Here is a 71626-nt window from a genome sequence, read left to right as displayed (position 1 = left end):
TTCAGCGGAGGGATGCCGAGGGCCAGTTACGGGGACAGACACTGCATCTCCGTCATCCACAGCAAAAACCACGAGGCGCTGGACTTCACCTCACGCATTATCGACTTCTTCGTCATTCGTGAGGGAGAGAACCACAAAGGTAGAGAGATGCTTCCAAAAACATCCACTTTTACAACTATTTAACTTTTTATCTGAGCTGCAATAGGTCTAAATGTGTGTTTGTGTCCCAGGTGAGCCGAGCGCTCTTGTGGTTTTGGTGGAGGAGGAGCTGGTTGTGATAGATCTGCAGAGTGAGGGGTGGCCCGTCATCCAGACGCCTTATCTGGTGCCATTACACTGTTCAGCAATTACCTGCTCGCACCACGTCTCCTCCATCCCGCTCAAACTGTGGGAGAGAGTGCAAGCTGCAGGAGCCCTGCAGAATACACACTACTCCAAGAAGGTATGAAACCTTATGTACCCACTAAACCAGAAATATAAAGCTCAGATCGCATGTTGCCCAATAAAACCATTTACCGTATTTTTTGGACTATAAGTCGGACCTGAATATAAGTTGCATCATTCCAAAAATACGTCATGATGAGGAAAAAAACATATAAGTCGCACTGGACTATAAGTCGCATTTATTTAGAACCAAGGACCAAGAGAAAACATTACCGTCTACAGCCGCGAGAGGGCGCTCTGTCTCCAGTGTAGATTAAATTAATTTTGATAAATAAGTTGCACCTGACTATAAGTCGCAGGACCAGCCAAACTATGAAAAAAAAAGTGCGACTTATAGTCCGGAAAATACGGAGTGCTCACTTAAACTGGGTTAAATGTTAACTGCTGTTGCCTTCAGAACACTTCAACTATGTCAAGTGTTGTTGTGATGATTTCTGTTTGGCAGCACCACAGACAACTTTAATTACTGACATAGATTCTATTGAGCCTTTCGATTCTTGTTTTTGTCAATCTGTCTTTGTGTAGCCTTGGCCTATAATTGGAGGCCAGAATCTTGCCCCAGATCCTCCCCAGAGAGACTTGCTCCTGACAGGGTGAGTAGACCTGTGTAAGCTAATGCTGTCGATCTTAGTGTGATATTGCACAGCCTTGAATTCACTGGTATTCCTTGTAAAGTGTCAGCTTGCAAAATATTGGAAACCATTCTGTACCTTATTATAAGCATGTTTTTTTTTTACAGGCAATAAGTTGTCTTATGTTTGATATTGTATTTTGTATAATTGTAATAAATATAGTTTAAAAAAAATGCTCTACTGGTAAAAAAAAAAAAAATGTTTTTTTAAGTATCTTGTGCTCGCTAAGACTGCATTTTCTTATTTAAAAAAATACAGTTAAAAACAGTAATATTGTATTATTATTATTATTATTATTATTATTATTCCTGTTTTCGGTTGCCTTTACTTAGGTCTTCAGTGTCACCTGATCCTTCAGAAAACTTTCTAATAACAATTGAGCCATAGAGGCTAAAGCTGATCTTTTTATGAAAGGAGACTGTCCACGTTATTATAAACTAATAAACTAAACTAAATATGCGGATTTTTACTGCTCTGAAAACAACCTCTTATTAGTAATGTTGAAAACAACAATGCAGACTAGTATTTTAGTGTTTCTTTTTTCCTTTTTTTTTTTTGTAAAACTGTCAAAAAAATGATATGAAATGAATTTTTCAGTTGAGATCATAGTTGTTGATAATGGAAGACACAACTGTTGAGCTTTTTTTTTGCCTGTCTGTTTTGAGTCGCTCACTTCTGACAGATAATATGAACAGGACCGATCAGTTTCTTGTTATTTTGCTTATTAAATCATCAATTATTTAGCAATTCCTAAAATCTGGAATGAGGAACTGATGGTTAAAATAGTATATTACCCTTCACTTTAAATATTTTGTATCCATATTCCTTTTGAAAGGCATGAAGATGGCACTGTGCGTTTCTGGGATGCCTCAGGGATCTGTCTTTGCCCCATGTACAAGCTCAGCACAGCGGGAGTCTTCCTCACGGACGCTGACCCAAATGACAACATGAACCAGGGCAGTGAGGGAGAGTGGCCTCCATTCCGCAAGGTCTGGTTTGACTGACACTTGTACAAGTATTAACGCTCACACTTAACTTCTTGTTAACACAGTTGTTTACTGATTTTTCATATGACATTTGATTGGCTGTATTTAATGTTTTTCTAAACATCAGGTGGGCTGCTTTGACCCATATAGCGACGACCCACGGCTTGGCATTCAGAAGATCCACCTGTGTAAATACAGCGGATATCTCACAGTTGCTGGAACTGCAGGACAAGTGAGTTTTGATGTGGGAGTTTAAGCGAAGACAAAGTGTGTACACATCATTAAAGCAAACATTTACATATATTTATATTATGCATTTAGAAGACGCTTTTATCCAAAGCAACTTACAGTGCATTCTGGCTATACATTTATTTTACCAGTATGTGCGTTCCCTGGGAATTGAACCCACAACCTTTTGTGCTGCTAACGCAGTGCTTTACCACTGAGCCACAGGAACTCTAAAATAGTTATTAAAATGGTACCTTTTGTGCAGTTGTTACTTAAACTACTACATATACTTAACAAAGCTACATTTATATGAATAAGATGCAATAAAAACAGTTATAATGTGAAATTATTACAATTGTTGTTTTTAAATATATTTTAACGTCATTTATTCCTGAGTTGACGTGATCATTTTTTTTTATATATCATTGAAAAATGCTGATTTGGTGCTCAAGAAGCATTTAATCAATGTTGAAAACAGTTGTGCTCCATACTATTTTTTTTGTGGAAATTGTGGTAAAAAAAAAAATTCTGAAGATTCTCATTTATTTAAAATCGAAACCTTTTATAAAATTACAAATGCCTTTCAGGCACTTTTGAGCAATTGAATGCATCCATGCTGAATAAATCTATTCATTTCTGTAAAAGAATTGTCGCTCATGTAGCTGTATGTCTGTGAATTTCTTCTCGGTTGGCTTGTGCTGAAGATCTGATCTGTCCAGTACACCCAGTTCTCAGACTTTTTAGTGGCTGCTTAAAATTAAGCATGTGAGAGAACTTGACTGAAACTCTCTAATTTAGCTGATTATTACCAGTTCGCTTCACATCACGTCTGCCATTTGGGAATGAGTCTGGCTTTGTGAAAAGCCACTCTTCAGGATCAAACACTTTCCTGTTGTCCTTTCGCTGAACTACTGAAAGGTGTTAGGATAATTATGCCGATGTTCGGGCAGAACAGAACACCAAGCTCGTAAGCGTGGTGCATGCTATATGAATTATGATGCGAGGATTTATGTTTTACAGGCCTTGTGAGTGAAAATGTTTTTACGGAAGTGAGATATAGCTGTTTTATTTTCATCTGTTTGGGTACAAAATGTATTAAATAAAATGTCTTCCTCCCACTCAGATTCTGATTATGGAGCTGAATGATGAGGCTGCTGAGCAGACGGTCGAGGCTACTGTGGTGGACCTGCTGCAGGGTCAGGAGGGCTTCCGCTGGAAGGGCCAGGCGCGTCTAGACGTGCGGGAGGAGCCAGTGCGGTTCCCTCCAGGCTTCCAGCCCTTCGCTCTAGTGCAGTGCCAGCCACCCGCTGTGGTCACAGCAATCGCTCTGCACTCGGAGTGGAAACTGGTGGCCTTCGGGACCAGCCATGGCTTTGGTTTCTATGACTACCACCAGAAGAATAACATCATGGTCAAGTGAGAAGAATCACATTTACAATTTTATTAGTTTAAAATGTCGAATGAGAAGGTTTTTTTTAATTTATTATATGTTTTTAGTTGGTTCAGACTAACGATGAGTGATTAATACTGTGCATGTGTTGATGTGTTCATCACAATAGTCTCATTAAAGAAAAGTATTTTATTATGGCTGCAGTGTTGGTCACTATGATGTCCTTTTATCATGATAAATGTGGAAAAACAATGAAAAAATTATAAATGTGACCCTGGACCAGAAAACCGGTCTTAAGACGCTGGGGTATATCGTTAGCAATAGCCAAAAAAACATTCTATGGGTCAAAATTATAGGATATTAAGTAAAGATCATGTTCCATGAAGATATTTTGTAAATTTCCTACTGTAAATATATCAAAACTTAATTTTTGATTAGTAATATTTTTTGCTAAGAATTTATTTGGGCAACTTTAAAGGCCATTTTCCCAGTATTTTGTGTTTTTGTGCACACACAGATTCTAGATTTTCAAATAGTTGTATCTTGGCCAAATACTGTCAGATCCTAATAAACCATAAATCATTGGAAAGCTTATTTATAAAATTTTCTATGAAAAATTGACACTTTAGACTGGTTTTGTGGTCCAGAGTCCAAAATGTGGTTGGGAAGTGGAAAAAGCACTTCTAGTCTGATTGTCCATATTAAAGTAATTTCAAGCCTAGGTTTAGCCAATAAGTTTAGATTCAACTGTTAGAATCAAGACTGTTAAAATGTAAGATCATTACAAAAAAATTTTTTTCCTGCAGACTTTGAAAATGCTGATAGATGTTAACTGTCCATTTGCAGATGCACCCTAAACCCCAGTGACCAGGTGGCCTTGGAGGGGCCGCTCTCGCGCGTCAAGTCCATCAAGAAGTCCCTGCGACAGTCCTTCCGCAGGATTCGCCGCAGCCGGGTCTCCATGCGAAAACACCACACTACCAACGCAGCCAAGGTACACATCGGCTCTCTTTTCCTGCAATGCTGCAGTTATTTACCCGGCAGATTAACTAAACAATGAGACTAGACATTGTGCATGCAGTTATTTCAGAAGCACTTAGCATTGCATACTTCCGAGTTGTTAAAAGGGGGGTGACAACTTGGTAGTGAATATCAGGAATGTTTCTGCAGCTGCAAGAAATCAACGCCAGACTGGAGGCCGAAGCTTTACAGGAGATGGAGCTGGCACCCGTACAGAGAAAGATCGAAGCCCGTTCCTCTGATGACTCCTTCACAGGCCTCGTCAGAACACTCTACTTCGCAGATACATTTGTCAGTGATAGTGAGTACCACAGTGTTTCTAATCATTAAATGTAAGGTTATTATCAGTCTTATTCCTCTCAGCTGGTACGTGTGTGACTAGCAGAAGACCTCCATCATCTCTCTCTCTCTTCTTCAGGCTCTCACAGTACGCCCTCACTGTGGGCAGGAACCAATGGCGGAGCTGTTTTTGCGTATGTCCTCCGTGTCCCCTCACTGGAACGAAGGGCGGAGGATCCGGTGGTGGCTCATGCAGGTAAAAAAGAAAACAATATATAAATGACACAAAAGACGAGCCGTCTTCAAACAACACGAGCGCTGTCTTGCTCTCTCTCCCTCGCGCATATTAATCAATTGACACGATGGTATTGATGTTTAAATCATTTAAAATGAGAATGTATGTGTGCTCACCCCATTTTTGTTTGTAAGAAAATATATCGCAAAATATATCGCATAAAAATAAAATACCACAATGTCATTTTTTCGCAATATCGTGCTGCCCTAATTAATACCTTTTTATTTTTGTTTTAGATAAAACTTTCTATTAATCAAAGAATCCCCCCCCCCCCCCCAAAAAGCTATCAGTTTCCACAAAAATATTAATTTGCACAATCATCATGTGACACCATGCCATCACAGGAATAAATTACTTTTTAAAAATACATTTCATTTAAGAAAAACTACTACCTTTCAAATTGTACAAAATATTTCTCTATTTCTGTTTTCCTTTGTTTTTGATCAAATAAATTCAACCTTTGTGAGCATAAAAATCTTTAAAAAATTAATTTTCATGTAATCATGTAATTTGTTTTACATTTTGGTCCGTACATAATGTATTATTTTGAATTAATTTTCTATTATTATACGTGGGAGATATTAATAATGTATGATTGTATACAATTGGCATGTGTTGACCTCAAAGTTTTGAACAGTAGTGTACATTTACATAAGCAGATCTTCTATAAAAAGTGCTTCTTCATCACCAGCTAAAGAGATTCAGTTGATGCATCGTGCTCCGGTCGTTGGCTTGGTGGTCTTGGATGGCAAGGGTGCCCCTCTGCCCGAACCCTTGGAGGTGGCCCATGATTTGGCACGCAGTCCTGAAATGCACGGTTCTCACCATCTATTGGTTGTGTCCGAGGAGCAATTTAAGGTGAGAATTTACACCACACAATTCATTTTTTTCTCCAGTGTTGTCACAGATGTTGAGTCTCACCATATTTCTGTGCACATAGCTGTTTACACTGCCTAAAGTGAGCAGTAAGTCAAAGCTGAAGCTGACAGCGGTCGACGGTTCTCGTGTTCGACGTGTGGGTGTGGCTTGGTTCGGCTCGAAGACTGACGAACAGTTGGAGAGCGGCCTGGTTGTGCTGACCAATCAGGGTGAGCTACACGTCATCTCCTTGCCCTCCATCAAAATGATGGTCCACTATCCTTGCATACGAAGAGAAGACGTCAGTGGAATCGCTTCCTGTGTGTTCACCAAATATGGCCAAGGTAGGAAACAGTCACTTTTACACAAAATGCATTTACTCCGGTAAAAGCATGGATCTGTTTTGAAACTGTTTGTCCGGTCATCTTTTAGGTTTCTACCTGATGTCCCCATCTGAGTTTGAGCGGTTTTCTCTCTCCACCCGCTGGGTGGTGGAGCCGCGCTGTCTGGTTGAGGCTCCCCTCCAGATGAGGCTCAAGAACCCATCTAGTCCCGTCCAAAGGGACCAGCCGGATGGAGTACCTACTGAACACAGGTGTGTGTGTCTGTGTGTGTAGCTGTTTAATCGTTCAGGATCTATTATTCCTTTCCTGTTGTCAAGGAGTGACAAATGTGTCTCCATATTGATGTTTGTTTGTTCTGTTTCTATAGAAATTTCAAAAGGGAGAGTGAAGGATATGGTGAGATTCAGTGTGCTTTTTCCAGATCTGTGTGAATTGTGCAAACTAAGCATCCAGTACTAAAACATGCATGTTGTTAATGCTTTGTTGAATGCTTCCCCATGTTATTCCCAGAAGTCGCTCATGCAAAAGACTTAAATCCGTACTTACAGACACAATCCGTAATTGATGAAACAATGCCACATTATTATTTGAAATTTTGTAATCTAGTATTAGAATCGATTAGGTGCACTGGAAGACAGTGTTTTATTATATTATAGTAATGTTAATTCATATATTAATTTGAGGCCAAGTGTTATTTTTAACTAAAACTTAAGTTATTTGAAATAAATTCTAATTAAAAAACTTAAAAATTAAGTAAAATAAGTTTAAGCACTACAATGACTAAAAATAAACTAAAAAACAATATAAGTGACGAAAAGCATGAAACAGAATTACTTAAAATGAAAATAGATTGTAAGCATGAATAAAAGCCAATTCAAAATATCAAATTATTTACAACAAAATTAAACAAAATATTGATAATACTAAATAAATACTAAAATAACACTGTTGTGGCTTGCCAGTTGCATCAATTAGGAATTGTATTTATAACTCCTCCTCAAGGCGTTTGCGAGCTTTCGCATGACTGATCAATGTGCTTGTGTGTTCCAGAGAATTCTGCTAGACAAGTAATGGAGCATGCTTTGCTCAACGACGAGAGTGAGTACATGAGGATCAGCAGTTAGACAGAATATCAGTTTAGATGCTAAATAACCATGTTAGACCAGCACCTCAGAGCAGTGTCAGATCGTTTATATCTCTGCTTGCTGTGTATGTTTTGTGACCTGCAGATGATATGCAAATGGCTTAAAACAATAATCTGAACATGCTGTGTGTTTTCAGTAATCGTGCCCTGGTCTGGGCAGTCATGTGTTTGCATGATCTGTAACACTTTAATGTCCCTGCACAATAATATTATTGTACTGTATCTGTGCAAAAGTTTTGATTTGTCATTTATAAACAGAAGAACTAGTTTTTGAGCTCTTTACATGCAGTTTAATTGAGGACAGTGTTTGCTGGAATAGTAGTATTGATAGTGTCTGCGGGAAAGTGAGTATTTGCTTGATTCTTGTCTTCCTCTAACACAGGAGTGCTACAGGAAATCCAGAAGTCTCTAGAAGGAGATCAAACGTAAGAAGGTTTAATTGAATCTAGATCTTAGTACTTTATTAATATGCAGTAATGCCTGTACGGTTTGAATAATCTGCAAGTTGTTTGTTTAAAGGACGTTCCTAGAAAACAATCTGAAGACTAAGCCAAAAGGCAACATGCTGAGCAATGGAGGTGATTTTTCTTTTTTTTTTAATTCCTAATTGGCATAAATAGTTATTCTACATTGTAATATAAATATTGTAACTAGCCTTGTTTCAAGTATTTGAGAGAACTACACGTTTAATTGTCACATGACATGTCATAATTATTTCTAATATTTAATGTCATGGTCTAATTCAACCATGATGTGTTTATAAACTGTTATATAACTTTTTAAGCTTCATGCTCATTGCGCTGCTTTTCTTCTGCTGTGTCCACAGACTGAGCCTTTAATTCCCAGTGCCTGAATGATTCTGGATGCGCTCTTCATTCCAGACTTGCTTACGATCTGAACACTACTGCTAGTACCACTACTGAACCATGAGGAAGCGTTGCCCTGGAGAGAGAAATCTCCCACTCGAGAGCTCCTACACCCAGAGAGAGGAGAGCGAGGGACCACCACCTGTGCCTGCAAAGACCAAACACTGTATCTCCACTGAATCACCAACCCCTATTCACACCACCACCAGCATCTGCGCGATTCAGTGCGCCAACCTGAGCAGAAGCATCGGCGTTTGAAAGACTGGCAATTGAGACAATTTTTTTTAAACTAAGTTTTTAAATGCATAATTTTTTTATTTTGATTGAGGACCTCAGAATCCACATTTATGGTGTATAATACCTAGATAAAGACGGCTTTGGCTGTTGCTGACGAATCGGGTTAGGACGACAGGGCAACATTAGCACTAGATGCTAATATGCAGTTGCTAAAAACCACATCCACATTTAAAACCCTACTTGGTATTCTACAACAAGTAGTATTGCTTTCCCCCGTCCACACCAATGAGAACAGTGACTAGATAAAAGTTCTTATAGGTACTTGTACACTACTGTGTAGTACACATGCTGTAGTTTCTAGGGTGTACAGCTTTCTGAGGGGCTAGGTTTTTATTTTCTGTTGTTGCTGTTTTTATTTTATTTTATGTAAAACATTTTTGTTATGCCATTAATGAATGATGTAATTTAGGAATGTAATTTTAAAATATTGTAGTCAAATGTTTTAATATATGTGTATATGAAAATCCATACCTGTTTTGATGCTGGGTTTCTTTTATGGAGGGCTATATTTTCTGATCCAAGGAAATATTTTGGTACTGTCTTTTGAAATGCGTTTAGCATTTTCTTTTGGGGGGTAGGGTGGGGGGGGAGGCTCTAGAATATATTTTTGTAGAAACATGATTATGTATGAGAACACTAATTATTATGCTTTGTATCTTCACACTACGGTCTTCTCAGTAAAACTTTTTCACACAAACTGTCTTCATGTTTGAAGAATATTCTCATTCTGTTTCAGTTTTTTCAGGATTTCTGAGAGGTTCTTAGATGGTGTGCGTATAGATCAGTGGAGTACATGAACAGAGGACATTTTGCTCTATAGAATATAGAAATTATTTGAAATGTGCATTTTGTTCAAGTCCATTGGTTCAATTTGCTTAAATACAAAAAATGGCTTTGCAATAAATTCTAAATTTGTAGACACCTCATTTTACAGTTTTCCACCTCATTGAAATGTAAATTGTGCATTCCAGTTCTACAACAAAGTTGTGTCTATATGTAATACTTCTAATTAGTACTGATATGAATAAAATGAGAATGTAATGTGCAGCCTTATGCATTACAATAATTGCCCAATATGGTGACATTGTTTTTATGTTTCCGATTGCATGATCATTTTAAAATGGGCCTAAAAACTACTTTGCATATTGGCCAATTATTGTAAACGATAAAGAACAATAAAACACTGTATTTATTATTACAAGTTAAATTCTGTTTTTGGTATAAAAATTATATTGGTGATTTAAGTTGGTTCGTGTTCAGGTTCAATCAAATTATTTTATTTTGTAATTCAATTAATCTCTTTTCAAGTGTGAAGAGGTGAAAGAATTATGAATATGTGAGCATAACTCATGATATGACTCACTATTTTTATTTTATTTTAGGTGAACCATAACTACGTCTGTCTAATAAATTTATGGCAGCTTATAAGAGGGTTGTAGCCTTTGTAAAAATTTGAAAAGAAATCTCCCTTTGGTCAGATCAGTTGTCATACACACTCAGCCAAGAGTTTTGATCATCTATTATTGAGAGATGCTTTGTACCCTAATCGCAGTAGCTCAAATGCTTGCCTGATATTAGACACCATCTCTTAAAGAATCCTAGAGAATAGCTGTTTCCACAGTTGTGTCACACGGCACAAGCAAGAGAATGTAAAATTAATTAATTAAATAGAGTTCTTATAGTAGCAGGGCTAGTAGTAGCTTCTAAATATGTATGAGATTAAAATGATTAAAAACAACTAATAATACTTATGTATATAGTTCCCTATTACGGCAAGAATATTAGTAACTAAGACCAAATTGATTTAAGGACAGGGCAAAAAAAAAAAAAAAAAGAAAAAGAATGGATTACCACATTTATTTATGTTTTTGTAGACTGATTTTTTTTTTTTTTTACATATTTTGTAAAACTACATAAATAAATAGATGACCATTGTCGAGTAATTTTACTTCATTTGAAACTTAAATATTTAACAATGTTAACTTACTATAAATAAAAACATGCTGTCCATTTTTTGTCACTTTTATATTTCTTATTCAACATTCTAATATAGACCTTTTTGTGATGGAGAAAGAATCCAATAACAGACTTTACTGAAAGTTGAGGAAGGAATGTCTTCTGGAATTTCTTTTTAAGCATGTGAGCATCTGTCAGTATCTTTCTCCTACTCGCTCACGTATCAACACCTTTTGTCACCCCTGCAGTGAAGCCTCTCACCTTTCCACCATCTGTTCAGCAGCTGTCAATATCAATGGGTACATAACTATATGGTGTCCCATCAAATAAATTATTTACTAGAGCCCTAGAATGGCTTTGCATGCTTGTGTGTATGTGTGTGTGCGCTTGAGTCAGAGACACTGTATAGGTGTTTGAGTCCGGTCACAGAATCAATCCATGGAGTGATTGGGACTAGCAGAAATACTCTTGAGAGCTCAATGCTTCATATGTACCTGAGAAGACGGGTGAGTCATTCGGTGTTACACTAGTGCGAGACTGCATTACTTTTTTTGTTGATATGTTTGAATTTGTTCTGAAAATTAAACATGATTTTTAGATTTGTTCGTATTATGTTAAATCTCTTATGGTACAAATGTAATGGTGCTTGATCTGTCTGTATCTAAAGTCACATCTCTGATCCAACCGGCATTATTGAGAGTGATGAGCTAAACGCCTGAAACCCAGTCCTAATGGTGACCATTAGGTCAGGTACACCTTGCACTTTAGTTGAAAGACATGACATATGATCTCTACCCACGGTGGTTTAGGTTGCTGATATGCATCAGTTTCACTAGACCTGCAAAAAAAATTAAATTGAACATTTCCATTGACATTAAGGTTTGAATAATTTCCTGATACATGTTTTTGAGTTCTGGTAATCTTTGAAAATGTTTTATTACTCTTAGGTCATCAAAGAAATGTTCTGACATTGGAGAAAAAAAGTCAGAAACAGGACCTGTGAGGTTACTTCTATTTAGAATCATGCCTCCAGCCAAATCCCCTTCCAGGGCTAGAGGAGGGAAGCACAAAGCGGTGACAGGAAAGATAGACAAAAAAGAACCAGTTCCCCCCAAAAAAGGAGGAAAGACTGAATCTCAAATACTCTCAAATAATAATGGAAGTAGGAAAGGAAAAGGTGGTAAATTTGTAAAGAAGGAAGAAATAGATGGGAAAGGGAAGAACAAAAAAGATGAGGAGAAGAAAACTGGCAAGAGCGACCAAACCGAGGAACCTCAAGAGGAAGAGATAGAGACCTCTAGGCAAATTGCCAAAGCAAGAAAGCAAAATGGCAAAGTCTTACCTGCTAAGGTGACTGATGGCATTACAGGTCGAGGGAGAGCTGGGAAAGCTGTCAAATCAAAACCTGACCAGAACAAAAATTCAGCCAAAACTCCTGCAAAAGTTGCGAGAAAGAGAGGCGTTAAAGTAGTAGAGGACGAGTCGGAGAGCGAGAAAGCAGAGAGCTCAGAACAAGAGAGTGATGAAGAAGGAAAGGATGATAAGAAGGAGGGGTCAGATTGTGTGGAGAACACAGCTGAGACAGATGCAAGTCTCTTAAGTGGTGAAGAAGAACTGTCGGATGTAGGTAAAAAAACAGATGGGGAGGAAGAAGAAGATGTAGGGAAAAAAACAGAAGGGGAGGAAGAAGAAGATATAGGCAAAAAAACAGAAGGGGAGGAAGAAGAAGATGTAGGCAAAAAAACAGAAGAGGAAGAAGAAGAGAAGAAAAGTGAGAGAGAGGAAAGCAAAGCCAATGAAGAGAAGGAACCTGTTAGCAGTGCAGAAGAAGTAGACTCTGAGGGAGTACTGAGCGATACTGGGCAAGAGAGCACACAGGGAGAGCCAGCCCATTCGTCAAAGAAACCAGCACCGCTAAACCTAACAGTTCACCTCAAGGGCCAGAAAAAGATGTTGAAATCTAAGATGCTACAAAAGAAGGGGCCTTCTAGAGGAGAGGAGCCTAAGGATGATCCTGTGCCCTCAAAAGGAGTCAATATTAAAGGAATGGCTCTCTCCAAAGGTGGCGCCACTAAAGATAAGTCTCAAATTCTACAGTTGGCAAGTAAAACAAAGGCAATGAGCAAGACAGAGGAAGATCAGGCAGCAACCCCAACAAAAGGCCCCAAAGGTCTGTTGAACAGACAGTCTCGTACGCTGTTTTCAATGAAAGGCAAAGGAAAAGATGACAAAAGCAAGAACGCCAAAGAGCAACCTCCAAAAGACACCAAAGATGCTGTCGAAGAGCCAAATCAAGATTCATGTGAGAATATAGTGGCAGATACAACTGAGCCTGAGCCTGAGCCTGAGAATTTATTAACCTCAAAGTCAACTGAGCGTTTATTGGCCCGGAAAAGAGGCATGGCGACATTGCGGCGTGTCTCAGGATGGATTCAAAAGAAGATGCCAAAGGGCATCCATGTTCGAAGAAAATTATCAGCAGTCACCCAAGCGATTGGGATCTCAAAATGGCTCCCTGCCTTGGTACTTAAGAAGAGGACTAGCAGCACCAAGTCAAAGAAGAGTCTTATCCGACACAAGATGGTTATGAAAATGGCAAGTGGTGGAAAATCAAAGGAAGTATCAACTTCGAAGGAAAATTCAGATGAGAATACCACTGCTGAACCCCAGGATGACTATTCTGATGAACCTTGTTCCTCTCCACAAGATGTAGAAGAAAAGGCCAACACAGGAGATGCTAAATATGCGATTGTGTTCCCAAGGATGAACAAAATCAGCAAGGTTAATGAAGCCACCGTTCCATCTACTAGCACCATCACAGGCAATGGAGGCACAACAGAACGTAAACCACCAAAGCCTGGTGCTCGTCTGGTTCTTCCAGTCAAGCCAGACCTTAGCCTGCTGAAGTCCATTAAGAAAAATGCTCAGGAGTGCAAATGTGATAAGAATGGCAGCCCAAACGCTCAAGTGATTGAGGGGCAGCCTGAGGTTAAAGCAGACAAAAAAGAGTCAATATCAGGCATCAAAGATGGCACAAGTATACTACAAGTCGCCAAAGGAAAACTTGGTGGATCGCAAGTAAATATCACAAAACTGTCTATGTCTAAACCTTTGCTTAATGGTATAAGTGCGGGACAGAGCAAAGAAGTGGAGAGGAATCTAAGGAATTCAGAAGAAGCCGAGACATGGAGGAATGGAGTGATGCAGCCTTCTTATGAGGAGGATGCAGACAGAGAAGTGGCAGAACTGATGGGTGAGGGTCTTTTGCCCTCCGTCATGGAGCAACACTGGGCTCAGACTCAACAAATGTGTGGTGATCCTCAAGACTGGCTACGTTCGGAAAACCTCCTGCCCCATCAAACAGTGGAAAAGCTTACCAAATGGACGGTGTATCAAGATGATGAACATGCCCCCATCATTCCAGTCCATAATGGCAGGGGCCCATGGGAATCTGAAGATCCGACCCAAAATATGCTAGAGGAGAGACTTTACAGCACGCAGGTATGACATATGCAGAATAATTGACACAATTATTGGCATTGAATTATGCAAATAATCTCATTTACATCTACAGTGTTTATTGTTTGATTCGAAACAGGAAGCCCTAGCTGGGAAATAGTGTAGCTGTTATACACATGTCTACCCACTAGGGGCTTTCAGTGACAGCTCTGCTCTGTTTACTTTACTTTGTGTCTCAGGTAATGATGCCAGGAAGCAGCCAAGCTGTGGAGGTGGATGAGGTGGAAGATTTGGCAAAGCTGGAGTGAGTCATCGCAGCAATCCGCTGAAGTACACCTGCTTGTGTAGACCAGGGCTATTCAAATCTTGCTCTGGAGGGTCAGTGCACTGCAGAGTTTAGCTCCAACCCTGATCAAACCCACCTACCTGTGATATTCTAATGATCACAAAGACATTGATTAACAGGTGTGTTGGATTAGGGTTGGAGCTAAACTCTGCAGTGCATTGGCCCTCCAGGACTAGATTTGAATAGCCCTGGTGTAGACTTTCTAAGCAAGAAAAGCCACACTAGTAAAAATGAATCATATGAATAAAACATTAATAAAAACCGCACATCATATTCCAGAGAGGTGCGTGAGAGTTCTGTTCTGCTGAATTTGAAGAAGCGGTTTCATCGGGATTCAATTTATGTATGCATTACCTTTTCCAGAAAATCAAATTTGTTCTTTTTCACAATCAGTTGTCTTTTTAACTTTATTAAAACGATGCATTTAAACCAACAGACATATATCGGTGATATGCTGCTGTCCATCAACCCCTTCAAGCCTCTCTACATCTACACTGAGGATCTGAGACAGCAGTACCAGGGTAAAGAAAAGCACAGCAACCCACCGTGAGTGCTTTCACCTATTACAGTGTTTGCCTGTAGATGGGTTTTTTTTTTTTTTGAGAAGAGTTTAACAGTAATATTGAAAGGCAATTTTTGTATTGTCCATGTAGTCATGTATATGCCATAGCAGATGCTGCCTTTTACCAATCTCAGAATACCACCCAGGAGCACTGCATCATCATAAGGTGAGGATGACTAAGGGTATGATTAATATGTATATACATTTACATATGCACACACCCTCAGAAACGAAATGTGCAAAAAATTTACCTTTACGGGTACAGCAGCTTGTCACTGGGGAAGTAGCCTCAAAGGGACACCTCTGAAACTTCTTTAGCCCTAAAGGGTTTGTATTAGTAATAGAGTACATGTTGCTACCTTAACTGTACATACTGTATCATTACTCTAAAGTACTAATATGCACCCTTTAGGGGCAAGAAAAGGTACAACGGTGTCCCTTTGTGGGTACCACTCCAGTGACAAGCTGTTGTACCCTTAAAGGTAAATTTTTTGCTGACAGTGTGCATCAACACATTTCATATTTATTTAGACGTATGGTACACATACATATACTTTTCATTATTCATTACATATATGTATATACATATTCCTACTGTATATTATAAATTTGAGTACATTTGAATATATCAACAGTGGACAAAGTGGATCAGGCAAAACAGAGGCTGCAAAGCTCATTGTCCATTACCTGAGTTCCATGTATCAGGGCAGAAATGATAAATTACGCCAGGTACAGGAAATCAATTCATCGAGATATGGAAAATTATGTTTTGTTCTGTTAACTCAAAAAGATAATCTCCCTCGCATTAGCCAACGGATGTTTTGCCAGTTCTTGAGAGCTTTGGTAATGCAAAAACCATACTGAACAACAACTCCAGCCGATTTGGAAAGTACCTACACATCCACATACGCCAGTAAGTGAACTGCATGCTGTCTGTTTGATTTAAGGGCCAGAGAGCATCAAATAAGCATGATATGATCGCCCCTTTGTTTTTTCAGTGGTGTTGTTGTTGGGACGTCTTTTTCAAAATATCTCCTTGAAAAATCAAGAATCGTCTTCCAGGTAAGATGTTTATTCATTAGCTTGTCTTGCACTTAGTACACGTTCAAGGTTTGCAACTGTGTTCCTTTAGGCTAAGGAGGAAAGAAACTACCATGTGTTTTATGAACTGCTGGCTGGAATGAATGACTGGGACAAGCAGGAACTTTACCTGCAAGGAGCTGAAACATACTTCTACCTCAACCAGGTAAAAGAAGAGCCCCATTAGTTTATGATATTTGTCTAATATTTCTATTAATTAAATATTTTAAATGCTGTTAAGGGCAGGGCTTGTGACCTACAAGGGAAGCATGACAAGCAAGACTTCCTGCTTTTGGTCCACTGCTTGGAGACCATTGGTTTACATGCTGACCAGCTTGCAACAATTTGGGCCATTCTGTCATCGATCCTGCAGCTGGGCAACATTTGCTTCAGCTCCTATGAGGTGTGAATGCATGGATTACCCAATTTAAGGAAAGTTTCTTGAGTCTTTAAGCTAAGCTATGTAAATTGTTTTCCCATCAAAAATTAGAGTGAATCGTTTGAGGTTGCCCGTATTTTTAGTGAAGCCGAAGCACGGAGAGTGGGAAACCTCTTGCAGGTGTCTGCCGAGGCCTTACAGACGGTCATCACACACCGGGTGACTGTGAGCAACTCTTTCACCATCTCAGCCAAACACATGCTCATTTCTCCCCATGACCTCAGAACTAAATGAATATTTTGGGTTCAGTATAACTTAAACATTGGTAATAAGAAATGTTTCTGGAACATTTGACGCTGAAACCGAGAATATAACTTTTAACACAACAGAAGTATCTCCTAAGAACACAATAGTTATTTTTTCCACAGGAAACAACTTATGATAGGATCTACTGCCCTCTATCCGTGGAAAGTGCCATTGAATCCAGGTTAGACAATGAAATATTGCTGAAGTTATTAGATGAAGTAATGTATTATATGCACTGACCCCTGAGGGTGGCTGATGAATACTGACAGATTGCTCTTGATTCAGAGATGCCATTGCCAAGATGCTGTACTCTGTGCTGTTCGACTGGATTCTTGAACGCATCAATGAGTGGTTGATCCCCACAGAGATGGACAGCACTGTTGGAATTGTGGATATATATGGCTTTGAGGTATCCTCTCTCTCATTATGACCTTAAATTGACAATTTAACTGCTACATTTATTGTTGATTGACTTTTTTACATTTATACCTCAATCAAATCTGCATAGTTGAAATGAATTCCTACCTGTTACACCTCTAAAAATTCTGTGAACAAAAATGCATTACAGGACCTGGGTGTGAACAGTTTCGAGCAGCTGTGCATAAACTTTGCCAACGAGCAGCTGCAACAGTTTGTGAACAAAGCTCTGGTGGCCCAAGAGCAGGTCAGTTAATGTCCTCGGCAATTATATCAAAAATGTTTTCTCACATTTTCCCAAGTTCAGAGGCCATTTATGAAAATATTAGTAACCTGAGGGGACTCTACCATTTGGACTTGATGGGAACATGTATAAATATATATCTATCTACCAATTCCGATGGGACCAGTAAATGTAATTCTTGAGATATAATGCAATAAATATGGCTTCTCAGATACATTTTTTTTTTTAATTGGAAATAATTAGTACTTTAGGGGACTGAAAAAAAAAACAAACAAAAAAACAAATGGTTGGTTGTGTGTGTTTTTGTTAGGAGGAATACAGCGCAGAGCAGATCCAGTGGTATCCCATAATTCTGGAAGACTCTAATGGCTGTCTGGATCTTATCTCAGCACGGCCGTACGGGATCCTTCGCATTCTGGATGACCAGACTAGCCTTCCTCAAGTAACTTCACATTTCAGCTTCATCCGGAGTTTTTAGAGATCTTAAAGTCAATATTCATTTGAATAATCTCATACTTCACCGATGGATTTAGAAGTTTCTACTTCTACATGTATGTGTCTAACATGATGTCTAAATATCATAAAACTTGATTTTCCACCAAAATGGCCTAGTGTTGATTCAAATGCAAATTATGTATACTACAATGGATTTATGGGCCGCTTTTGGACTTTTTTTGCCTTTCTCTTTTCTTTGGCTCTCTCCCTTTTTTTTGTCCCAGGCTACAGACCACACATTCTTGCAGAAATGTCACTATCACCATGGCAACAGTCCCTACTACACCAAGCCCAAAATTCCTCTGCCAGTGTTCACAATATATCACTATGCAGGAGCTGTCACGTACCAGGCAAGCCTGATCTGAGCCTTCACAAAATGATTTATTTCATGCAGCATGATTTTTCAAACAATTTTGCCAAGAATCTTTTGATTTGCATGACTACGATTTTTTCCCCCTGCTCACTAGGTGCACAACTTTCTAAATAAAAATCATGACCAGTTTCGCCCAGAGGTATTAGAGCTTTTTGCCCGCAGTCGTTTACAGGTAAATTCATCTACGCTGTGTTCATGGAAGCTCACTTCACACGGTCTTCAGTCATTTGTAATGTGTCATGATTGCAAAGAAATACAATAACGTGTCCACTATTATATATTCATGAGACTGTCAACACAACCAGACAAAACAAAAGAGTTAGGAACAACCCATATCATTTATGCAAGATTTAGGTCTCATTAAGTTTTAAAGCACCATTGTTTGGAAACAGAAACCTGTAAGATGTAATTGGAGTTTTCTTGTCTGTGTAGATGGTGTCGGGTCTCTTCCGGAAGGTTCAAGAGCGTTACGTCCAACAGAAAGAACTGGGAAGAGCAAGAGGTTACCGCAACCAGATGTCAACTGTAGCTGCTCATTTCCAGCAGTCACTTATAGAGCTCACCACTCGTTTGGAGAGGTCAACAGATATTTATTTTATCATACTTTTTTGTATATATTGACTGCTATGTATTTTATACACAGGGTATTTGGTATTGCCATTTGGCTTATGTAGTCGTCCAATGTGTAGATAATTTAACGCCTATTTATTCTCTGTTTTTTTAGGTGTAAAACTACATTTATACGATGCTTTAAGCCAAACTATGTTAAGGTAATTTCAGCTGACACTGCATGTAATGTGCATCTAATCTCTCTGTTTCTGAACATTGTGTTTAGAGTAAGCAAGCACAAATAATGGATTGTTGGATCTCAGTTTGGTGTTTTTGTGTGGTTTCAGCTTCCAGGCATATTTGATGTAGACTACATAACCACACAGCTAAGGCATGGAGGGATACTGGAGACCATTCACATACGAAAAGAAGGATTTCCAATTCGAATCCCTTTCGCTCTGTTCATGGAGAGGTAATACAGAGTCTAGGACATTCAAACACATTATTAGTGGTTTAACAATCATACATTGTTATCATATTTGTGTGTGTTTGTAGTTATATTTATGCCTGAAAATAACATTTGTATTTTTGTTTTATTATATATGTGTATAATTATTGTATAATTTATTTTTTAAGGTGTAAAATCTTTAAAAGTCATGGAAAACTCATGTAATTCCATTGGTCAAAATGTGTGTGAACCCTGAGTATAGGTAGCCAACATCAATCAGAGTTTTTTTTAAGGAATTCAGCAACGTTACACTGTCTCTTCCTCCATAAAATCTCCACTAGGTGAGTTTCAACTACATTTTTCAATCACTGTTTATGTCTAATTTCAGATATGGCGTATTATTGGCCCAGAAACCTGCACACCAGTCTTGTAAAGAGCAAGTAGAGACTTTACTGGAGACTATAGGAGCAGAGGAAGGCCAGTACCAACTAGGACTCACTAAAGTACAGTAACATAACTCTTTAGCTACCTCAGCCTGGGTTATTCTGACTCGTTCTTTTACTACATTAACCATAAACAGCGCCCTCTAAAATGACTTCCTTTAATGTGAAAACACAGGTGTTTATGAAGGAGAGTCTGTACCAGCGGGTGGAGGAGAAATGGAGTAGCACTCAAACATGGGCTGCAGTCACCATCCAGAGGAACATTCGCGGCTTCATCTGCCGAAAAAACTTCCGTTTCTTTAAACAGAAGGCTATCGTCATCCAGTCCCACATCAGGGGCCACCAGGCCCGGTATTTGTGCAGCGATTTCAACTCTGAGAGCATGATAAAAACCAAAGAGAATCTAACGTGATTCTAAATGTGAAGCTGTGGCGCCCTCTTTTTCTGTTACAGGAAGTACTACAAGAAATTGAAGCAGTCCTTCACTCAGTTTTGGGCAGCGATGATGATTACCAGAGACACCATCAAGAAACGTCATTGGAGGGTGAGAGCTTTTGTCTCTCCCTCTGTCTGTCTCTAGCTCTTTGGCTTCTTCTTGCCTTAATTTGCACATATACAAATGCACACACTTCACTATATCAGCTGTTTTCCTATAAGGTCCATTGCTAGGAAACCAACTACTTTATTTATATGAGACAGCTAATATGATTCCAGCCTCACTCCTCCCATTAATGTCATCCGGTTTTATATTTTATTATCTAATGCAATGACAGTCAAATGCATTTCCAAGTTAGTTATATGAGTCTCAAGAGCCACTGTTTCCTTGCATTACGTGTAAGGGCAGAGTGTCAACTTGCATCATAAGTTATGAGTCTTATAATATATTTTACTCTCTGAATGGACTTTGGACTGTTTTTTTTTTTATTGAATATATTAGATTGTGAAATTCGGTTTATCACGAATGGCACCCATAGTTTCCTATAACTCAACCTCTATAGGAAAAGAATTCCAATTTTATAAAAAAAAATAAAAAAATAAATAAAAAAGATTGCTGCTTCTCATTCATTTTTTAAATTTCTTGTAAAAACAAGAAAAATAAAAACAAATTACATTACTTAAAAAACCTCCATTATTAATAGAGTTAATAATAATAATAATTTAATTACATTTATATAGCGCTTTTCAAGGGCACTCAAAGCGCTTACATAGTCAGGGGGTATCTCCTCATCCACCACCAGTGTGCAGCATCCACCTGGATGATGCGACGGCAGCCATAGTGCGCAACAACGCCCACCACACACCAGCTAAAGTTATGTTTATTTTCTGATTCACGTAGCACGTTTGATCTCTAGTGGGTCATGGGCAATGTGTACACATGTAAGAAATGTCAGTGTTAGGTGAGGTGAGCTCCACCCGCCCGGCTGCCCTTTCATCTTTGATCGTAGGCTCTCTCTCGGTTTTCCTCACTTTCTCGCTCTCATTCCTGCAAAGTCCAACCTAAGCACCACTTCTCTTGTGTTCGGATTTCAACTAATTTCATCAGTTTAAGAGCACTTTGCATGGGGACGGATACGTTTGTTTTAACATCATCCTAGGTAGGTAGTGTTTAATGTTTTTCCATATTACACATGCTAATAGCAAACGGAAAGATTAATGATACAGAGAGAACTCAGGGCTGAAAATAAGAAAGGGATTATATCAGTAATATGAGACTTTAAATGTGATTTGTTTAATGTGATCTTATATGTTGGATCTGTACATCTGAAAGTTTTTTTTTTAACACTTTACACTACCAGCCATAATTGTTATACTTAAAAAAAAAAAAGTGTTCTACTTAAGATGATATACTTATTCTTACTATTTTCAATATTGTAGAATAAAATTAATGTCAGGGATCTGGAAGGAGGACCCAATTGCAGTGAGATAAGGTTTTATTGATAAGACAGACTGATACAAGGTAGTGAAGTGCACAAAAGATGCCACAACAGGAACAGCTAGGGAAGGCTTCAGGAAACAACTGGCAGAATACTTTGGCAACAGAGGGGGCAGCAAGACCAGGCTGATAGAGAAGACCACACAAGGCACCATAGAGCAGAGCTCAGACACTTGCTGACCACCGACTCTGGAGACAGACCAGATGCCAGGCAGGTAGAACCCAGACAGGACACATTGGGACAGGTCAAGAACTCGAACACATGACCAGACAGGACAAAGCTCCACAAAAACACAAGTTAAATCAGAGACAAAAGAATATAAACAAATAAACTAATAAAAGTAAAGCAACAAAATAAAAAAATACCCATTTAACCAACTTAAGAGAATGATAAAAAATAAATGAATCAGGACTAGAAAAACTAAACTACAAATAAAAGCAACAAAAGGCAAAAACAAAAAATACTAAAACAAGGAGCAAGACAAGAACTTGGAATTACAAGGACTAGACAAGGGGCACAAGACCAACCAGACATGAACATATATTCAGCCACAGGCAGAGACAGAGGGGGTGAGAATGACCAAGGACCAGCAAACACAAAAGAGAAAGGTGCACTATAAATAGGGAGGAAAATACATGAGGAACAGGTGAGCACAATTAGACCAAATAGGCTAACAAGAGGGTGTGGTAAAGAGGTGGGCTAAGGATGCACATGGACAAGGAAAACAAGGCCATGTGCTGAAACAAGACATAGACACAAGAATAAAAACACAAGACAAACAGTGTCAGTGCAAAACCCTGACAATTACAGCTTTCAAACTATTAAAAAACACAAATGGATATATGGGAATTATGGTAAAATATTTTTGAGATTCCTCACAATCTAGATGACAACTCTTCACATGCTCTCTCAGCATCATGGGATGCTTTTAAATGGTTCTGCTGGACACTTATTGGCTGATTTTCTCTGAGGTCCAAATCATCTGTTAAAAATAATATGAATAGAAATGTTAGTTGTGTAAACAAATTCAATATATATTTATATTAAAAAAAACTGATTTTGAGCATTAAAGCAATTATTATGTTCATCAGAAGCATAAAGTCAGTCTAAACATTTGACTGGTAGTAAGTCATTATTAAATGATCCACTAAGTTATATAACCTGCAACGTTCAGTTATGTTTTCTTGTTTCCCATCATTGTTTTATACAGCTTGGACTATGTCCTCCTCAGCTGTCATTAATTCTGCTGTCAAATCACTTTGTAGTAATTGTTATGCAGTTGTTGTAAGACTGGTTTGTGACATGATCCTCATTTAGTGGGTTAAGCAGCTTTGTGTATCTTTTGTATGATTATATTTGTGCGTGTCCAATAAAAGTTAATTTTAATTAGTGTAAGAAAGGTTTGCTGGAACAGGCAAAAGGTATCTGGTGGCAACATTCCAGAATGCCCCCAGATTTGTTTCTAGAATGGGTAAAAATCAGTGGCCTTATTTTCTGCACACTACTTTCTGGCAAGAATGATACACAAAACAGAAAAGGCCAATCAAACATAATGATAATACAATCTGATCAGATAAAAATGGGTTTGATGACTCATATTTCATGTAATTCTTTTGTTTGGGGAGGAGCGAGTCAAGGGAGGGTCTTCCTAGGATATAAAAGAAGGCCAGCTGCTAAGAATAGTTTGCCTTTACCTTTGCATACGATGCCGTGGACAGGTAATAGAATAAAAGAGTGGAATAGCTTTACAAAATAAATGTCCCATTGTTCAGTCAAGAAGAAATGAAACACTACAATATGGAAATGAACAAAGGGTGTCTTAGTATTAAACTTTTTCTTCTTTTATTTAAAGTTAGATTGTGTTTTTGATTGTATTTTGATTTGACCAGGAGCATACTGATAGAACCAGGGTGAAGGAAGCAGCAAAACCTACATCGTCCTCTTCAGAGATGGTGAGACACTCTGAATCTTTTCATTTTTATAGATTTGTTTTATTTTCTTTTATTATGACTTGTGTGCTCAAGGTCTTTGAGCATCTGTTCTGTATGGTCTCAGACATAATTTAACTGGTCACTTCAGAGTTAAGAGTTCATTTTGATCGACAAAATTGTTTTTCCCGAAGGATGTGGGAATATTGGAGATCCCGGCAGAACTGTCGGCCCGATTACGCAGTGCAGCAGGTGAGATCCTTGATACTTGTTAACCAATAAAAACGTTCTATACTTAAATTGAAGTATAGGTATTGTGTCATTTAGCATAATCAAAAGTCAAATTGATTGATCAAACACTTGAAAGTATTGTAAAACGTTTCCATATGTATTTATATAAATGCTTAAAAGTAAAATGTGAAATTTTTTCTTAGCTTCTCAAAACTAACTAATGAAATCAAGAGACAGTGGAGTTTTTTTTTCTTCATTGGAGTTTTGATTAACACGTTTCCTAAAGCAACCTATTTACAATTTTCTCAGTGGTTTGACCGTGTGAAACTACACTGAACTCAAGATACTGAAAGGTGTTTCCTGACTTTTTTTTAAATACATCAGCAGCTGATTTTGAATATATCTATCTATAGTTCAAAAAAGTCAGTAATGCTCCCCAAGCTGCTTTTATTTTTATAAAAAATACAGTAAAAACAGGAATATTGTGAAATGTGATTGCAGTTTAAAGTAAGTCTGGATTCTTTGATGGATATAGGCAGCTCATCTTTTGTAACATTAATAACGTCCTTACTGTCAATTTGGATTCATTTACTGCATCCTTGCTGATTAAAGTATTCTGTTTTAGACTGATTGACCTTGTTCACACACAAATTAAAAAAAAAATTTCTTAAGTAATGGATATAAGTAAACTGCATTGCTTTTTGATCAAAACTGTATTGGAGTGGCTGATGAGTGTCCATCAACATTATTAAATTATATTCACATTGTACTATGATGGCTTTCAGGACGTCCTCAAGGGTCAGGAGTAACAGAAGTAGCTCTGCCACAGGTCAAAGCAGACCACAACCTCTCACTGCCCCAAGACATTGACAGACACCCTTTCTCCAAATATGCCAACACAGTCCTGAAGGTAGACGTTACATACAAAACATACAGCAGAATTTGGTTTTGGGGTCTTCCAATTCATTTACAATTTTCATGCATGTAAATTAGTTTTATGCATTTGTTATATCACTTTAGATGCTTTTTTTCTTTAGGATGGATGGTGCCAACCGCAGGGTTTCCCGCTTCAGAGGCCTTTGACTTCTCTGGACTATGATGACGCTCGGACAGCTCTAGAAATCTACAAACTGGTCCGTAGTATTTTAAATGGATATTTACCACAGAAAATCAACATCCTTACATGTCTACGTTCTTCTTTAGATCCTGCGTTTCACAGGTGACTCTGATCTGACTGGATGGCAAGAGCAGATGTTGGGGAACTACATCGTGGAGAAGAGCCAATCACAGCCCAGCATCAGGGATGAGATTCTTGCTCAGCTGGTGTACCACACTTGGGACGGGGATAATGAGGAGAGTGTCCTCCGGGGATGGTTGCTCCTGGCCTGCTGTCTGAGTGCCTTCACACCCTCTCCTGCCCTGGAGAAACCCCTCCTCAAGTACGTCTTCAGTTATAGTATTACAAATGCAAAAGTGTGGTCTTTAGAACAAGAAGTGATTATTATTGTAATGTGGTTGACTGGTATAACATTACCAGTGACTGATTTTACAAATTAACATTTCCTAAATAAACTGAATGAAATGTGATTGTAAAGTCAAATTTCATAGTGATCTATAGACAATAGATAACTGCAGACAGAAGTCTGCCTATCAGCAGAATTAAACATGGTATGTATAATGATCGTCAGGTACGTGTCTGACCGAGGTCCAGGGGAGTACCGCTCTATGTGTCAACACAAGCTCCTCACATCCCTCCAGCTCCCCTCCCCTGCCTGCAGACAACATCCTCCGAGTCAACTCGAGTGGACAGCCAATCAGAGAAAAGGAAAGATGGTGGTGGAGGTTAACACTTTCAATGGTAAGGACTGTTGATGAGCTGTATCTGATAACTGGAATAATTATCAGTTACTGCACTGTTCATTACAAAAAGAATTAATTATATGAAATATATTGGAGTACGAATGCATTGTGAAAGTGTTCTATTTATTTAATGCTGACTGTTTTTATTTTGAAGAGGAAAGGTTGACTGTGGAGGTTGAGTCTTGGACGACAGGGGAACAACTGGCCTCTTGGCTTCTTAGCTACAGGTAGCTAATACATATAGATGTCTCACAATTATTTTTATTTTTTTTACATTTTAAGCCCTTGAAAATAATTTGCATTGTGTCATCGTGTTCATGAAAACTGGGCAGATTTTTTTCATTGCTATAATACAACAAAATTTGTAGTACAGTATGTATTTATTTATATAAAGTAGCATCAATACAAGTTTTTTTCTAGGTTGTATTTTGGGAAATATATGAATCTGAAATATAAAGAAAAACAAGGAGCAATGTTTTAATGTTTTTATATCATTAAGTAAATACAAAAATTGTGTATAGTAGAATTATTATATATTCAATCATTATAAAATAAATTCAATTTTAAATGTGATATAATAAATAATGTGGTTAATTTTAATTAAATCATATTTATATCATATTTTTTATTTTCAATTTTAATTTTAAATAAACATATTTCAATTGCAATATATATTAAATGCAATATATATAACAAAATCATTAAATATATAATTATGTAATATGTAAATAAACTCTAAGGAATAGTATTTTTATATATATGAGATTCACCCTTGTTGTAATTATTAGAGTACCATAAACACGCAAGCAGTGGATGGTGAGTGGTGATTTATGAAGTGTTACATCCCTGAGAGTTCAGAATAAGTCATATTTCTTTCTCTCAGGGGTCTGACTGAAGCTACACAGGGCTGGTCTGTGTCTCTGCTGGCTGACGAGGGTTGGACCGACATGGCAGGCTGTGATTTTGTAATGGATCTCTTGGCTGGAGTGGAGGCTGATGTGACCCTCGGTTACGCACACACTCAACCCGAATACCTCTTTAGCAACACAAGTGACAGGTACGCCTGTGTAGAGCTTAGTGCTAATAGTTAAATCAAAGGAAACTGTCAAATCACAGTTTTATTCCTTTAATGATCAATTTTCTCATGTCAGGATGGGAACTTCAGATCTGGATGACTTTATACCTCCAGCTCCCCCTATGCAAGCCCCTGGTCTCCCACCCTTTGAAGCATCCCCATGGGATACCTATGAACCTTCCTCCACATCCCAGAGTGAGTGTCCAACCATTACTAGGAAACAGAGAGTAAATACATTATCATTGTTCTGTTGCATAGCTTTGCAGAGAGACAATGAAAGAAATCAAAGAGAATAAGAGCTACAGTGGGTTGGGAAGCGGCTCACCCTGTAGAGTAAATAAAATGAATGTTTCACTCGGACTTGTAAGGGACACTCCTGTAACAATCTTTCTTTTAGGATCTCGCAGTCGACAGATGGATTCTTACGTTGATGACCTTTTTGATCCTGTGTTTGATCAGGGTCCTGGGGTCAGTATCATCCAGTTCAAACACATCAACATTATTGTACAGTTTATAGTCAAACTGGCAGCTACTTTGAAAACAAAAGTCATTATTTTATAGGAACTAACAATATATCTGTTAATTTATCATTTATGACCTATTAAACGTCTTCTAGTGAAGTAGAAATGAAAAGTGTGCTTGTGATGTCTTTCTTTAAATTAAATGCCACTGTATATTTTTTGATATTTATACATTTTATAATAAATATTGTTTTAGATTTATAGAGTTGGAACACAAGTCACGAAATCAAACTCATGTCACGTGCATGTTGGTGCACGTTTGCTTATCACTAGGCTACGCAGATATATTGTTAACATTTATTAAGCCAACAAAGATTACATAGCTTTAGCACTTATTAACTGAGTTCTACTTGTATTGCCTTTTATCTTTGAGGGCTGGCCTGCAGAGGTCTTATGTGCACTTTTATTTGTTTTTTATTGGTAGGACTTTGAGCGGATGGCCATGCTGAATCGTAGAATGAGAGGTGGAGGAGGTATGATGCCCAGCATGTACGCCGGAGCAGGTACAGATTGTATATCTGTTTAATCAGTGTGCAGTGATTGATTGATGGTGATACAGATATTTAGAGAGGAGTGAGGCCAATTTAATGCTGATTTATATAATACAGTTTCATGGTAACAAGATCTAGACAAGATTTAAACAAGAATTTAAATGTTTTATTTACTCAGTATTTATATATTTATTTACCATACTTTTACCATACTGACATTAGAATGTTTTAGTAACTGTACTGTTTTACTCCCCTGCTATCATTTAGGAATGCCAATGAATCCTGTCATGGCTGGCTATGCTGCCGCACCAATGATGCCAAACATGACCATGATGCAACAAATGCATCCCATGCAAAGTAAGCATCCCTACTGTTGATGCTGTGCATCTCTGATAGCATAAACTGTTAAATGCTTACTCTCTTCCTACTGCTTGTTTTGGATTGTAGCTATGATGATGCCAACTGCCATGCCACAAGCCATACCCGCTGTCAACACACAGCAAATGGCTGCTCAGCAACAGGCCTTTATCAATCAACAGGCTCTGCTTCTGGTGAGTCCACCACTCAAAACACATTTAGAGCAGGTGAAATCCTTATATATATATATGTTTTTCCCTATAGGCTCAGCAGATGACCATGCAGGCGATGACAATGTCCCAGAAGCAGCAGCAGGAAGAGATGCGAAAACGCGACAGAGACAGAGAATCACAGAGACAGTCACCACGTCAGTGGCGGCGCTCTCCTCCACGTGCACGCTCACCCGAAACCAGACCCCGAAGCCACCCCCAGGTAGAAAGAACCATCCCTCAGACTGCCCAAAAAGCCCCAGAGACCCATCCAAAGCTCGGCAGGCCAGAGGTACAAGCGCAATATTGACTAGTGCCTGTGTTTTCTTGTTTCCGTTAACTTTATCTTTACGCTTCAGATTTTTACAGTGAATTAATTTGTTCTTTAAGCCACAGCCTGAGACAGAGTTCACGGAAGATCAAGGGTCCTTTCAAGAGAAGAGGGATTTTTTTCAAAAGATTGGTGAGTTTCACACTTTGAAAGAGAATCCTTAAAAATGGCTAAAATCAAACTGCATAAAAGATTTTCACTATCTTTATGCATCACATGTACATCAGAAGCACGCCCAAAGCCTGCGCCAAAGGTTGCTAAGCCACTGATATATGCCACTCCACCGGTGACCCAACCCAAATCCCCTCCACCAGTAAAGACGGAAGGTCAGACGTCTGGCACAACACCTAGAACTAGAAGTTTTGTGATTCATTTTTTATTTACATTTAAACTCATAGTGACTTTAAACTCACTATAGTGTTACTAGATTAAACCATCATCCAAAATAATGTCTTGAAGTTTATAAACTCTTCTTCACACAGTGAAGCCACTCCCAGTACCTCCTAACATCAAAGAACCTAAACCAGAACCAGAACCTCCAGAACCCACATCTCCTAAACCAGAACCTACTAGTAAAATTAGAGAGATCATCAAGAAGTACCAGAGCCGGCCCTCTCCAGAACCTAAAGCCTTTGAGCCTGTCAGGTGGGTCAAGAATTGACCTGAATTATTTTAAAGCAAGACCTTGCTCCACCTTTTAGTGATCAGATGAATTCTCAATGGATAAAATCAAGCCCTTCTCTTTTTTTTCCTGTGACATGTCCTGTTTCGCTTTAAAATATGTTGTGCCAAGGAAGTCAAATGGGTTGCTAATTGTGATTCACACTGACTTAATGCAGCCTCTGCTTAAAAACTGAATGCTTGCATAATATTATGTTGCTTTGACCTTTTCACTTGGAGGGATTCTTAAACTGTAAGAGGAGGAATAATGTGGACTTTGATCATCACAGGGTACCGGTCAGGAACTTTCTAAAGAAAAATGACCCCAAAGATGAGGCTCTGGCCATTCTCAAATCTCAGGGACCTGTCACTCAACAGAAGGTAGATGATACCGACCTGAGTGACAGGCCATAATAAACTTTTTGAGGTCAAAGTTCAATCTCAAGAATGCAGAAATTGACCATGAATCTTTTCTGTATTATTTGTGCTGCAGAAACAGTGGGAAGAGAAGCCTCCTTTACCACCACAGCTCCCTGAGTCCCATGGTCCTCGTCCCATCTCTAACGATATGAAACAGAAGCAGCGTTCACTGGCTGATCTTTTCAGCTCGCAGCGTTCGCATGCTCTGCCTCGAGCTCGTGAGCCCATCCCTCCACCATCTCCCAGCATCCCCAGCCCACCACTGATGCCTCCACCTGGACTTAGTAAGTGATCCTCAAATCATTTATACGAGTCACTTCTAACATATATGCAGTACACATAGTACATCACGTAAGTCATAATATATTGGGTTAAATATTCAAATATTGAAATCATATTACTTAGTTTTCTTTAACATTAATTAGCACAATTAACTGAACATGGGGCGAAATGAAATAATTCACAAATTTGTAGGTTTAAACGGATTTTGACATTTGCTATGCATTAAAATGAAAGACTGACAATCTGTTAAGAAATAATTCAGATGTTTTATTTTTTCTTGTTGTAATCAAACTATTCTAGATGTTGAAAAAAAATAGTATTTATTGAGATCATTTTTTATTAACTTATTCATTTGTGTTTCCTTTCAGCAATTAAAATGTAACTGGAATATTTTGTCGATTTTAATTATATTTATATATATATATATATGTGTGTGTGTGTGTGTGTGTGTGTGTGTGTGTGTGTGTGTGTGTGTGTGTGTGTGTGTGTGTGTGTACTGTGTATATGTATTTAAAACTAATAAAATTTTTATTATTTTTATATGTTTTGAATAAGAAATAATTTATGAAGAATTTTTTTTATATATTAAGGAAATGTTTCTTAATTTTTTCCTTCTGTCTAATAGAATAACTGCTAAATTATTAAGAAATTTTCAGAGTGTGTTTTTTTATTTTATATTTTTTTTTACAAAAACAATTCAAGCAAGATGCCTTGTCTGGAGGATATTTGTATAAATCACAAATACGTTAATTTGCAGCATAGAGATATTCATATAAATTAAAGTTATACACATGCAAATTTGAAGCAAGCTATGCAGCTTTCTCTTTCTAAATGTCAAGTATTAAGGTAAACAGATCTCATTTGCTAATATGATCTCACCCTTTTTGTGTGTCTAAAGATCAGTTCAACAGGATGGCTGAGGAGGAGAGTGTTCGCTCCCAACTGCACAGATTCTCTGCCAGCGTTTACTTCTCCTATCCCAGAATGCCTGGCAAACTCTTCCTTCGCAAGGAGGTAACTAAGAGAGTTTGATGTGACTTCGCATGACCCTTACAAAGGTTATCATGGCTGCTTCTGGCTAACTTATGTACAGTACACTCACGCTATTTGTGCTTTCTTGTACGCAGCTGTTTTATCCCAGGGAAAAATTCAACCACCCATACATTCTTAATTTACTCTGTGAGCAGGTCAGTAGCAAACATTGCATTGCATTTGCTCTGTATACAATGCAAAAATTAATATATGTTATAAATATTAAATTCTGGGCCTCACATTGGCTACTGTTTTTGCAAACTGCAGATCATGCGAGACACTTACTCAGATACTTGTCTGAGGATTTCACGTGAAGAAAGACGTAAAATGAAAGACCTTTTGGGTATGACAGTTGATAAATCAGATAAACTATCATGGACAATTCAGCTATTTGTATATATATATATTTTTGCATCTCTTTGTTTTTCTCTCACCAGCGAGTTTCAATACCAGAACAAGTATCAGTTCACTAGATGATGCTATGAAGAAAAGAGTTGTGATGGCAGCAAGAGACAGCTGGTCCAATTACTTTGCACGCCTCTTTAATGTCAAGGTGAAATACTTGGCTTTTCTTACATAATGCACAGAAACATGCATACAGAAATTCGTCAATCACCCAGAAATGTTTGTGCGTGTGTGCTTCACAGGTGGAGAACGGAGGCGATTCTCAGATTCTGGGAGTGTCGCATCGAGGAATCAGACTTCTGAAGGTTGCCAGAGCTTCAGGCATAAACCCTGAACACCTCAGACTACTGCACAGCTACAGGTACAGAACATCACAACAGACTTATTTATTTTTAATTTTTTTTCTGTGATCAACATTTTATTTGAGTTTAAATTCCATATCAAGAACATAGTCAAAACTCTGCTGAACTATATACAAACAGATGCCATGATAATCGTCCACATATATAAAAAAGTTTTCTATATAAAATCATCCTTTATTAGCTAAAGAACAAAATTCTGTGAAAACGTAACATTGTATCTGTATTACTGACTGAGTAAGACCATGTCAAAGATGAAATCATAGTGAAATTAATGGTTGAATTCTAACTTTGATGCTTGTTATCTCTGTAGTCTTTGATGCTTTATCATGGATTTCACAAATATGAAAGATCAAAGATCACATTAATAAAAATAAATAAATAAATCTTACTGACCCCAAACATTTGAACAGTAGTATCAAATATTCTGTGGTGGTGCAACTTATATAACTATGTGTTTTTTGCTGTTCAGTTTTTCACAGGTTTTGTCAGTACAGCAGCAAGGGGCTGGAAAAGTCTTGATCACTTTGAGTAATGAGGAGTTGGAGCTTCACTCTGAACAGGCTGCACAGATCGCTGCTGTGATTCATCTCTTCCTCATGGAGCTGATTAAGGTGCTCCGTTTAAATCTTGTGATACTAACCTTAACACATGTAGCTTTATTTTTCATTTAAAGTCAACATACCTGACCCTTTATACTTTTTTTAATACAAATTCATGATCTTATAAGGAATTGACAGTTCAGTATATTTTACTCATAAGAAAAAAAGCAACTTGGTCAGCCTCTAAAACAACTCAGGCTCTCTTTTTCAATTTCTCAACCTGTTTTCTTTCAGCTGCTTCATTTCTGGTATGCAAAACCTTCTTTTCACAATCACAATCCCACCATATATAGATTATTATTTTTTTTATTTAATTTCCTATTTCTTTCACTAAATTACAGAAGTAAAATGTGTTGCGGTTTCATGTTGACTTTAACCATGACATTAACTATTGTTATGTATCATGATCTTGTTTTTTGGCCTTTTACATTTGTCATCCATGATTCAGTTCTCTGTCTTATCACTAATTTTAGTGAATTTTCGTGGGCAGAAAGATAAATGGCCTATTGTCACACAGAAGTCACTTTCAAATCAAGCAGGTTTCTGCTGGACATTGCAGCGAGTTTGTGTGAACAACTTAAACCTGTTGTAAAATTTGTGTGGGGACATCTTTTGTCCTCATGTGAGATTCCAGATTGTGTGGATTGCTAAAGAAACTATTTTAACAATTTGCCAAACAGTGATAAATGCGGATCTTAATTTTCTTTGCCATAAAATTGACTGATTCTGTATCTGCAGAACTCAGACTATGTGATCGCTGTGAAGAGCTATGTGACAGATGACAAGAGCTTGCTGACCTTACACAGAGGCGACGTCATCAAAATCCTGAACATGGATGGGCTCAAGGACGGTGAGAAGAGACCTGAGAAAACAGTTTCAGAATCTCCATAAACTTTAAGTTAATATGTGTAATTTCTACTCCATTAGCAACACAGAATCACAAAAAAGCCATTGGTTGATTCAATAGTTTACATGTCTGATCATTAAAAACAGGCTTTCTAATTTGTTAATGCTCTAAGGATATGATTAGATTAATTTATCAAGTGTTATTTCCCTTGACATATATTTGTTAGTAAGGAACATTTTATGCACGATATTTAAAAAAAATAAGGAAAAAGTGTCACATGTTTGTAAAATGAATATCACTTTTAGCATAAGACCTAAAAGATGTGTACTATTGAGTTTCTTATCTTTGCAGGATGGATGTTTGGTTCCAGTGGGGGCCGTTCTGGACTCTTCTTGGTGGACGTCACTCAGCCTTGTGCCCCACCAGACTACCACAGCAGCAACATGGAGCGGCAGCTGGAGCGGAAGAAGAGTATGAGACTCACCAGCTCTTCCTCCAATGTACCAGCCAGAGGCCCTGTCACCAACACCCCTGTCAATGGCCCTGTGACCAACACCCTTGTCAATGGCCCTGTGACCAACACCCCTGTCAATCGCCCTGTGACCAACACCCCTGTCAATGGCTCCATTTACAAAACCCCTGTTACCCGCTCAGCGTCTAGCAGTGAATACAGTGTGGAAGTGGGGACCATGCAGAGATCTGAATCAGAACGTCATAAGCATATCATGACTGAGTTTGCCAAGAAGTTCTTCACAGATGCTATCAGCAGGTGAAATCTTCTGGAAAGCAGAGGAGTTTGCTTCATACTTTACAAACTCCACTTGACATTGATTTATTTCTCTCTTATTTTTCAGAACAAACAAAGACAAAAGTCTTAATGAGATGGTGGAATATACTCCAGTATGTATGCATCTCTTAGTCTCTCACTCGATGCATGCTGGGATTTAAACATTTGTTTAAATGTTTTTGTTTGCTGCTTTCTTTTATTAGAATCCCATCCAGGAATCACTGATCTTTTTCTCAGACAGCGATCTCAGTCGTCTGGGTGCTCAAAACTTCATGAGTAAGTGAACGAATGTACTGATAAATACATACTGTAAACTCATCCATTATAACAGCATACATTTTGGCATCCCTGGGATAGTGTACAGTCAGTGGGTCATGGAAAATAAAATCAGGACCCCAATGATTGACCAATGAGAGTCAAGTATTCCAGAGAACAAGTATTTGACCCAACAATTTCTTTGTAGCTTTGATGCAGTTTATGTTGGATCAGCCTATGAAGAAAAATCAGACAGAGAGTGACTGTGTTAACTTAATTTTGCAGGTAAGTTTTCCTCCAAACCTACAGTACAGCATGTTTTTTGAGAGGTATGTTGAATTTACAGTATTGATCTGTAACATGACAACTTGTTTTGGTTCAGCTGGGAAAAGAGAAGGAGTTCCTCAGGGATGAGATCTACTGTCAGGTCATCAAGCAGACTACCAAAAACCCATTCAAGTGAGTAAATAATATGTTATGTACACTACCATTCAAATGATTTTTTAAAAATATACTTGCAAGCACACATTCAATTGATAAAGTGACTGTAAAGACATTTACAGTGTTACAAATTAATGTTGCTCTTTTGAACTTTGTACGGTTAGTCATTAATGACTTCTCAAATTTTACTGACCCTAAACTTTTGAATGGGCATATTGTTTGCTGATTTTGTAGGGAGAACTGTACCCGTGGCTGGCGTTTGTTCAATCTGGTGACTGGATTCTTCCCTTGTTCCAACACTCTCCTGCCATATTGCACCCGTCACCTGGAGGCCATCATTCATGATGCCAACCACCCTTTTCAAGGTACAGTATTCCCCTAACATCTTATACTGTTTTTGTAGTGCAGACTTGCTTCAATGAACCCACCAATATGAGCCAAGATTACATCTTATGTGGGTTTTGTTATACAATCTGATTAGAAAGTCATTTGAGCATATTTGTGTGCACAATAATGGCTGTTTTTTTGTTTGCATTGGTTATAATGTTTGTATTTAGAGCTGGCAAATGTGTGCATGAAGAATCTCAAACGGTCACTCAGTTTTGGAGGACGCAGGTACATCCCTTCCCATTCAGAGATGGAGGCCATTTTGGTAAGTGAAGATACATGAGAAAAGAAAAATGTTGCACAGAGAAGATGAAGGCGTGTGAAGCATTTCTTTGCCCTGATATCTGAATCACGTGCAGGCTGGGAGGAACTCTCGTCGGCTGCCCATCATGCTGCCTGGTGGAAATGAAATTTCCTGCAAGATTCGCAGCTTTAGTGTAAGTGAGGGTGGCTCTTTCTATTTTTATTCTATTCAGATAATGTGTTGTTTACATGAAGTCCTATTATGCTTTTCTGTAGGTTGCATTTGAGGTGGTACAAGACTTTTGCACTGAGATGGGCATCATAAATCCAGCAGAAGTGAAGGAATTTTCCATCCATGCCACTAAGAAAAAAAGTAAGAAACCTTTAGTCACTCTTATGCTCAGATGAACACACATTCATTTTTTTTTTTTGGTAACCATGAATCCCTCTCTTAGGTGATTGGACACGTCCAATTCACTCTGAGGAGTATCTGTTTGACTTCCTGCTGGATGATGGCTCCATCTCCCTCTCCTTTCAACGAATAATCTGGAAACAGCCGCTCCAGTTCAACAATGATCTTTATGTGGAGTTCCACTACCAGCTGGTACAAAAACAGTCACTTTTGAATTCATTATAATTTCCAATATTAAAGTAATAACACAACCCCTGTTTCACATTGATGAATATTCAAGATTTCAAGATATATATCTTGAAATACACTACTATTCAAACATTTGGTGTCTGTAAATTTTATAATGCTACAAAAATTTTAAAACACCATTTAATTCATCAGGTAATACTGAAAAAAAAAATCTTTCAGCACTGATAATAATGAGAAATGTTTCCTGAGAGCACCGAATCAGCATATAGCAATGATTTCTAAAGGATCACGTGACACTGAAGACTGACACAAAGGCTGCTGAAAATTCAGTTTGAACATCACAAAAATAAATTGCATTTTAAATTATTTAAAATATATATATATTTTAAACTGTAATAATATTTCACAATTATTTTTGATCAAATAAATGCTGCCTTGGTGAGCTTATGCTCACAAATCAGTCTTGAACTTTTTTCTATCATTTTCATGTATTGTATGACTGATGCCATCTCATTTTTTTTTTTTTTAGCTTGTGGCTAATTATCTGAAAGGGAGGCTGTTGCTGCCCATGACCAGCTCTACAATCTACCAGCAGGTGGCAGAGTTGACCGCTCTTCAACACCTTGCCCTTGGACTGACTGATTTACCCTCCAAGTAATTTTATATATCTCAAACCATGCGATTTCCATGTCCCTAAAACTTTCAGTGAAACTTTAAACTGACATTTGAATCATTGGTTTAAATATGACACTTATTTTCATCTTCAGCGCTGAGGTAAAGCAGTACCTTCCCCAGACGGACCGGCTCAACCCCAGTGATGAAAGACTTCTTGCTACTATAAGGGCACAGTTTTCTACCTTAGGCCCCTTCGGCCATCTTGATGCCAAAGCTCATTTTATCAGTGAGTGAAACCATTGAATGCGCTGTTAAACCATTTCAGATCCTTATCCATATAAACAAACTCTTCAACTTTTTCAGAAAGTGTCCGTTTGCTGCCTTTCTTTGGATTTGATGTATTCACTGCTCAGAAAGTCAGTCATCGCAGCTGCCCGTCTCCCTCCCTGGTCGCAGTCAGCCATGAAGTTATCAAAATCGTTGATCCCAAATCACAGGTATGACATCCTTGTTCAGTTCCCGTGATGTTTTGATCTTAACTGTGTGTTTTAACCATACCCGACCACAACTAAAGAATCACAAACTTTGCAGAACGAATGTTTGACAATGTCTCTGGAGGACGTGCAGTCCTTGCGCTCAGTCCGTCCCAAGAAAGACAAGCTGCCATCGGTTGAGATCACCTTTAGTGGCCAAACTCAACCCAAGACTGTCAGCTTAAGTCTAAAGCAGGTTTGTATGTACTGTAGATACAGATCATGGATCTATACAATACAGTCATTTTCAAGAGCTGGTCTTGTTTAATGTTTTGGTTTTGATTAATGAGATTGCTCTATCTCTCGTGTCTCCCAGGCGAAAGAGCTGTGCCACACCATTGCTGTGATTATGGAAGAGGTTGTGAAACCCCCCTACAGCAATATGTCCAGTCGAACCGGAACCCCACATTAAACAAGCAACATATGTAAAGTTCACCTAATAACCCATGACTTACTCTAAAGTTCACAGATGTCTCATATATATATATATATATATATATATATATATATATATATATATATATATATATATATATATATATATATATATATATATATATATATATATATATATATATATATATATATATATATATATAACATCAAGGTTAACAAATGTTTAATTCATTATAGCCAGGGTTTTTCATGGGGAATAAAGATACTGCGGAGATGTATAGAGTGTACAATTTTCTATAAAAAATACAAAGACATTTTGAACTGTTTGGAATGAACATTATAGCTTTAATAAGCGTTATTTAATGTAATATATATATTTTTAAACAAATGTGTTTAATTTAGTATCATTATGAATTTATACCACCAAATGGGGGCGATTTGATTATATTTATTATAAAGCTGAACTATTTTGTATTTGTGTTATAATTGTTTAATTATTTGCCTCCAAATTAAAGAAAACTGATTAGTGAGTGTAGATGTTAAACTATTAAAGTGTTTATGTTTTAAACTATTAAAGTATAAATGTCTTCTGAAGTGTATTTTTCATTATTTTTCAATAAAAATCCCTGGTATCTCCCCTCCTTTCTCTCTCAGAAAACTGATAATTATTATTATTTATTTGTTTTTTCATTTTGCGTGCATATACATATTTTAACAGCGATTTTTATGAAAAATTGATTTATTATAAACCCCATATGACATCAAAGGTTTCACGTTGATGTTCCGGGTAACTACGCCTAAAACTGTGAGCCAGACCGCTATGTAGTGCTGACCAATCACAAAACACAAAACAAAGCAAGTCCCGCCTCTTGGATATCTTTGACCAATCAGATTCCACTATATCGACCCTGAACAAAACATACTACGCCCTTCTGGTCACTAACATGGCCGTCACCAGGGAGCTAGTCCAAGGATTTTGAGACCAGTATTATTTGATTCTGCTTAAACGCTTTTGATGATTGACGATGCCGCTTGCGGATCGTTGATGTTGCAGCTCTATAACGTAAGTTTACGTCGATGAAATGTGATCTGAACATGTAGCCAGTACAATTTAACCTCTAGGTTAACACGAACCAGCTGTGTTTCTAAATGGTGTAATTATATTTATATATAAAGGATTGTAACTTTGACAGCTCATTTCAACAGTGAGATACAGTAGTATTGTTTCTGTCAGTCGCAAACCTTGATCAAACGATCAACATGCAAACTGGGAGCTGCCTTTCACATGAACATAGGTGTGTAATACATAAATACAAGCTATTACTGTAAAGTATTTAATAACTTTGTGCAACACCACTGCTTATTTAGGGTGTCTCTGCAGAAATATACATATTACTAAACAAATGTCATTTTGTTTTAAAGATTAGTCTGTAAATAAGTTGTTCAGTTGAATCCTGTGTTATCATTTCACTGACTGTAGTTAAATATTAAAGCCTCTAGTTCCTAGACTACGTAGTTACATCAACACCACTAGTAAAATACGTATTTAGTAAGTATCTGTGTAATGCTGTCACCACTTCTTCTCTCTGAATATTTTGGATTTATGAGATAATGTAAGTGATTATTTATTTTTTTGGGTCCAGTGATGGTTAATTAACCAACTACCCGTATTTACAGACATGCTATTGCTCTTTATTGCACTCTTGTGTGCTTTTGTCAGTGAAATAAGTAGGCAAAGGCCAGTCTGATCATAGTCTGTACATCAATAGTGGGAAAATGTTGTATTTATTTTGAATACTGATTTACCATTTTGAATTATGAATGATTTTGAATACTACATACTGATACCATGAATAAATACATTTTCCAATAACTCCAGCATGTAATCCTTACTTGGATAATGATGTTAATTGTAGTCATTGATTATGTGTCCTAACTCATTTTGTAACACTTTCTGACCTGATCAGATCCCTTTGAATGTAAGAAGAGAGAAGCTACACCCTCTTATTGATTCCAGTCCCCTGGGTTTCGACGACAGCCCTGTCGCCCGTCCCTCAGACTGGCAGTGGCCGCAGGTGCAGTGTCTTGGAGCTGGGGGCCACAGTTGCCTTCCTCTGCCAGGAGGGCTGGGATCGGGACAAGTGTGGCCCGTAACTACCAGCTCTGGGCGTCTCGATAGAGTATGGTGAGAGACAGCGGCTGCCATGGAGCTACAGGATAAGAGACATGTAAGTCTCATGATCACACCAGTCTCATATAAGGTTTAATAAATAAATATTCTTACGGTTTTAGAAGTAGAGTTGAATTCATTAGTAAGCTCACATTTTCGAAACAACGTCCAGCCGCATGCATTAATTACTGTCATCTAATATGACTGTGAACTCAAACTCATTGACCCTGGGCTTTAGCAAAGTTGAGTCTGCGTATTTATTCTTTTTGTTATCAACTCACGCAAACAACCTTGTGTGTGGCCTTGAATGTCTAAAATTTGCCTTCGTTTGAAATTATTTTTTTTACATTGCTTGTGTTTGACAGCATCATTAAGTCATTATATGTCATTGGCAGTAATGATGTTGCTGTGTACCGCTCTTGGTTCTTGTCTTACCTGTGTTGATTTTGCTGAGGTGAGGGAAGTGTGCTGGGATAGTTGTTTCTGTGGTGCAGGAACAGGGGGATATGAATCAGACCCTGAATCTGGAGTGCATTGCAGGGTCGTGACTCGTGAGGTTCAGTGAGGATGTGAAGTTTTGTTTAGCTTAATGATTAAAAAATGAAAGTGATTTAATAGTGTGACCTAGTTATTTGGTGTAAAGTGGTATTTGGGGTGCTATGCTGCATTTCTAAAAGTTGAATTATTTTACTTCACAACACCAAATTCATTGAAAAACTGCAACACAGTAGTATATTAAATGTTTTACATAAACATTTTTATATCATATCAAATTTGTTTGAAAATGTTTTATTTATATTTTAATTTATATATAATATACTCCTTAATATAGGCTACTTATAATTTAGTATCAGCATTTAGTATTTTATTATTTAGAATTTTTGATATTTCATTTTTTTTTTTCGTTTTGCTTGAAAAGATATTTGAAACAGACATTGCTCATTATCATTTGCTGATCATTTGATCCATACTTTAGTAAGATTGTAAAGTTCGTTGAGGATGCTAGGATTGTAAATTGCTGTTTTAGCTGGAATGGATGAATGCCTGCACAGGGCGGCGAGGGCACACCATGCTTTTGCTTGTCTGTAAAGCCCCTCTCCCTCACTTTATACTCCAGTTCTTTTTCTCAAAAGCTCCCCAACCCTGCTACCTGCTCACCCTATTCAGTTTTTCATTGTCATTTTACAACCCTTTTGCCTGTTTCTCTTTTTTGGTGGTGTGTCGCAGCTGCCTCTGTAGAGCTCTCAGCTTAATTAATGTCTTAATTTCTGTTCATTCTTTTTAAGCTTAACTGTTTTCAGGAGTCATACACACTGTTTTTGGTTGAAAAGCATGGTTGTCTGTTCATCCTCTCTGGTCATTTGTACTGGTTTTAGTTTGCAAAGCTTCTTTTTCAGCTGGCAGACTACACCAGTATAGCTGGGACGTGCCCAAAACACAGCCTCTGAATGCGCAGAGAAAGAGACTGTCTGTCCAGACTGTGCGACTGGTGCTGAAACAGCAGCTTACATTATCCCGTAGCACCCCGGCACACCCGTGTCCAATCTACACGCACACCAGTCGCACATTAGTCTGTCTGCAGCAGAGGGACTATTATTCACAGCCATGATCCTGAAAAATGGGACCTGGTTCTGGAAGAATAAAGTGAGTGGATCTGTGCACTCTTATTCGCGTCTCTGGGTGTAAATGTTCCATGCATTTTTCAAGGTCTTGAGTGGTTCATCTGTAATGTGGGAGCTAGTACTGTAAATCCCTGCTTGTTGATGTGTGAGAGATGCTCATGCAGGGATTTAGTGCCTTTCTGGCTGTGGGAAAGTGGCGTGTTTATTTATAGCGCTGAGGCATTCATTTGAAACTACAGGACCCCGGCCGTCCCGGAATGCTATTGGTAGGCTAGCAACTTAATTCATCAGCGGAGAGAGACTTTTCTTTTGTGACCATACTAGGCATGTTGAACGATGAAAGTTTCTGCCTAAATGAATAGGATTGAGTTACTGCGTCTGCATTCCCTCAATGTTTTACTTCAGTAGTTCAGAACTGGTGAATAAAGCTAATGAAAAAACAACAACTGGTGGTTATTTACTAGCAATGTCATGATGAAATGTTACAGATTAAATGAAACTTTTTGACAGGCTGTCAATTTCCAGAAAGATTATTTCAGCTCATTTCTGAGGTTGGGACAGTCTGTGGGGCATTGCATTGCATTGCATTAATGATTGTTTAGTTGTTGATAGCAAAGGCACAACTATACATGTTGAATAGTGTGATTATAATTCCAGTAATACTAGTCTGACTCACTGACATATTGTAGCACAAACTAACCCTTAAAAAGTTTTTGATCTGCCTAGTTTTTAATGTCATGTGACAACAATTTTTAATTAAGGAAAACTTTGAAGGATTTTTGTAAGATAGACCAAGAAAAAAACAAACATTTAAAGGATCTTTTAAAGAGTTGTATATAGAAAATTAACTCTTTTCAATTCTAAGTTTGAATTGTATAAAATATTATTATATTGTTGAATGTCGAGGGGCCTGTGTGTGAAGTTGATATGGTGATACATTTAAATACAACCAACCAACCAACAGTGCGCAATAAATATATATTTTTACATTGATATGTTATAATTGTTAGAAATGCTATAACAATACAAGTAGGGGTGCACGATAAATATCGTCCGATAATTAATGCGCATCTCATCAGTAAAGCCACTTATCTAACTGACAAGCTGCGCAATTCCATGCTGATAATGAATGTGAAATGAACGCCGCTTGTCATTTAACAATGACTCTATGTAGCAGCAGCTGCTCTGTGTGAAATCACGCACCTGATGGAATTTACAGCTGATTAGACAACCGGCTTTACTGACTAGATGCACATTAATTATCGGCCGATATTTATTGTGCACCCCTACTTGTGTTGTTATAGCATATCCAACAATTATAACATATAAATGTAAAAATATATATATTTATTGCCCACTGTTGTTTACATTATTGTCCGATATTTATCGTGCACCCGTAAATACAAGCTTCACATTTGTATTTGTAAGTGCATTACTAAACACGATTTGTGTTTGTTTTTATAATCCGTAGTAAAGAAGCTATTGTCTATAATACACAGCATTCTTAAGTTGTGGTCACAGTAGCTAAATTTTGGCCACATTTCATTGGCAAAAGAAGTCCTTTTGTCTATAGAAATTGATGTTTCGATGTATAAAACATAGCTCTTCACTTTCAAGCAAAGCAGATTTCTGTTTGTCTACTTGAACTTCCTTGACATCCGGTTGTGCTGTAGGAGGAGGAGGCGACTCCACTGGGACTGTCCACGGCTCATGCTCTGTGCACCCTACGGGACCAGCTGTCCAACTTATTGGGGCAACACCAGAAATCCAGCCGGCGTAAATCTACCATACAGGTCTGTTCCTGAATGCATGTTATCAACATAGTTATGGTATATTACTTTTGGCCTCATTTTGGTTTTCCTTTTTGTTTTACAGGAGCAATGGGCTAAGAGCTTCCTTCACCATGACAACCGGCATTCGTGCTTCCATTGGCCGGGAGCTGCTCTCACTCTGGTTGTGGTGGTTGGGCTTTTGTGTTGTAATGGCAGCCAGCCGGTGGGCAGGTGGGCAGGGCTTAGTGCAGAAAACAGCACATAGTCGATTTTAGTTATCATCTATTTTTATGTAAGTCTCTTTCTTTTGTTCTCTCAGTCAAGGCATAGAGTTAGTGAATGCGGGCGCACTTTTCCTCCTCCTGCTGTTGAACCTCTTTCTCATTGGGCGGCAGCAGAGGTTACGGATGAGTGAGGTGGTGCGGAGGCTCAAGTCCATCATTTCACAGCTGAATGGTGAGAGAGCAGCAAGTGTTTGAATGTCTAAAGGAATTAGTCATGCTTCAGGAAATAATAAAGATGGTTATGCTGTGGTTTATCCATTCATTTGCATTATAATTCCATGCAATGCTAAACACACTTTGATATACAGTAATTGGTTTTTTTCTCATTATTGCCAGATTGTTTGAAGAGAAGTGCAGAACATCCAATCAGATGGGCCCCCTCTCTGTGTCCTGACCTCTACACCCCGACTTCTCCTTCCTGGTCACTGCATTGGACATTCAGAGATGGGCAGCTTGTCAATCTACCGGTCAGTCTTCTGGTGGAAGGTGATGTCATCGCTCTTAGACCGGGCCAGGAGGCCTTTGCATCTCTCAGAGGCATCAAGGTAATGTCAGATTTAAGTTTCTTTTTCTGTATCGGATATAGATATTTTACACTATACATAACAATTACCATGTTAACATTTAAGTATTATCTGTAAAAAAAAAAAAAAAAAAAAATACAGCATTTGTTTGACTTCTAATACTTATATATTTTTTTAATTTCAGCTTTATTTCTATTAATGAAGACAATGTTTAATAGTTTTCATTTTAGTTAACAATAACAGCACTGCATGATAACCAAAGTATCAGTAACTAAATGTATGGTTACTCCTTTAGTGGTGTGACCCAAACACATCCACTTTGGAAGTATTTGACATTTAATGTGCAATTCTGTTTGAGGAATGAGATTTTGACCAATTAGCTTTCAGTGGGTGGGGCTACATATTGTGATGCCTTAGAAAAAAAAAGAAAGCATTGAACACAATGTCCTCTCACTCATCGTGACTGATTAGGAAATAGTGTTTCACTTTTTAATAGAGATCCACTATCAAGCTGTTGTGATTTTTCCTGAAGTCGTTATAACTCTCTGAACTACATACTGGTATTTTGTGCTAGAATCTGAAACCGTACAAAAGAAAACCTTGGAGAATTCATGCTGTTTTTTTTTAATGAGCGTTTCTCTCACTCTGTTCTCAATCACTGTATGTTCTGTTACCAGGATGACGAACACATCGTGCTGGAGCCAGGAGATCTTTTTCCTCCATTCTCTCCTCCTCCTTCCCCACGTGTGAATGAGCGGAAGGGACCCCACAGTCCCCAGAAGTACCGCCTCTTCAGGGTGGTGCGCACACCTATACTCGACAGTGTCAGGTTAATACCTCCGGGCCAAACAAACTTGCTATGAAAGCTGAAATATTTTTGGTTTGATTAATTAAAGGAAATTATGTCTATATGTTTTTATGCCATATTTTCTTTGTGATACGTGAACATTTTTGTGTTCTCACAGCAGCTAATAGTAACGAATCACCTTTTTCTGGCCAATAGGAACAGTCTTGACCTGGCTCTCTCCCGTCCAATCACAGCCCTTGATAATGAACGGTTCTCGGCGCAGTCCATCATTGCCAAATTCGCCTGTCCAGCTGTATTGGTATGACTAAACTGAACCCATGTGCACTTTAAGTTTTCAAAATGGTTTGTTTCACACACATTGTGCCTGCAAGCAACATCCTTTTTGACACTTACGTTAACAGTTTGCTGTATTCGTACTTCATAATATGTATTTAGATTATATTAAGAACTATGAGCTGTCAGTGTGAAAGCTGTCATGATGTTCACATGCCCCGGATGCAAGATGTGTGATCACACATAACAGTTACAAAAATTAGTGTGAAAATGTCTCCATTTACTGATGATGATGATCTTTGCTCAAATTTTCATTTATAGGTGGCCTTTTTCTTTGTTAACACGATCCGGTACTTTTGTGACGCTCCCGGTCTCACCACTGGACCCTTCAACTTTCTTCAGTTGCAGGTTGATAATACTTAATCACAAGTCAGAATTTTCTTTCAGTTTTTTTATTTATTCAGAACTGCTTTGACACTCTGAGAATAGTAAGTATTATGTTGAAGTCATCATGGAATTCTCTTTTTCATTTAATAGTTTTTTTTATTTATTGCACCTTCATTTAGATTATTAACTGTGTATGGAATGATATTCCGGACATTATTCAATAGGAATTGCAAATTGTATTTGCAATTGCGTTTTCAATTTGTGTACGCATAAAATGTGACATAATCCAAGCGCAAATCGTGCATTACCGTTTGCATTTTCGTTTAAACGAACGCACAGTGTCTGCCAAATTTAAAATGGAAATGCAAAGTCCGTTTGCAATTGTGTTTCCCATATCTTACGAACTATGAGCCCGTCATATTTAAATAGCAATATTAATTACCACATTTGCCTTTTCACTCTCTCTGCACTGTGCATGTAAACTGCCAAAACTAAAATGGAATCGCAATTCCTTTTGCATTTGAATTTCCGACGTCTACACGGAAACCTGTCAATCAAGTGACAGGGGTGGGGCCATTTTATTGGGCGTGTTTGCATTGGGAAGTGACGTCACTCAAAGTCGACCTTAATAAAAGAGGCAATTTATATAATATTTAGTTTCATTTGTAATGACTGTATATATACACATTTCCCTGAACGAAGTACATTTCTGCTGCTATTATTATGTTTAAATGAAAAATGAAAGGAGGCAGTGGTATTTCATTTCCAAGCAGCTCAATTTCTGATATAGAGGACTATAGAGTAAGTCACATTAATGGAATGAGAAATTGAAAGCCACTGTCGTATTGCTTTAAATGAATACTAATGGAAAATATTATTAAAATATGTATTTTTATTTTTATCAAAGCCTGCACAGAGATAAGAAATCAATTTGAATTAGAGAGACAAAGAGGTGCAAACCTTTTATTTGCCCCAATGATTCTGATATTAATGTTTCTCTTCTCCCTCTCTTGCTGTCTTTGATGAATAGATGATGGGTGTATTGCCGATTTTACCTCTTCTGTTTCCTGTGATGTGGATTGTGGTCAATGCGTACGGAGAGGCCCGCGTGTTAGCCGAGTCCAGCCGTAACTCTCCCACTGGCCTGGTAAGACAAACAGAACACAGCACATTCAGTCACTTGTTCATGCTTACTAATGAATTCTTCATTACCAAATTCACACTTATGCAGACATATGCAGACACGAAACTTGCACAACTCCCAGAACTCCCCAAATCCCACACCAACGGATATTGCTGCTAATTTGTAACTCGCTCTGTCTGGGTTTACTGTGTGTATTAACTTTGATTTGCAGCCTAAACACTGCATGAGGAAGTAAATCTCGTTGGCCCAGCTCACACTAGTAGTAGAGAGGCTTAGGAAGGGATTGCAGAGCCGAGGTGAAGTTGATTAGGTGTTTAATCAGACTTTTCTCTCATCCCAGCTTGCTAAGTTCTCTGAGGACACTCTAAGCAGCTTCACGGAAGTGGTGTCCTCCCAGGTATATCCTCTGTATTCCTCCTCCTCCCGTTCACCACACGCTTCTTGTGATCCCTGTCCCTTGCTCTGGGTCTTTCCACAATCGTCATCTTTTTGTTCTGATAATTACTCATGTCAACTTCTTTATCAGAGGATCACTATGAAAAGAGCCTGTTTATTTTTCTTGCGTTACCTTTTTTTTTTATTGTTCTCATTGTTTTCTTTTAAAATACACAGTCACTTCATCTCACTTGTACGATCAAGTTTGCAAAATCGCTTCTTGTGCTGCCGGTTAGTTTGGCAACCGCACACGCTGACCTGTGACCCCTCGGCCTTCGCCTGCCCACCTTCTGTCTGCCTGAGGTTTGCATGATAGAGTACACACTCCTTCTATAGTAGTGGTGCGTGTCTAAACTACATTTACCTGAGTTAATGTACATTTTGAGAACTACTGCATGATCAAGACTCTGTTTTTTCCCTTTAAAATTTCCAAAGTGTGGTAAGTATTTGTCTGCATGGACAGATCAGATACACGAACGGGCTTCTACTGTGTTTTTTGCTCTTTAATGATTTATTTAAGGCTTTGGAATACAAAAAAAAGAAAGGTTTTAATATGATCTTCATAAACTTTCTCAGGGGTTTGTTTAACAGTTGTGCACAGTTCAAGTGTGTGTGTGTGTGTGTGTGTGTGTTTTTGATGATGTGTCTTTAAAGACCCAGTGAAATCAAAATTGGACTTGTGGCTTTTTGTTGAGTTTCCATGTCTGTTGGATTCAAGGTTGCCTATATCGTAGTGTAGTCCTAAGCTGACTTTTTTGTATTATTTATTTAATTATTTTTTTATTTTTTACAAAGACAATTTATAAATACAAGGTCAAATAGTTTGGAATCAGTGACTTTTTACATCAAAAAAGCGCTTACAAAATTTATAAAAACTGTAACATTACTCCAGTCTTCAGTGTCACATGATCCTTCAGAAATCATTCTAATATATTTAAAGTTAATTGATAGGCGCAAGTCATTGTGCTTGGAACAGCAACCAATTTTTCTTTATGTAATGATAAATCATTCACAATGGGAACAAGAACATGTATTAAGGAAGTAAATTAGTTCAGTTTTGATTTCATCTTGAGCTTTAAAGGTGGATACTTGGACATCTGGTGTGCATCAGATAGCATCCTTAAACTAACAGCTTTGTAGGGGTGCTCCGATCACGATCGGCCGATCGTTAATGCGCATCTCGTCAGTAAAGCCGGTTCTCTTATCAGCAGTTAATTCCATCAGGTGCGTGATTTCACATAGAGCAGCTGTTACTACACAGAGCCGTTGTTAACTGAGAAGATGCGCCAAAAAACGCTGAAAATGAAGTGGATTTGCGCATCTTATCAGTTGACAACGGCTCTTTGTAGTAACAGCTGTTCTATGTGAAATCAAGCACCTGATGGAATTAACCGCTGATTAGAAAACCGGCTTTACTGACGAGATGTGCATAACGATCGGCCGATCGTGATCGGAGCACCCCTACAGCTTTGAGTTCTTCAGTTCGGTGCTGCTCTCCTGTAGCTGCTGCCTCAAGCTTTCAGTTGTTTGCTTCAGTTTCAAATCTTCTTTCATTCAGTCAGTTCAATTTCTCTCTCCCTTTTCCTGCTGCAAGGTGCATTTATTATAATTATGAAACAATCCTAAAAATCTCTGAATGCACCAGGACGAACCCAAGACTGGACATGCTACTGCTTCTTTCTTCCTGCCTAACTTTCCCAGGCTTTGTCTTACAAAGATTATCTTTAAGTGTGTGTGTGTGTGTGTGTGTTTTGTGTGAGGATGGCATCCAGAACCAGGTTTCATAAATCCTGACACTATTGCAGAGCCATTGGTAACCCAGAGGTGCTGATGCATGGATTTGTGTTTCAGTCAGGGGGGGAAGATGACACTCACTCCATACTTGTGTGTGTGTGCGTGTGTGTGTATAGGAGATGCTACGCTGTGTGTGGAGACACCTGGTCAGTGTGTTGAAGGGAGAGTCCCAGACCCTCTGTCATACCTCCAGTCTGCTACACTCGTTGGGTTCGGTCACTGTAAGTGCTCCCCCTGCTGTCATATTAGAAATGTTACACTTCCTGCTTGCAGTTTGAAAAACGGCTTAATGTTGACTTTAAAACTGAATAAAAAATTAAAGGAACGTTTTGGGTTATTTTCAACCTAATTATCAATTACAGCAGGGCTTCTGAAACATTTGCTTACATCCTTGAGATACTGCATCTGTATCATGCTGGTAATTACCACAAAATGATAATTACAGCACATCCCTCAGTATGTATAAACAAATTTCAAGAGGTGTTTACAGTAATTAAATACTCTTTATACTGCAGGACTGGGGGGCATGAATGCAACACCACGAATCGGTTTATCATTCTTATTCTTGATGGGGAGTGTAATTGTATTAGATCTGTAGCTGTTCTTCATCAACAGGACACAAAAATCCTTTTTAATTAAAACTTAATTATGATCAATACCACGAGTTGCTTTTACAATATTGTTGTAGCAATCAAATGTGCATCAATCTATAAAATGCAAACATATTTACATTATTTGGTAAAAACAATAGACATTTGCTTGAAAATGTTTACAATAGTATTGCTTTAAATTCCAGGAATCATAAGCTTTATTGTTTTGTCATATTTCCTGATCCGCTCATAGGTGCTGTGCTGTGTGGATAAGCAAGGCATTCTGTCCTGGCCCAACCCTAGTCCCGAGACTGTGCTGTTCTTCAGCGGACGAGTAGAACCTCCTCATGACAGCCAGGATGACCTCCGAGATGACCTGTTAGTCAACCCCCTCTGCAGGACAGAGGGCGAGGAGGAACGAGACGAGGTACAGCTGATAGCTAGACTGACGTATCACACACTTTCTTTTAATCCTGATGATATGAATAAGGTTTCATAAGAAAATACAGCTTTTACCCGATAAGGCTGGACTTGAAGAAGTTGTTATTTTAGCCAGTGTTTTTGTCTCACTTCAGTCTGTGTGGGTTTTCCTGTGTTTAGCCTCAGGAAGCTGAAGCGCTGCTGTGTTTACCAGTGTTTGAACCCTCCCTTCACGTGGCTGAGCAGGAACCCAGCGAGACGTCACATGACACCGTCCGCTCCTCAGACACCCAGCGTCAGCATCAAGGACCCCAAACTACCCGTTCCAAACACCCTTCAGGATCCAATGTCAGTTTCAGCAATGCAACTGAAGGTGGTGAAGATGGCATTGCTCAGGTAGGACTACATCTTTTTGTTGCTGCTTGAGCTGGCTCTGTTTATAACTATGCCGTTTGGTTTATGTATGTGTATGTGTCTCTATTTCCAGCCATGTGGTATGGGTGATGATCTGTGTGAAGCAGAAGATTTTGTGTGCGACTATCATCTGGAGATGCTGAGCCTGTCCCAGGATCAGCAGAACCCTGTCAGCATCCAGTTCGATGACTCCGGTTGGCAGAATCACCTGCCCTCTTTGAAGCCACTTGGCTTGAACATCCTGTTGAACCTGTGCAATGCCACCGTCACCCAGCAGCTCTGCAGATTCTCAGACCACTTGTCAAACCTGGCGCTGCAGGAATGCCACGGGGCGGTTCTACCCGTTCATGTGCCCTGGGGCCTCTGTGAACTATCTCGCCTTATAGGTACACGAGAGAAGCATGTTAACAAACTTATATTTTCAAGATTTATAGTATTGCATAATAATATATACAAACACAAATAACTTTTTTTTTTATCATTTAACAAATTCAATCTGTATTAGTATTGTCGATGGAAATTTAAAAAACATGTAAAAAACTCACTTAATCGTTAAAAACACTAATAATTTTATGTATTCTTTAGCAAAATATAAAGAGAATTATTTTTTCATACTGTGTATTATTTTGTGAGGCCTGTATTTATTTGTAGCAATTAAAATATATATATATATATATATATATATATATATATATATATATATATATATTAGTTTTTAATATTAAAAGAATTCAAATATAAGAAAAAACTAAACAGTGTGCGCATCCAAAAACCCAAACTGGGCCCAGGTTCAGGATAAAAAAGAATAGCAATAAAAGTGTAACAACAAATACCGCTCTTATTTATATATATATATATATATATATATATATATATATATATATATATATATATATATATATATATATATATATATATACACACACATTTTTTTCATTTATTTTTTAAAATGCAATTTAAGACGATTAATTTGGTGCCTGGCGAAGATCTAATCAGTCGAAATGTTGCATTGTTTATAAAAATTTATATATATATATAGTAGCGGTTTCGCTAGTGCGCAGACATTCCTTTTATCTTTCTTTCTTTTTATGTTGAATTTTCATGTCAGGCAGAATACTAATATTGGTACAAGCCTCAATCCATAATGATGAATGAAAAAAATCTCTGATATTGGCCAATATGGATGTGCAATATTTCTTGGACATTGTGCATCCCTAATTCTTTCTTAACTTCTACTCTGGCAGTACTTCTAGTGACGTTAAAAACTCATTTTAGTATCTTCACATCCTTTCTTAAGATTACTGGGTTGTTCTTTCCTGTTCTGTTGTATGTCAGGTTTCACTCCGGGAGCGAGGGAACTGTTTAAGCATGAGAATCATCTGTCTCTGTACCAGCTTCCTTCTGGAGAGAAGCCCAAAGAATCTGCTGTCCCTCGTCGTCTCCATCACTTCACAAAACGCCAGCCTCCCATCAGTCACCTCATCAGTCTCTTCGTCAAGGACAGTACTTCCAGTATGGCCCGTTTTTTTCCTATCCCACTTCCTGTTTGTCCTTGGTGGTTTTGTTTAGCCATTGACCTTTTCCCTTTGAACTCTTTTCAGATAATGTACAGATGCTCTCCCATGGCTCGGCCGACCTCATCCTGGAAGCCTGCACAGATTTCTGGGACGGGGCAGACATCTATCCGCTGTCTGGCTCTGATAGGTCAGAGACACGAATTAAAAAAACTGACACTTGTCATTTAGTTTTCTTAATATGCAGAGTGGAGTTTGTAGGTGTACTAAAGTACTAATATTATGCCCCATAGGAAAAAGGTTTTAGATTTCTACCAACGTGCCTGTCTGTCAGGATATTGTTCTGCATTCGCATATAAGCCTATGCAGGTGGCATTGTCTGGACAGCTCAATGGAAAGTGTGTGGAGCTGGCTCCAGGGCCCGCCCTCTTTTCTGGGGTGGAGCTTCCCAGTACCATCCCCATCAAACAGAGCAGCCGCAGGAACAGCTGGAGCTCTGATGGTAAGAGACATAGTCCGTTCAGCTCCCAGTCTGGACAGAAGAGCTAAAAATATATATCTTGATATGTTTGTCTGACGATCAGCTGATCCCATACATACATAAAGAGATAGATATTTATGTAGCTGGATAGATGCGTAGATGGATGCATAGCTGAATGGATGGATGGATAAAGGATACGGATTGTCAGATAGATAAATACCTGAATAGATAACAAGATGGATACATGGATGGATAGACGGCTAGATATGGATAGATACTCGATTGATCCATTTTTTTTTTATATGTATTGGATTATTTTAAACTGATTCACTGAAATGAATCAAACTTACCAACTCTAATATGTTTGTGTACTGTGCGTGATTCAGAGGGTATTGGAGAAGGTTTGGAGAAGGAGGACTGTGTGCAGGCTCTGAGCGGCCAGATCTTCATGGGAATGGTGTCATCCCAGTTCCAGGCCCGACTGGACACTGTACGGCTCATTGAGAACCTGGTGGGAGCCTGTATCCGCTTTGTGTACTTCTCCATGGAGGACGAGCTGCGCAGCAAAGTATTACACTGACGAGAAAACACGCTCCGTAGAAAGACGATGCATTTGCTGTGTCATATTTGGTCACCTTTTAATGTTGGCTTTGCTTGTAGGTGTTTGCAGAGAAGATGGGCTTGGAGACGGGCTGGAACTGTCACATCTCTCTGACCCCAAACGGAGAGGGTCACTACGAAGGTGCTCCGTCCAGCCCTAGCCAAGCAGGATCTCTACACGATGACCTTCTGCATGGTAAGTGTGTCTTTCTGCCTGCCGGTACACACAATTTACATACACTACATTTTTCCCTCATTTGGAAATTATTTAAACGATACAACCTCTCTGTGTTCTTAGATTCTCGTGATGATGCAGAGGGCCCACTACTGCCTGAGGACCAATCAGATCTCGCCAGCTTCCAGCCTACTGATAGTGATGTGCCCAGTTTCTTAGAAGACTGCAACAGAGTAAGACGACTACTCCACTGGCACTTAAATGCCACTTTATATGCACCTCCATGCCACCTTGGTGGTTTGAAATATGTCGCTTGAATACTGATTGATGCTCTTTCCTCTCTGTTGTTCTATAGGCCAAACTGCCTCGTGGCATTCATCAGGTTCGTCCTCATTTGAAGAACATAGACAATGTGCCTCTACTGGTGCCCCTGTTCACAGACTGCACCCCTGAAAGTGAGTCAGCCTCAACACCAGCTTTGTCAACTTTAAAAAGTTGTAATCATCTTTTCTTCTGTTATGACGTATAGTATATCTCGGCTGAAAAACAAAATGTAGGGCGGGACTTGATTTTTGTCAGTTTGTCAATTTAGATCTCAAGGTGACCCGTTAAAGTTTTGTGGCTTTTAGTCCATGTGTGTTATATGCTAGTGTACTTGAGTTGATCCCTCTAAATGTTTGTTTCACAGCAATGTGTGAAATGATGAAGATCATGCAGGAGAACAGAGAGGTGACATGCTGTTTGGGGAGCTCCGCAAACTTCCGTAACAGCTGCCTTTTTCTGCAGAGTGACATTAGGTGGGTAACACACACGTCACTTTACTCTGCTGTACACCAGAATCAAATATGCCCCAGAACCTTATGCAAAGCTGCAATATTAAAAATGTCAATATGCATTTTGTGCAATGCATAATACTAAATATGTGAGAAAATATAGTGTACTTAAAAAAAAATGATCGAGTACTGTATTGCTTATTTGAATTTAAAGTGATTGTGGGGATTTGGAAACCTTCTCTTTGTGTGTTTTAGTATCTCCCTGGATCCTCTATACCCGTCCCGGTGCTCATGGGAGACATTTGGGTACGCTGCAGGCTGCGGGCTGAATAGAGACTGTGATGAGCTGTCTCCAATGGGGCTCAGTGCTAGTCTCAACAGCCTTGCCTGCTCCATGTCCTTCCATCAGGGCGAGAGTGTCAGCATGGTCAAACTCATTGAGCAGGTATACATGCATCAATACACGCTCGCTGGCATGCTGAAGGGTTGATGAGGCTGTTAATCTAAAATTTTTCAAATTATGAAAAAGAAACCCAAAGAACTCTTTTATAACACTATACATTTTACATTTATTTTCATTTAATTCATTCTTGTTTAATAAGTGTTAATTTCTTTAAAAAATATATATTACTGACCCCAGATTTTGAACATTAGTATGCTTACAACCTTACAACATGGGGGTATTTTTACTGCTTATTAAACGTAGACAGATATAGTAATAAAAAAGTCAGTAAGCTGAAAAGAAAAATGATTAAGTACATGAATGTAAGTCATGCGGGTTCAAGTCTTGCTTGCAACCTGTCCCAGTCCCGTTGCCTCATCATAATTTCTAGTCAGTTTTTACTATATCTAATTAAAACAATCTTTAAAAAAAAAAAAAAAGGTTGAATCTGATGTCTCTTCAGGCGAGACACACCACCTATGGCATCCGCAAGTGCTTCCTCTTCCTACTGCAGTGTCAACTGACACTGGTCATCATTCAGGTGAGGAAAAAAACAGACCTGCATGTTATTTACAGGACATAAAATTAACAGAATTAATTCAAGATTCACATTCAGACTCCTTGATATCTTGATTTTATAGTTCCTGGCCTGCCTTATTCAGCTACCTCCTCCCATGAACATCACAGACATACTGTGGCTTTCCTGCTTCTCTTACCCACTGCTAAGGTAATAAGGAAAAAATGTTGCATTTTTGTAAATCTAGGTCACTGTGTCATATCAGCGATCTTTATATGTAAATCAAAACCTTGGCATTCACAGCGTGTCCTTACTGGGAAAATCACCGGACAGTTCAGTGATGACAGTCGCTACTGGAAAGAATCTGGACTCTATCCCACGCAAGGTCCGTCATGAGACCACACAATGCACTCGATTTACACTAAACGCACCTGATGTAACTCCCATGTGCATTCATGTTGTTTTTTACTCCTTCCCTCAGACCCAGCACTACTTTCTAGGCTGGTTCCTGTTGAAGTTCGGTCTGACGATGTTGGCCTATTTAGTCGGCTTTGGGTTTTCTCTACAGGAAATGTGTTCTATAGCAGCTAACCGCACAAAAACTTATAACAGCACCTGCTCTCACATATTCACATCTAGGTAAACAAACGTCTGAATGTCATTTTCTCTGTTTAGATGCCCTGAATCAGTTATGAGTGCTAATCTATGATTCATGTCTACAGCTCACAGGATGGCCCGCAGTGGTTTAGTGAATTGTCCAATGGGCTGCTTTTGATGCAGAAGATCATGGCAGGTTTTCTGGCTCTGCACACAGGTGACTTTAATAAAATACATTGTCTCATTTGAATATTTATCTAGCTGTATCGGTGTGAAAACAATGTATTATCTCTCTTCCTCTCTTTCAGTGGTCATCTCTCTGAGCTATGTGCACCGTTCACAACCCCTGTGGAGGAAGAACCCTTTCAGTAACACATGGTGGTGTCTCACCGTGCCTGTGGTGTGAGTGTTTCGTGTAGAGAATGGTTATTTTATTAGCAAAGTCACATGCTAAGTAAAATGTTTTTGAGAGCTGTTGTCACTTCCCTGGGATCATTTACAGTAAATGCACTTTGCCAATGGTTTTTCTTGCAGACTGTTGGGACAGGTGGTGCAGGCTGTGATAGATTATCAGTTGTGGCAGGACAGGAGTACAGAGGTGGTCTTCACACTGCATCACATCCCGCTCTTGGTCTGGCTGTTGGTCTCTCTGTCCATCATATTTGTGGTGCTAATCAATGAAGCAGTAAAACTGCATGAAATCAGGTAAGAGGATAAATCAGTTTAATGTAGAGAAAAAAAATCTATCTTCATTTACTCACCTTCATGTCATTACCAACCCTTTCATTCATACAATTAATGCATATATAAAAAAATATATATAAATTTGCCATGAAAGTAGACCATACAACTAATTAAATATATTGCAAGTCATCTGAAGCTGCATGATAGGTTTATGTGAGAATAGGCCACAATGTATAGTGTTGTTCAGAAGTTTGAGCTCAGGAAGAATAAAAATTATATTAATACTTTTATTCAGTAAAGACACATTACATTACATTAATATATATATATATATATATATATATATATATATATATATATATATATATATATATATATATATATATATTAATGTAATGTAATGTGTATATATATATATATATATATATATATTAGTACAGACCAAAAGTTTGGAAACATTACTATTTTAACGTTTTTTGAAAGAAGTTTCTTCTGCTCATCAAGCATGCATTTATTTGATCAAAAATACAGAAAAAAACAGTAATATTGTGAAATATTATTACAACTTAAAATAATCGGTTTCTATTTGAATATACTTAAAAAAAAAAAAAACATTATTCCTATGACGCAAAGCTGAATTTTCAGGATCATTACTCCAGCCTTCAGTAACATCCAGTCTATCACATGATCATTTAGAAATCATTCTAATATTCTGATTAATTATGAGTGTTGGAAACAGTTCTGCTGTCTAATATATTTGATGATTAAAAGGTTAAAAAGAACTGCATTAAAAAAAAACTTTACTATCACTTTTATCAATTTAACACATCCTTGCTGAATACAAGTATTGATTTTATTAAAAAATAACTGACCCCAAATTACTGACCAGTAGTGTATATTGTTATTACAAAATATTTATATTTTAAAAACATAGCTTTTTTTTAATCATCAAAGTATCCTAAAAAAGTATCACATGTTCTGAAAAAATATTAAGCAGCAGAACTGTTTCCAACTTTGATAATGAATCATCATATTAGAATGATTTCTAAAGGATCATGTGATAATGATCCTAAAAATTCAGCTTTGCATCACAGTATAATAAATTTAAAAACAATTATTTTAAATTGTAATAATACATCACAATATTACATTTTTTTTTCTGTATTTTTGAACAAATAAATGCATGCTTGATGAGCAGAATAAATTTATTTCAAATACATTAAAAATAGTTATGTTTCCAAACTTTTGGTCTGTACTGTGTGTAAAAATCACAATTTCCACAAAAATATTAGGAAGTTAAAACTGTCTTCAACATTGCTAATAAGAAAAATCGGCATATTAGAATGATTTCTAAAGAATCGTGTAACGATCGATCATGAGTAACTGCTGCTGAAAATTCAGCTTTGCCATCATAGGAATAAATTACATTTTAAAACACTAAAGTAGAAAACCATTATTTTGAAATTTCACTATAATGACTGAATTTACTATTTCATTACCTATGTGATTCCTTTCAATTCTTAAGCGGTCCAAATCTAGACAACATATGTCATTTATCATTTAAACCACAGCTTCTGAAAACATGGCTCTGATTTCAGGATACGAGTGCGTTACCAGAAGAGGCAGAAGCTTCAGTTTGAGACTAAGCTTGGTATGAACTCTCCCTTCTGACCTGCGTCTGTAAAGCACAGCATGGTCATACACGTCAGCCTCATCTTCATTTCAGTGGTGGAGGAGATGAAGAATGCTTTGGATTTCCCCCAACAGAGCTCTCGCTGCAACAGAACTCTGAAGGGCTGCTTTTTTTAATCCGTGAGAGCTATCTTTGATTTAGGTTTTACTCCAAGCAAATATTTCATCTGTGTTGTTTTGAGGGATGTTTACCTGCATGCTGCTTTGGTTTGGACCGGGACATTCAATGGAGGGATTCTTTTTTTAATGAGTCAATTCCTTTACCCACTTTATGCACGATATAGAGAATATATACCAAAATGTACAACGGAGGGCTAAATTAGCATGCTTTTTCTTCTTTCTTTTTTATCTTTTTTTTTCTTAGATGTTGTGAAATGGGGATTTAATTGATTTCCTTGGTTTCAAACATGAGACAGTTGAGCGCTCATGAGATGAGCTTTAGCTGTAGGTTCTCTGTGTTCGTATTTCAGCCGTATGGTTCTTTATCACACTGCTGAGAGGTCTCGTGTAGTACTGTACTTCATAAGAGCTTGGTAAAGCCTGTTTTAATCGGTTAGAATGTGAATGTCATCGCCTCAACTTACCTCATATCCAGAGGGGAAAGATTACATTGTGTTCTTTTGTGATCATGAGGTACAAGTGAATTTACTTACAAAAATATATCAGCAAGAGCAACTTAGCTTCCAAAATCAAATGCAGTCAGTGTGAGACTGTGTAAACTCAATTACTAGCTTACTTTGAATCAGTCAGGCATTAAATAACTTTTCCTCTTACAGATCGATATCGGATGAAATGCATGAGTCTTTCAAACCATTTTTACCTCAAAGTTCTTAAGTTCAATCAAAACACAAAGTCTTTTTAACCAGGCAAAGCAATAGCTGTCCAGCTGAAGGAAGAATGTTCCAACTTGAATTGTTCTCTACACAGACGTTTGAAATGTTTTTTTCATGTGTGATTGTCAGCCAGAACGCACTGATTTTTTTATTCATTTATTTTATTTTGCATACATTTGCGTGCAAGACAACAAAATCACTTGCCTGATTTCTCACCGCACGTTTTTTCGTGAGAATTATTGGTATGAATATAAACAACTCCGGATGGGGTAGGCTTATTTAAATTAAAATGAATTTCTCCACCCCTATCCAGAGATTTCAGTGTTTACTGGTAAAGAGGGATATTGAACTTTTGTTCTGTTCTACCTCTAGCTGATTGCTGATATAAATACTAGGCAACTTCACAATTTTAATAGGTTTTATTATTATTTTAATTTATGCAGTTGGGCTGCAGCTATAGAGTATAAGAGGCTCAGTTACAGTGTCACCAGATGTGCTTCTTTAAAAACACATTCAAGAGTATATTCTGGCAGTGACCAGCTAATCTCCAAATTACCAGCACTTTTTCCCAATACTAGAGGAATCCACTAACATGACTTAGCCTAGACTCATCAAAAGGAGAATTTAAAGGGATAGTCTACCCAAAAATGAAAACTGCCATTATTTACATACCCTCATGTTGTTCCAAACCTGTTAGACTTTATTTCTTCTGCAGAGCATAGGAGATATTTAGTATAATGTGTTACTCGTTTGTATCCATACAGGGAAGGTCATTCATGTTTGGAATTATATGAGGGTGAATAAATCATTTTCTTTTATTTTTGGATTAACTTTTCATTTTTAGGTGAACTGTCCATTTAAGTTGCTGCTAGAGCTGTATAAAGTGGTATATTTGAAAAATTATTCATGTGTACAGGCATCATGGGACCTCTAGAGTATATAGTCCACAACCCAGTTAGTATTTAGTCTTTCAAATGAGCCACAGTCTATCACCTTTTCTACATAATGCACTGCAAGATTAGTCTTAATTTATTGATTTCCTGCCTCTTTTTGTTCCTGTCTCACTGTTATACTTCAGTTAATCGCAAATACATACTGTAATCTCTAATCTGATGTTGATATTTATTTTGATATGATTATATATGCCTGTACATCAGCAAATGATTGCAACCTAACAGCCTTTTCCATAATGCATCTAGAGATGATCTTGGGCACTGAATGTTCATTGGTGTATGTGTTGCATTTTTTTTCTTTCTTTCTAATTTTTCTGCTCATTCAACAGGAAGGCGAGTCGTATGAAGTGTTGAGAGGTTATACAGAACTGTAGCTGTTTCAGTGTTTTAGTTCAGCACCACTGCTGTGTAACTAAGCCACACTAATACAGACATATCAGAGAAATCAAAAAGTAAGTTAAATAGTTCATTTTTAACTGGTGCTGAATTGGTTATATAACAAAATGTACAATTAAGGAAATTATCAAATATATTAGTATTGGGGAATTGTTTTAATAAGCACCGATCTTCTGTTTTAACAAATTAATGTAACAGGGAAAAAAATGTTTTGGGATACGAGTTTGTGAGCAGCATTTGTTGTACAGGATTTGTTTTGTTTTTCCTGATGTATGCATGATAAAGACCAGAATGCAAGGTTTTCTTGATTTACTCATCTGCTGGATATTGAGTATGTTGACTCGGTCATGCATGGATTAAAACATGTTGCTGATGTTTTTCCATCAGTCAGAAACTGTAATATTTAAACCAGGAGTATGAATCAGGCTATTTTAGAGGGCTGTTCAGAGCCTCTCTGCAAAATACATGCCTGGGTTACAACCTAGACTGATTGACCCAATATTTTTGCTATTTGTGAATGTTCATAAGATTTATAAATGTTGTACAGTTTGTATTTTTTTAAAGATGTCTTTCACATTGATTTCTCCACTTCCCCAGAGATTATTTGTGAACCATTGTTAATAAATGTGTTCATTTCAAAACAAAGGCGTGCTCTTTAATTAAGAACATCTCTTATAATATTGTAATATTCAGCTGTCCAGATATTGTCATCCACTCTGCCAACATCTGCAGTTTTACGTTACCAAAAAAAAAAAAAAAAATGTACATATATATATATATATATATATATATATATATATATATATATATATATATATATATATATATACAGAAAATTTACTCACTCTTGGGCAATCAAAGATGTAAATGATGTAAACTGATCCTTTCATTGGATCAGATTTGGAAAATTCAGCATTACATCATTTGCTCATCAGTTGATCCTCTGGAGTGAATGGGTGCCATCAGAATGAGAGTTCGAACAGCTGATTAAAAACATCACAATAATTCATAAGCAATCCACACCACTCCAGCTCATCAGTGAATGACTTGTGAAGTGAAAAGGTGTGTGTTTGTAATAAACAAATCCATTATTAAGGCATTTTAACACTAAACCAATGCTTCTGGCCAAAATTCGAGTCCATATTAATCCATAAAAATGCTTCTTCCATAGATATGGGCAAAACTAATATGCTTAATTACATTTCAAATATTTCATATTTCACAATCTGCTAATGTAACATCTGGAAAAGTCGTTTGTGATGAAATGCTGAATGAAAAAAAATTGCAGGAATTGCAGGAACACTCTTAATATTCAGATTTTAAAGACTTGCCATTTGAGCGTTTATTTTATTTATTATTTACTTTTTCCATTTTATAAACATAAAAATCACATTGCATTACTGTACTCAATAAAAAAAAAAAAAAAAACAACCAACAACTACGACTTTAATATGCCTTTTTCAACCATCAAGGTTGCAATGTGTTGCTGTAATTGATCAATAGGGGGCGTTGTCCGCACCTAAAGTGGTTCAACAACATCAGAGGCTGTGACTGATGCAAAAAACATAATTGTGAGGCGAATGAATTACATTTTGGAGAAAAGGGAATTGTTATCAACATTTCAAAGTGGTTTTGGGAAAAGTAGATCTACAGCAGATGCTTTAGTATTATTTGAAAATGAAGTTTAAAAAGCTTTTGTAATGAAAGAGTACATGATTGCAGTATTTGACATAGAAAAGGCTTATGACACTTTGTGGAGGGAAGGTTTGCTTATTAAACTGAATAAAATTGGAATAGGTGGCAAACTTTATAATTGGGTTTTAGATTTTTTTATATGAACGCACTTTTCAGGTGAAAATTGGGGAAGAATTATCAGCAAATTATTTTTCAAATTATTTGATTGGAGGTTTCATTGGGTCAGGGAGATTAACATTTTTGCCTTTACTGCAAGTCCAAATATAGTATTATTACTGCAGCTTTGACCAGTCCACTGTTTTGCTGTGGGCTTTAACTTTTTAAAATCAAATTTAATAAAACAAAGACTGTTTGTTAAGTCTTGTGTTCTAATAGAACTAATATGTTCCAGAAAAGGTTTCCACAGCCTTTAATGTCCTAAATCCAATCATAGAGTCTCAGTGTTTGTTAAATATGGTCTTTGTTCTTCTTATTGAGCCAGTTGGGCAACAAAAAATAGGCTAACTAATCTCATAAATGAGTGCTCAAATAATAACTTTGGATTAAAGTTCTGCAGATATTGTTCTGGTATTGAAAGACAACCAGAAGATTCATCTTTGCCGTTGTCATCAACCATTCATTCATGCGACATGGCGCTACTGAGAAGGCCCATGTAAGGTGGTACATGGTGTGGACTAAAGTTCAGGTGTCACTCTGTTCATGGACCTTAAAGCTTGTTCTGCGTCTCTTGGTGGAGTTTACCAGTTGGTCCGACCCAAGTGATGGCTGCGGTGAAAGATGGACCGTGGAAGAGCCTGAGCTCTGGGAAGAAAGTAGCTTTGGCTGCTGGCCTTTCTGGGGGGGCCACGGTGGGATACCTTGTTTACCGTCACATTCAAAGCAGCAGTGGTAAGTTGTGAACTCTAGCAAGCTTTTTTCCATACCCTGAACAATTGTCATGTCCTGACACAAGGTTTCACTCACTAATGATCAAGATGATACTGTTTTGGAAGTATAAAAATGATAGAATAGTGTTGATATTCTTCGACACTCGTTCCATCAGAGCACCTTTCTAGACACAGTGAGTGTTTGTTCTGTTTTTATTGTATGACACTGAAACTATACAGTACTGTTTATGCAGTATACTGTTTAAAGGTTTGGGGTCTTGTAAGATTTACTTTTCAATATTTTGGCAAGAATCTCTTATGCTTACCAAAGCTGCATTTATTTAATCAATAGTAATATTGTGAAATGGATTAGAGTTTATAATGATGTTTTCTTTTTAAATATACTTAAAAATTGAATTTATTATTGCGATGGCTCTGTGATGAATTATTAATGTTTTTCGTTTGTAAGTCGCTTTGGTTAAAAGTGTCTACTATATGAATATTAAATATTTTATCTTAAAATTTTAAGTGCTAATTTTGTCGATTTAATTGACTAATTGTGTGTGTTTTCCAGGGCTGTAAATCAACATAGTATTGGAAAAGCATCGAAAGTACTGCAATAGCTATATTAAGATATTTTCTTTTTAAATGTGTTCTCTATGAAATCTGAAAAAAAAAAATCCTTATTCAGCAATTATGATATTTAGAGTTGAAAAAATCATAGATAAACAGTAAAAAAAAAAAAAATTGTTGGTGAAGAAGGTATATGATTTGTATCATGCGGTTCTCTAACTCTCAGATTTGTGTAGGTGAATCAGAAGTCTGGTGCTCGGATAAATGTGCTGCTGATCACTGAAGAGCAGAGCGTGGTGAATTTTCTGATCCAGGGCTCACCGGAGAAGATTCTTGTGGCGTAGTGTGCTCTGGAGAAACTGGCCACCGACTGTGAGGTCATCACTGATGTTATAGATGTGCCTCAGATGGCATTTGGACGAATTAAAGGTTGGTGGACAGTTAACTTTAAGTAGTGCCTCTTGTTGGATATAAGAGCATCTGTGCTTCACATCATTCTGTCAGCATATAATGTCTTGTGTAATATGTTTGTAATGTTGTTTGATTCAGGTCGTGGTGGTGAGACCTTGAAGTTCATAAACAGTCTCGGGGGCCAGAGTGAACTGCTCTAAAGATCGTGGACGCAGCTTAGATGAGAAGGGCAAGATCAAGATTACTGGCACGCGCAGTGAGGTTCAAAGTGCAAAGGTGAGATTTAGCATGCGTGTGGTTTAGAAAAAGTTTCTGCATTCACTCAGGTTGTATGCGCACATGTAGTGAGTGAGACCCAGGTTTACATTGATTTATTTAATGAAACTGTGATAAAAACGAATAAGTCAGGTATCTGCCGCTGGAAACGGATCAGTTTAACAAGGCTCAAGGACCTGAGAATGAATTATTAAAGCTTTATGGAAAAGATTTCCCTTCCCCAGTGACTGAGCTTAAACAAGAGGGGCCTGTAACGGTCAACGGCTTGACAAACAACAGTGATACAGCCAAAAACTCCCTTAAATCAGAGGAGGAGGAGATTCTGTCTTCACCTTCACAAGGCCAGTGAATTAATGGAATTGTCCAAAAGAACATGTTTCTCATCGTTTACTCATGTTTATATCATACTAAACGAGTGTTATTATAACCCTAACTTAAAATACTAAGTCCGCTTTTACTAAGTTACCCTATATAATAGCAATATTTATTGTTTGATTATAAAAGATGTAATAATAATGTCAATTGTCATATTGATATATATAATCACAATAAGATTTTTTTGGGGGGGGCGGGGGGCTCTACAGACCTGGAGCTTTTTTTTTTATAAAATCAGAAAAATTAATTAAATTTTAAATTTTCTTTTTCTCCCCCAAACTGTTCGGCCCCACCCAGGAATGATTTTCAGACGCCCGTAGAAGACCAAATAACTAATAATTGGTCTCTTCTAACCAGTTCCTAGTCCAGACCTGAGCTTCCAGCCCGATGAGCATCTGGAGGTGTATGTGTCTGCGTCTGAGAATCCTCAGCACTTTCGGATACAGATCCTGGGGGTCCGATCTCTACAGCTGGATAAACTGACAGCTGAAATGAGCAGATGTTTAGCAGTGAAATATAATTTTTATAGCATTTCAAAAGAATAAAGTAAAAATGTTTTGTTTGTTTTAGGAGAGGTGTGGACTGAGGAAGCCCTGGATGATTTTGAACACATGACGTACTGTGCTGAATGGAAACCTTTACTGGCCAAATTGTACAGCTATTCTCATTCTGAGATCTCATCCTGGCCCATTGTGAAACTCTATGACAATAGCCAGGGAAAGGTTAACATCACAAATCCCTTTAGAATTTTGCATTTGTAGCATAAATTCTGACCATGTTGACAGACACTTCAAATCTGGAATATTTTATAACATATTATATTTAACTTTTGTACTTTTGTACCTCTTCTGAAACAAGTGTTTCGGTATTATTTATATACTACTATTATTATTAGTTTTGATTTAATATTTTGAATAAGCTTATATTTTTAGATTTTCATTTGTTTTTGATTTAATTTGTTTTATTTTTAGTAATTGTATTATTTGATATTTTAATTAGTTAATTTACGTTTATTTTAGTTTAAATCTTTTCAGTTTCAGCACTTATAGTTTAATTTTCAGTTATTTAATATTTTTAGTTCATATTTATTCATATTAAACTATTAAAAATATTTGAGATAGGTAGATTTCATTAATAATAACAAAACTGACACATTCATGTGCTCTTCAGCAGAATTGCTCCCACCTAGCAGTGATGTAACAACCGTTCTGAACATCTACGGTCTAGCACCCATCCACATTACCCTAAGATATATTGGGAGAGATTGATGTTGTGGTGGCGAGAGTTGCTTGGAAAGGCACCAATCACGTTTCCTTCCTAAAGTGTAAAAGTTTTAGTTTTTAATCCTGTATTGTCTGTCATCGGTCTCAGGTTCTGGATCTCGGTAAAGAGTTAATTCTTCTCCGTCATGCGGTGAGCTGTGAGGATGAGGGGATTGGGCTGAGGGGAGACTGGGATGAGTCCAGATCATTGCAAAAGATGCTGGTAAGATGCATATGAATTGTTATACAGTGTATTACACATGGAAGCAGCACTAGAAGAAATATTGTTACATTTTTGTTCAGGATGACATGACCAGAGCAACATCAGAACTCAGTATGTCCTGTATCAGTTTGTTAGGTACGTATTCTCAGGGTGGTTCCTCAGAAATGAAGAAATAAAATTGAGACACTTGCATGGGCAACTTCCTTGTTCATGCATTTTTTATTTTTTTTAGAACATGCTTGCATTCTTTCAAATACACTGTTCAAAGCATTGGGGTTAGTATTTATTTATTTATTTTTTATTTTTTTTCACAAGGACACATTAAAATAATAAAAGAAAAAAAGACATCTTACAAAAGATTTATTTCAAATAAATGCAGTTCTTTGAACTTTTTCTGTTGATCAAATAATCTTGTAAATAAGTTGTAAAAAGCTTTTTTTTCTTTCTTTTTTTCTTTTCTGGTGAGCAACAAAATCAGCATATTCAAATGATTTCCACTTATCAGTGGCTGCTGAAAATTGTGCATTGCTATAAAAAAATACATTTCACAATATAATAAAGTAAAAGTCATTTATTTTAAATTGTTTTACTGTGTTCCAACCCCAAAATTTTGAAAAGTAGTATATTTCAGTCTAGTATAGTTTAACCAGTCCTCAGGATGGCTTATTTAAAGGTACAGAATATCCATGGATAAGCAACAGCTGGAATGGTTTTCATCTCTCACAAGCTCTTTAGAGATGGAGCGAGCAGACATGGACCAGAGCCTGTCTTCCTCTTCCTTAATCCACTCCACTCCATCCCAGAACCTGAGTGATCTAGTCAGTCAAATACTTGAGTTGTCTTCCTCCATGCTAGACCCCCCAATCCAATCAAATAGCTTAACCCCTGCATCACCATTACACGTGCCATCAGTGCAGGAAATCTCATCTTCGTCTCCATCTTTTGTAGAGGCTGTGACATCAGCACTGGATTCCTTCACTCTTAGTGATGACATTTTCCTTGGGACCAACTGTTACAGCAGGAAGAATAAGATGACATCTTCTGCATTAGAAAAGACCAGTTGTTCTTGTACAGTGGACAGTTCCAGTGAAAATAAAGAGAGCAGCAACAGCAGTGATGGCATCAGAGTAGTGTGGTATAACCTCACTTCCTCTAGGGACTCGTCTGAAGCGTCTCTCAACACCACCATGTCGTCCACTACATCATCATCACCTTATTACACAGAATCATGTGACCAAACCACAGCTTCCTCTGGCTCTGTGATTGAACTGAGTTCAGATTCATCCTGGAGTGCTGCAGATGCTGAAATACCACTCAGTCCAGTCCATATATATATACATATATACGCATTGCCCTGTTGAACATCCTTTTTCTTTTTTCAAAAGTTGCCTCAATTTCTGGAAGTGTGGATGACACTATTGATGAGGAATTCAACTGACAAAAGACCAAAGAAATGTTTGCCTTGATACTGGTAAGCAAACATCAGTATAATCTCATATTATATACAGTTTGGATGGTCCTGTATACAGTATAATGTTCCATTTAAGACCAGATGATTTATTTAATTATGTCACTCTCGCTGTATTCTCCTCTCCTTCCCAGAGACCAGTTGTTATCCTCATTTAGCATTCAACACATACTTCCTGTCTCTGAAAAAGAGCCTTACTTGACTACACCTCCTGCTCAGACTGCCTCTTATTTACTGCATAAGTTCTCTCATTTAAGGAATGATATTCACATCTGGAAAACATTTGATGGTTTATTTTTACTGTTCTCATTGTGTTCTTCTCATTTACATATAATGTGATATCAGTCGTTCTTTGCATTATATTCACTCTAAAAACGGCTGGGTTATTTTTTAACCCAAAATGCTGGGTTGAGTCTGTTGGGTCATTTTGTTGGGTTATTTAATTTCTTTTTAAACACTTTTGGGTAGTTTCAATTTACCAGGTGTTGGGTTAAACCTGCTGGGTTGTGTCGCTGGGTTGTTTCAGGCCAGCGCTGGGTTATTTAACGCGCCTTGTTGATGTTTAAATCGCTCCCCAACTGTCACTTTGGAAGAACAACGGGGCAAAGCCACGGCTTTCAACTGTTTTAAGGTAAGTTTATTTAATGTTTTCAATAATAATTATTTTAAATTGGCAGAATTATAACTTTTTTTTGCAGCAACAATACTGTTAAACGTCTACAGGCCAACATTATTTACGTTAAATGATGAACTGTTTACCTCAAACGGCCAACCTACGTTACGTGACTCGCATAATCGTGTTAAGGTATCTGAGACGACAGATTAATACAGTTTTATTAAGTTTCAGATAGTGACTGGTGGCTGAAATATGCGAATACCTGTGAAAATAGAGGAAAAAGTAGTTTCTGACACTGAAAAGCGAATTTGATATTTAAGTGAGTCAAATGAGTTCAAAAAGTGAATACGACTTTCTGCTCTAATGTAAACGCCTGCAGTTGTCCATATCGACATTTAAATCATACAAATTACGTACAATATAGTCGGACTGCAGGTCTAAAAGAACCGACGACCCAGTTCAAGTAAACCGGTTCAGTAATTCTCGAACAAAGTGATTCCCGGAAAAGAATAGACGTCTCAGGGCATTTCAATGTGCGCGCACGCACAGCGAGTGACGCTGGCCGCGTTAGGGAAGTGATTTGATGCTTTTGTGGTTTATAAAGTCTTTTTAAATACAAATTATAATTCAAAATGTGTTTTTTTCCTGTCAGAAAAGCGCATGGATACATTTGTGAGAGAAAAACTCGTCGAATGCAGTCTTATTGAGGCGTCTAACGGTAAGTTCGTGTTTATTATAAATTTTACATAATTGTTTGTCTGTGATAATCAACTAACGTTAACCCTCACGTAACTTAAACGCACATATATTTTTATTTCGTGCTATAGTTAAAGCTGCACCAGAATGTACCTAATTTATGAGCGTAAACATCATATATTAATTTTCCAGATCGTGTTTTTGACTTGTCCTTATCACTTTGGTACATCTATAAGTTTTTATATATGGACTGTTTTACCTACGTGACTTGTCATAGAAATGTCTGTGTGCGCGCATGCAGTGTGATCTCCCTTATCTGTGCCAGTGACTGTGTGTGTTTGATATAGCCAGCATATTAACATAAAACTGTGATTTATAATAACTGGAACATCCCATTGATTAGACAGTTTGAAAGCACACCTTTCAGCCAATCACTATATCATATTCTGCTTCTGTAGACCAACTCATAGGTGAATTTAACTCATAATCATGATGGGTCAATTTCATGATTAACTTCACACAGTTAATTGAACTGAATCACTGTTATTAAAACAATTTGTATTTTTTCTTTTTTTTAAACTTTATTTTAAAGGTTGGAACAAACATGGAATTCCTTAACTGAGCAGAGTCCACAAAACCCCATCCAATTGTTGTGGCGATTTAAAAATGACAGCAGATCTCTCAGGCATTGATCATAATCAATGGACAGGTAAGGATATTCTGCACTATTTTCAAAAGGAATTGCAAATTGTATATTTAATTGTATTTTTCCACATGTGGACATATACATTGTGAAATAGTCCAAACTCAATTGAAAAGCATTTGTATTTCAGATGCCTTACACAGAAAGCTGTCAATTTATGTCAAGGGTGGGACTATACTATAGGGCGTGTTTGTATTGGGAGATATTTTGTAGTTTTTACCCCAAATCTCTCACTGTTTGGACGTCAATGCACGTCAGCAAACAACATTGCAGTTCTACTCTTATTTACCTAGCTGCATCTTACCCTATACTTTATTCCTCCGGTGAAAAGCATTTGGTTAATGGTGAATATTGACCAATAGTACCATGTGGCTCTAACGGTTAGCAGGGGATAGTAGCTGCATTTGGGGTAAAAATTACAGAATTATTTATTGTGTGAGGTGCCAAGAATATAGGGAGATCCGGGTTGCACTGTCTGTTCTTTATCACACATCTCTCGGAGCGGCAGCTGCCTTTAGTAGTGCCTTAACCTCCATTGTTCAAAGCATTTTGCACAGTTGTCTTTGAGTGACGTCACCTCCCAATACAAACACTCTCCATAGTATGGTCCCACCTCTGACAAAAATTGACAGTTTTCAATGTGAGGCTTTGGAAATTCAGATGCTAAAGATTCCATTTGAGTTTTGGCAGGTAACATGTGTGACACAGTGAAAAAACAGACATGGTAATTCATAAAACCTCATGTACTTGTTCTTATGTTGCATCTATGCTAACATTAGTCTGTTTCTCTCTTATTCCAAGGTCACCGTAGCCACCCGTATCCAGTACATATCCAGAGCAGATGGTGGATCAGCATCTAGAAAGGACCTCTACATCCCTGAAAGACAGCGGAGACCAGGACAACTAGAGCCCCAGATACAGATCCCCTGTAAAGACCTTGTCTCAGAGGAGCACCAGGACAAGACCACAGGAAACAGATGATTCTTCTGCACAATCTGACTTTGCTGCAGCCTGGAATTGAACTACTGGTTTCGTCTGGTCAGAGGAGAACTGACCCCCAACTGAGCCTGGTTTCTCCCAAGGTTTTTTTCTCCATTCTGTCACCGATGGAGTTTTGGTTCCTTGTTTTTCTTTAGTTGGAGACAATTAATATCAAGCGATATCATCCACTTGATTGCACAGAGGGACGATACATCACTGAATCAATGATAAACTGACTTCAACTGAAAACTGAGTGTTTACTTTTGTCCCTTTGCATTATTACACACTATTTTCCTATTTAATACTGTAAAGCTGCTATGATGCAGTATTTGATCAATATGACAGGCTTATTACTCATAATACATGGAAAATACAGCTACAAACTGACTTTTTTTTCCATTTGAAATTTGGCAGTCACTGTGCATTCATGAAAACTGAAACCGTAATTTTTGTTCAATGTTTTTGAAACTGTTTTTGTTCAAGATTTGCAATTGTGTTTGGATTGTCACAGTTTGTCACATGTGGAAAACGCAATTGAAAATATAATTAGCAATTCCTTTTGAAAATTGTCCTTCCATAGACAGGCTCTATAACGGAGTACACTGCTCTCAGGTGTAGATCTTTGCTTCAGAGCTTAAGTGTTTGACAATAGTTCACCCAAAAATGAAAATTGTCACTAATTATTCACCCTGGTCTGAAAGCTCTCGAATATCAACGAAAATATCTTAACTTGTGTTCTGAAGATGAACGAAGGGCTTACAGGTTTGTAACGACATGAAGTTGAGTAATAAATGACAGAATTTTCATTTTTGGGTGAACTATATGTTGAACTACCCTAAGCAGTGCACATCTACCTACGTAGGAGTCTTTATATACTTGATACTTAAATTTAAGGACATCTTTAAATGATTTTACATTTAAATTTAAAGAATGTTAATTGTCAATGTCATTTCACTGTGTATTTAAATAGCTAAAAATCTCAAAATGTAATAGTTAAACAGCTAGACATAGGTCATTCAGAAATAATTTTCTTATTCATTGCAACTGTATTTCTGTGATTTTTATTTATTTATTTTGCATTTGCTGGAAACCAAAAAAGGGAAAATTCCATGTTGTTTGTCATTGGTACAAATCATTGGTCAGATGGCATTAAAAATATTTTTTAACAGTCTAAATAACCTGTATTCTTCATTATTTATTAATCCATGATTGCTTTGTTAAGCAAAAGTGAAATTATGAGAATAACCCAGCAAGAATAACCCAGAATCATAAAAATGCAAACCCACAAATGGTAAAAATGACTCTATCTTGGGTTTTCTCAATAACCCAGCATGCTGGGTTAAAATGTGTAAACCAGCATGCTGGGTTACTTTAACCCAGCATGTGTTCTGTCCAATATTTACCCAGTGCTGGGTTGCCAATTGGGTTATTTTTAACCCAGCCATTTTTAGAGTGTTGATCGTCTGAAGAACAGATGAAAGACAGTTAAAGAGCAGAACTCAGGGAACACATGATTGAGTTAAAACCTCAGCATTGTTGCAGTGT

General features: G+C 37.6%; 3 protein-coding genes and 1 pseudogene across 7 annotated transcripts in view; all 4 read left to right on the top strand.

Annotated features, from left to right (window-relative positions):
• Positions 1-9500, top strand: part of LOC128025411 (LLGL scribble cell polarity complex component 2) — a 24075-nt gene extending 14575 nt beyond the window's left edge. The window contains exons 10-26 of one of the 2 annotated variants that reach the window (XM_052611750.1): positions 1-139; positions 231-442; positions 970-1037; positions 1912-2065; positions 2190-2294; positions 3414-3706; positions 4527-4674; positions 4851-5001; positions 5119-5235; positions 5966-6132; positions 6215-6476; positions 6565-6727; positions 6844-6872; positions 7527-7574; positions 8003-8045; positions 8140-8198; positions 8447-9500. The exon at positions 1-139 is cut by the window's left edge and continues 16 nt beyond it. In XM_052611750.1, coding sequence (XP_052467710.1) covers positions 1-139; positions 231-442; positions 970-1037; positions 1912-2065; positions 2190-2294; positions 3414-3706; positions 4527-4674; positions 4851-5001; positions 5119-5235; positions 5966-6132; positions 6215-6476; positions 6565-6727; positions 6844-6872; positions 7527-7574; positions 8003-8045; positions 8140-8198; positions 8447-8451 — 2163 coding nt within the window. In that variant the 3' untranslated portion in view covers positions 8452-9500. The remainder of the gene's footprint in view (positions 140-230; positions 443-969; positions 1038-1911; positions 2066-2189; positions 2295-3413; positions 3707-4526; positions 4675-4850; positions 5002-5118; positions 5236-5965; positions 6133-6214; positions 6477-6564; positions 6728-6843; positions 6873-7526; positions 7575-8002; positions 8046-8139; positions 8199-8446) is intronic. The other variant, XM_052611751.1, reaches the window with a different exon arrangement.
• A 6245-nt stretch (positions 9501-15745) lies between these two features.
• Positions 15746-37751, top strand: LOC128025410 (unconventional myosin-XVB-like). The gene is made up of 59 exons (XM_052611749.1): positions 15746-15835; positions 15916-16019; positions 16105-16168; positions 16239-16352; positions 16428-16589; positions 16677-16790; positions 16994-17052; positions 17157-17280; positions 17440-17535; positions 17843-17974; positions 18252-18377; positions 18495-18572; positions 18833-18978; positions 19125-19170; positions 19297-19421; positions 19786-19900; positions 20016-20191; positions 20294-20384; positions 23664-23726; positions 23897-23954; positions 24719-24843; positions 24971-25066; positions 25137-25372; positions 25622-25791; positions 25948-26020; positions 26677-26850; positions 26945-27063; positions 27266-27336; positions 27814-27892; positions 28148-28237; positions 28328-28431; positions 28502-28738; positions 28837-28909; positions 29005-29103; positions 29260-29422; positions 29728-29818; positions 29931-30141; positions 31038-31153; positions 31267-31326; positions 31439-31514; positions 31609-31724; positions 31819-31937; positions 32408-32549; positions 33276-33387; positions 33736-34153; positions 34239-34284; positions 34375-34447; positions 34635-34711; positions 34809-34885; positions 35102-35232; positions 35425-35519; positions 35614-35691; positions 35774-35870; positions 35953-36101; positions 36628-36752; positions 36866-36999; positions 37077-37210; positions 37305-37442; positions 37563-37751. The coding sequence occupies exons 1-59, from the start codon at positions 15803-15805 to the stop codon at positions 37656-37658; spliced, it is 6846 nt and encodes a 2281-aa protein (XP_052467709.1). The 5' UTR covers positions 15746-15802; the 3' UTR covers positions 37659-37751.
• An 813-nt stretch (positions 37752-38564) lies between these two features.
• Positions 38565-60581, top strand: LOC128025409 (transmembrane protein 94). 4 transcript variants are annotated; one of them, XM_052611744.1, is made up of 32 exons: positions 38565-38705; positions 39610-39870; positions 43108-43227; positions 43310-43437; positions 43526-43662; positions 43827-44035; positions 44692-44843; positions 45018-45120; positions 45417-45503; positions 46513-46629; positions 46967-47023; positions 48972-49076; positions 49699-49872; positions 50046-50261; positions 50353-50665; positions 51615-51791; positions 51881-51983; positions 52087-52295; positions 52661-52842; positions 52935-53070; positions 53173-53282; positions 53405-53504; positions 53738-53846; positions 54078-54267; positions 54728-54805; positions 54906-54991; positions 55085-55166; positions 55263-55420; positions 55504-55595; positions 55687-55780; positions 55913-56083; positions 57661-60581. In XM_052611744.1, the coding sequence occupies exons 2-32, from the start codon at positions 39847-39849 to the stop codon at positions 57731-57733; spliced, it is 4092 nt and encodes a 1363-aa protein (XP_052467704.1). In that variant the 5' UTR covers positions 38565-38705; positions 39610-39846; the 3' UTR covers positions 57734-60581. The 4 variants fall into 4 exon arrangements, with proteins under 4 accessions (XP_052467704.1, XP_052467706.1, XP_052467705.1 ...); XM_052611745.1 differs by lacking the exon at positions 38565-38705 and adding an exon at positions 38802-38937; XM_052611746.1 differs by lacking the exon at positions 46967-47023.
• A 1679-nt stretch (positions 60582-62260) lies between these two features.
• LOC128025657 (tudor and KH domain-containing protein-like) lies at positions 62261-71259 on the top strand (annotated as a pseudogene).
• Positions 71260-71626: the final 367 nt, after the last annotated feature.

The sequence above is a fragment of the Carassius gibelio genome, chromosome A12, assembly GCF_023724105.1.
Source record: "Carassius gibelio isolate Cgi1373 ecotype wild population from Czech Republic chromosome A12, carGib1.2-hapl.c, whole genome shotgun sequence".
In the NCBI taxonomy this organism is placed as follows: domain Eukaryota; kingdom Metazoa; phylum Chordata; class Actinopteri; order Cypriniformes; family Cyprinidae; genus Carassius; species Carassius gibelio.
Note: the sequence above shows the minus strand (reverse complement) of the source record. Positions and strands in the feature narration are given on the sequence as shown.

Excerpts from the sequence above, each read along its gene's own strand:
- LOC128025409 (XM_052611744.1), top strand. The coding sequence starts at position 39,847 with ATGGAGCTACAGGATAAGAGACAT. Across the intron at positions 46,630-46,966 it reads GTAACTCTCCCACTGGCCTG|CTTGCTAAGTTCTCTGAGGA; the intron begins GTAAGACAAACA and ends CTCTCATCCCAG. Across the intron at positions 47,024-48,971 it reads CGGAAGTGGTGTCCTCCCAG|GAGATGCTACGCTGTGTGTG; the intron begins GTATATCCTCTG and ends GTGTGTGTATAG.
- LOC128025410 (XM_052611749.1), top strand. The coding sequence starts at position 15,803 with ATGTATCAGGGCAGAAATGATAAATTACGCCAG. Across the intron at positions 16,020-16,104 it reads CTACACATCCACATACGCCA|TGGTGTTGTTGTTGGGACGT; the intron begins GTAAGTGAACTG and ends TTGTTTTTTCAG. Across the intron at positions 31,938-32,407 it reads AGACTACTGCACAGCTACAG|TTTTTCACAGGTTTTGTCAG; the intron begins GTACAGAACATC and ends TTTGCTGTTCAG.